This window comes from Ipomoea triloba, chromosome 8, assembly GCF_003576645.1.
Source record: "Ipomoea triloba cultivar NCNSP0323 chromosome 8, ASM357664v1".
Taxonomy (NCBI): domain Eukaryota; kingdom Viridiplantae; phylum Streptophyta; class Magnoliopsida; order Solanales; family Convolvulaceae; genus Ipomoea; species Ipomoea triloba.
Genome location: NC_044923.1, coordinates 422,214 through 487,331, shown reverse-complemented (window position 1 = coordinate 487,331; position 65,118 = coordinate 422,214). Strand labels below are relative to the sequence as shown.

Below are 65,118 nucleotides of genomic sequence, written 5' to 3'. Positions count from 1 at the left end.
GTAGTTGTGTACTTGTGTACCAGGTTGAAAACGACATTTGATAGATTATATTTTGTGCCGTGTGGAGACTGGAGAGGCGTTGTGTATCCGCCGTCAAAGGCAGCGGCTCGTGTTTTTTTTTTTTTTTTTTTTTTTTTTTTTGAGAAAAACCTACTTCATTAATCATAAGTTGAATGTAACAATCAAGCATTCTTTATCGTCGGACTTAAAAAAAACTTTTCTAGCAATGTTACATAAAAATTGTTATGAACTTTTGTTAACTCCAATTTACTCCCATAGTGCCAAACTATATATATAGGGAGAGGGAGAGAGAGTTAATTCCTAATTTCATTTTTGTAGGTATTTGTTCACTTGTAGTCTTTTCTTTTCAAAATATTTTTGTCCGTTTAAATGATGTAGTACAAAGAGTCAATACCGCCTCAACTGAAGCTTAAACTCACATCCCTTGCATATGGATGTGCATTTGAGTGTCACTAGACCACAAGGTCTTGGCAGTAAACTTGTGTACTAATAGCAGTTATAAAAATTAAATCAAATTAAAACATGTTAATTATGCTTATAATTGACATAATGAGACAGAAAGTCTATTTCAAATTTGTTAGATGGGCAGACCACCAAATAAAAGAATCATATGGACTTTCGTACTTGGGCTTCTTGTGCTAAACCAGAAAAGATTTTTACTAAAAAAAAATCTATCTATTTATTTGTCAAGCTTACTTTGTATACTTATCATTAAGAATTAATCCCATTTTTTATCCTCCAACTTCAGTAATTTTGTCTAAAGGTGCAAGCGAGTTAAGTTATTTTTGAGTTAAAATCGAAAAATGTTTGAATTTATTTTAGTTACTTTCAAGATAAGCTCAAATATATGAGTCACACTTGTGTGAGACCATCTCACGGATCCTTATTCGTGAGACGGGTCGGGTCGGGTCAAAACACTATGCAAATGTCATACTTATATGTGCAAATCTCACACTTATATGCTCAAATATAACACTAATCAAAAATACAATTTTTGTTACTTATAAGAGAAAAAGTAATACATTTTATTCATAATAAGTAATGTTGGACAAGTGCCTCTCACTTATAAGGGTAATTAATACTTTTGAGGAAAAATGTAATACTTTTAAATCGAAATGTAAAAGTATTGTATTTTTCCTTAAAAGTATTACATTTACCCTAATAAGTAACAAAAATTTTATTCCTGATTAGTATTACATTTGAGCATATAAGTATGACATTTGTGCATATAAGTGTCACATTTGCATCTTGATCCGACCCGACCCGACCCGTCTCATGGTGAGACGGTCTCACACAAGTTTTTGCAATTCGAATAACGAATCAAACCATATCCAAAGGGTGAATAATAAATTTTGAGACTTTTTATTTTTATATGTAACATAAATATATATAAACTTACAATATTCACTAATATATTTATATATTGCAAAGGGTCAATAATAAATTTTGTTATGATATTTGGTTATTGTAAAATACTTATTGTTAATATTATAAAGTGTTGATCAATATTAGTGCCTTTTGTACCAAAACATACAGTCATGTATGATTATATACTATTTGGATTATGTCAGAAAATATCACGTACTCGGTTTCATAGTACTTCCGATACAATCAAACATACCATACAGACTATACCCGATTAAAAAAAATAAAAATTAGTACTAATCAACACCTTAAAAACTCCGGGATAATATATATACCCCAATGTAATGTACGTGTACCATGGTTATACATATACGTGCAAAACTCCCTTACACCAAAAGTGGGGTAGGTGAATTACGTAGAACACAATTATGTACATAGAACTAACCCAGCAAGTAGCTAGTGCGGCATGTATATCAAGAACCATAATAATTTTATTCTCGATCATAATGTACAAGTTGAATATAAACCATCATACATAGACCTCCAATATCATATTTGACATTGTTATCATCATAGCTAGATAGTGATTATTAATGCTGACAAAGAACGACAAGGGCAAGAAAGAAAGCAGATCAGAAATGGCATCAGCTGCTACTACATATATGGCTATGCCCAGTGTATATATGCTATATCACCCAGAGAGCACTTGATTGTCCTGCACTATATTCACACATAGCTCCAAACAAAACCATTCCCTATGTTGCGCTGCCCTGATTTCGAGAAAATTCTATTCTAAACTTGATGATATGTTATAATTAAGTGTCGGCTTGTAGACAGCGTTTGATAGGAAAATCTATATATCATAGCTATGTGATTAGCTTGACAACGGATTGGAATTGGAAGTAACTATAGCCGAGTTAGTTTGGTAATTAAGTTCTAAGTTAGCTTGGTAGCTACAAGGTTTCAAGTTTAATTTGACTTTCAATGGAATTGTCTATTGGCTTTTTTAACTTGAGTTGGAATAAACCTAGACTAGTTGATTTTCTTGTGATCTTTTGTCAACTAGCTAGGTTATTACAAGGCGGATTTCACTCAAAACACACCTTTGAGTAGTAGTTGTGGGCTCTTCCTTAAATCAAAGGATTGGTATTGGGAAAATTGAGTTAGTTAGACAGCAATCCTTATATCATGGACTAGAGTTCACATTGCACTATGGACCATGGTTCATGTGTTTGTGTTTTGTACATGTTGTGATTTTTTGTATCTTGTATTATAAAATAATGTACTTTGAACAAATTAATAATTGTATCTTATGTTATGAATTTATGTGTCTTGTATATATTGTGAAATTCTGTGCCTTTAAACACAAATTATATATGTATCTAAATCAGATTTAAAAATAAATAAATAAATAAATATATATATATATATATATATATATATATATATATATATATATATATATATATATATATATATATATATATAACATGTGTATGTGTCTTGTATTATGATTTTTTGTGTAGTGTGTTATAAAATTCGATCTATACCTTAATTACGAGTATGAATTTTGTACCTCATCTTATCAATGCAGTTGGGTCCATAATGCTATGCTATGTGTCTTGTGTTGTGATTTTTTGTATTATGAAATTATGTACCTTACGAGTATGAATTCTGTGATATGTACATGGACTCTAGTCAATGATATAAATTGTCACATAGGCAGATATCTTGCATCGATAACCATAAGGTTTTAAGTTCAACTCTCCATTGAAAATGTCTATTAGCCTTCTTGATTTGAATCATCACTTAATTATGTCGTCAACTTAGACTGATTTATATCATTACAGTCCTTTCCGCTAGCTTGCTGAGTTTTTTTTGTAAATTAAAAGATTGGAATGGCGGTGCATGATTGTTTGTGCATGTGAGCTACTTGACATACACCAAGAAAAATGATATTTATTATATTATATTATATTATACGTAGGGTACAATTGAGAGGAGATGGCAAGGGGAAAGTTTGATGCCCTGGTTGACTATAGCAAATGGAAGTCTGAAAACTTGGTATACGCTCCATTCTGCCATACATACATGCACGGTGGTGGTGGTGTAGTTGCCCTAGTAATTGAAAGAAAGAATAAGTGAAGGTTTGAGTTGAGTGGCTGTGCTACACTTCAAAATTACATTATTAGCTATCTACACACCTAAGTACTCCATTTAGACTAATACAGTAATACATATATGGAGTACTAGTTAGTACCACAAACTACATCGCAGATCAACAGCTTAATTAGTAGTGACTCTCTCAATCTAGAGGTCATGAGATTGAGTCTCATTGGATGATATTAACTTTTTATGGTTCAACAGATTGAGATCAGAAAATATAGATAAACAAATACTTATAGCGTGAGAAATAACTATAATATAAATTTAGGCTAAGCAACACCAATACTATATATTGGCCGGCAAAGGGTAAGAGGAGTAGCCCCATAGGGTGCCTCAAAAACTTGTACTGTGTATATGTAGTGCCAAGTTTAGATGATTACAATATGTCACTATCTAATTAGTATGAAGCATAGGAGTTAGCTTCCATTGGGATGTGTTTCAAGGAGCAAATCTAGTCTCTATGCATAATGCTTCACCTTTGAGTTTTCTTCAAGATTTCATTGTCAGAAGGAAAAAATAACGAACAATGCTTTAGGAATATTTGAGTCTACTTCAATTCTCTCCAAATTGAAAAAAATGTATAAGTAAAAGTCTTTATTCTACACTCAAGCAAAGATTCTAACTCCACTACAAAATCTAATTTATGAATTATAAGCTGAGGTTTGACGCTAATTTAAGTATAAATCTAGCTACAATCTCTTTTGGAGCTGATCGATGTGGGATCATATCATTGCCTACCCTTGCCTACTCTAGATATCTCATACTTCGGACACTTCTCGGTACCAGGGAGCCCTTTTTTCCTTTGGACGATCGACCCTGCTAGGCTGGTATCAGACGAGTGAATGACTTCAATCACTCTAAATAGCTCTCACTCCAGACTATTCTTAGTTACATTTGAACCTTATCAAAAGCGCCAAGTAATCCTTTCGCACTACACACTAGCCACTCAACGAGAGCACAAGATGATAAACTGATAAAGCACGCACTCATCAAGTTAAAACCCTAACTCTACCCCAAAAGCTAACTCATCATGAGGAGATATTTGGTCACCCCAACTTAAGTACTACTCTACGCAACAAATGTGAGATTGTATTCAAATCACTTGCAAAATTTGATTATTTCATCACAAACCCTAACCCAATATCTTAGCTAGGGTAATTACTAGCATGCTCATCTTGTGATAGTGAAGTGTCAATATTTTAGAATATATATATATACACTAGAATGCATGTTGTATGCCATCAAATATCTGAAGACTTTGTAGAGAAGAGTTTAAACATGCACTCCACCTAAAATTTGACTCTAACATGCTTGCGTTCAAACAAAATATAATGAGATAGATGGATAGATATATAAATGGAATATTATAATATATATGTACAGATGGAAGTGTAAAATAATTTTAAGTGCCATCATCATCGTCCCCTCAAAAAAAGCCATAGAACCTGCTGCGGATAAAGATTTCTAATGGGCCACATGGAATGGCGGACGCGGTGAAGACGACGAGCTAAGAATCTAAGATTGAGAGAAAAGGACGTACACTTTGAGTTAACTTAATTAATATAATTAGTTTCTTTATTTTATGCGACAATCAGATTTGAATATGTACTTTGAATGAAAATCATCTTGTGTCATTATCCTGTAAAAGATCACAAGGAAATAAATTAAATTAAGTTGTTTTTTTTTTTTTGAAAATTAAATTAAGTTGTTTATATAGTGTACTTTGATGAAAAAAATTAGGATGAAATTTCATTCACAAATTTTCGATTCAACAACATAACTCATAAATTATATTCATATAAAGAGCCATGCCAAGATGTACAAATGATAAAGTATATACTGCAGCAAAGCTATTAGAATTGGAGTATATAGCAGCATACATCATTTTTTTTTTTTAATTTTCTTATTAGTCATGAATTGCAGATAGACAAATCCAAAAAAGAGGCACTCAATTACCAACAGGGAATTGGTCACATGTACACAACAATGATAACTCTAAATCATGCCTAGCTAGCCACCTTCAATTCCTCACCTCATAATTCTAGCTTGTATAAACTGCACCAATAATCCTAATTTCATTTCTCCTTGATTTTAATTCTTCATAATTTTTTTAATGACGAAGAAAACTCACAATTACTATTCAAAAGTATGCACTGCATAAACTAGATTGATGTTGGTCTTAAATAATTACCAATAACATGTAGTTTAAGGGAAATTAAGGAGTTTGGATTTTCAAAAAAAGGAGTTTGGTTTTTTGTTTTATAAAGAAAATAAGGTTTAGAGTTCAGACTTAGGTTTCTATAGTTCTTCTAGTAACTATGAATATTTTTCTTTTTAAATTCGATTAATTTTAGGAGCATGTTCAGAAATTAGGCAGCCATGAATAGGAAGGCATGGTAATAAGCATATAAATATCATACAATCGTAGAAAGTTTCTTCAACTCAATATTAAAGATACTGCGGGATTACTTGGGCACACAAGCAAGTAACAAGTGGGAGGTAGCAAATAATTTTCAGTTTTCAAATCGCCAACTGGGATGATGGTGGTGAGGATGAGGAGGGAGAAAATAGCTGGTTTTCTTTGGGTTTGAATGAGTCAACAATGAAACAAATCATCAAATTATTTTTATTTAAATTCCATGTCAGCATTAAGGAAGAGTTACCTAATGGAAAGTGGACAAAATGCTAAACGAGCATAATACATCTTATTTTAGAACAAGAGTTAATTGAGCACTTGGGGAATAGTACAGTAGATAGAGCTATTTGAAACTTCTAACCCATATATATATATATATATATATATATATATAAAGTGAGATATGCAATGGTTTTGCAGCTAGTCAGCTTCTTATCATTATATGCACTCATCTTTCATACATACCGGGACAAAGAATGGCCAAATGAATTTATAGAAATTAATACCACTGATTACAAAAAGTAAGTTGAGCTACCTCTTTCCTAATCATAATAAGAGAAGCAGTAGGCAAATCAGAGAGGGACATGCACTTAATTAGCTTCTTCATAGCCTTTTGAAATTTTCTTGAATTCATATATGGATACACATACACATCCCTCCTGCTATCTATGTAATCATTAACCCTGGCCTCTTGCCCATCATTGCCATTCTTGACAATTTCAACCACTCTCTCTCTTAAATTTTTTGCCCCTCACATCTCGATCTTATTGAATTATAAATGGGTAATTCAAAGTAATTCAGCAATTCATTAAGTGAAAGAACACGTATCTAGTGCCCACAAGAAACCACCCCAACAAAAGGTTAGACTACCAGAATTTTCGGCCCTACATCTTGTTCATAATCTACCATACAGAAATCAACTGAACTATCCGTTTGGGCATTTCTCTTAAATTTCTAAGCTGCAGGCTGCAGCCACCCAAAAAGCACCACTGTACTGTACACATGCAACTCCAACTATTTATATATGATCTTGTGTGATATATCTCACTTCCACCATTCACTTTCTTCCCTTCCACCTTCAAGAAACAAGCATAAAGCTTGGCTTGCAGCTAGCTGCGGGTTAGTTAACCAGAAAGCTAAAAATGTGTGTGGGTTCCTCAGAGTGGATCATCTGCAGTATTTCCATGCATAAACGTCGCCCAAAGCGTTCAAGACTCCAGCTTTATCTCCTTAAAAGGTATAGCTAGTACTGTAAATTTATGTATCTGTCACTAGTAAAAAAAGAACATAAGAGACTGACATTCAGCTAGTGTTCTTATAATTAAGAACGGTAGTGTATTCTTTAAAAAGAATTCGCGGTGATAATTTCGTAAATAATTGATCAGTAATCTGCCACTGTTGTAATTGATTGACAGGAGGAAGAGGAGAGAGGAGGACATGGAAGTGAGAAACTTGAAGCTGTACATGGAAAACATGAGTATACTAGAAGAGAATGAGAAACTGAGGAAGAAAGCCAGCTTGCTGCATCAAGAGAATCTTGCTTTATTGTCTGAGTTTCAACACAGATTCTCCTGTGTCCCCTTACCTCCACTACCATGAATCTACTCCATCATTCATAAAAACACTAAACAACGTTCTCGGATCCTAGTACCTCGTACCTCGTACGTACCATATATCTTGCTATATTAATTAATTTGTTCATCACTAGTCACTACAATATATATGCATGTTATGTATAAATATATAGTCTTGATTTTGTTCTTTTATTTAATTTTATGTAAACCCGCCTGCTCCCATTTCCCTTTAATTTGAAGAAAACCTCTGTAATTCCTGCTAATAATTACTCAATCTGTTTTATATTATATTATATGTGTGATTAATTAGTTGGTTACTAATTTTATTTTTAAAATTAGTAGTGAGTTAGACAATTCATGACACCCAATTAGTGAAAGCCACATCAAGAGAGAAAAAGCTAGATATGTGTAAAGCATAGCTGAAAAAATGTGAGTCACTATTTGAATGACTAAACAAATACCAGCTAACGAACTAAACCCTCACCAATAACTAATGTTGATTAAGTGTGGAGGATATATGTTGTTTAAGAAGAGAGTCGCTGGTTCCTTATAGTCACTTATTAATTTAAATTTTTTTATCGTGACAACTCTTGTTCCCCACCCATAGTCGTCCTCCTTTATTCATGTGATTACCCGTCTAAAGAAGGGGCTTTCATCAGGAAAAATTCAAGATGGGTAAAAAGTATTTTCCTTATCAATTTATTATCATGTAGCTGTTAGTTACTTTTTTTGGTGTGCTCCATTGTAACAAAACAAAACAAAAAGAAAATTCACAAAAAAAAAATAATAATTAAATATTAAGAAAATTAGTCCGACACTATCTTAGAAATGGTTAAACTTGTCGTGAAGGTTGTTAGCAATTAACACATGTGAAGTAGCATGAATCAAATGGACATGACTTACAAAAAGTTGGCTTTTGGGTAGGGGCAATTTGCTCGTTTAATTTGTCAAATGCATAGAAATTATTACATATATACAAATAGCGGATAGAAATTAGTTAGACGATTAACTTAATAATCACTTAGACGATTAACTTGATAATTACAAACATTTCAAGTATTTGGTCATGAAAATTCTTTGCAGTTCGAGTATATACTTGTGTCACATGACATTGACGGATAAAATCTAAAAATCCTGCTAACATATGGCTACTAAACAAAAAGATATCCTATTTTATGTATATATTTCAGTTATACATACAGACTGACCATTAAATAGTAAATATGACAAATAAAACGATCGAGACAGGCGAGTGAAAAATGAAACACTAAATGGTAAAGAAAGATTGATCAACTCACTCTATACAGCAATTAGTATGTTGGGTTCATGCAGTTTTCCTCAAAATCATTTTACAATCTCAAAAATGCCTAAATATAAGACTGATGGTCAAGAAGGATTGATCAAATCACTCTATATGAAGTTGTCATCTCTGGAATTGTTGTCAAACGTGCTTTTGTTCTTGGTCCAAAACATTACAAGAGAGAAGCCCATTAGCGACATTATCACAACCTGCAAAATGGAGAGGAAAGCGATGTTCATAGCCCTGGAAAGAAAATTTTCGATTTTTATATAAGAGTACGACGAGATCATGAAGCCAGAAACAGTTTGCGTCTATGCTTACAGAAATAGCGGGAGGTACACCAACGAGAGGATCTTGGAAAAACTTATTTGCAAGCGCAAGGGCCAGAAGACTGCTCTGCATCCCTGTAAGCAGAGCGGAGCATCAATTACGACCCACGAAAATATTTCACATAAACAGTGATACAATTTAGCGTGTTATCAAATGACCTGTTTCATAGGACAGTGTTCTCTGCAGAGGTTTCACATCTGGAGCATCACGGAAGGCAGCACCGGCAAGGGTGTAACCGGAAATAAACGCTGACATATGAAATGCGATCACGAGCAATAAAACTGATAATCCCGAAGGGGATACAACGGACTGTATGTTGATTGCAAGCGGAGCTCCAACGCAGAGAGAAGTCACAAACACTGATAAGGGAGGCAAAAACGGCCTAATGGCGTTACAAACCTGGGGAAAGAATCTGTCGATACAAACCAATATCAGCAAGAACAAAGAATTACGTGAGAAAATGGTATAGGAACATGATCTCTAATTCTCTATCATCTTGATCATTACCTATTCAGAAGCAAGCCAGCAGCAACGGGTACAACTACGATCTGAACAATATTCGAAATCATTCCTATTACGTCAACTGGCAGTCGTTTCCCAATCAGCAATAACGATAGGAATGGCGTGACAAGGGCTGCAGTAGCAGTAGATAATGATGTCATCACGATACTCAGAGGAGCCATCAGTGGATCCGTTAGAAAAGTGGCGTAGTTGGAGAGCTGTGCACCACTGACACACGAAGTCAACATAATCCCCGCAGCTGATACATACGCTTACAGAAGTTAGTCAAAATACCATATTTCTTTTCTAGAAAATCGGTCGGATTTTTACCTAAGGAAGTCGGCAGACCAAATGCCACTATTGCAATTGTACCAAATAGATACCCGAGGAGGGGCTTCACACCAAATTGGCCAATATAACCGGCTAAAATTGCCCCAGGTCTGTTGAATGCTTCGAGGAAATCCTTTTCACTTGAATTGACTCCAACCGCAAACATCAAAAACCCCAATGCAGGGGCATAATACCTGAAAATGGTAGAGCCAAAACATGATTGAGAAATTATGCTTCTCTCCTTCACGACTCATCTTCAAATTACTCTTTTTCTATTGCAGTTTAGAATGATTAAGTGCATATGAAACAAACTCCTAGCTGAGCAAATTAGAAAAAAGGGCAGAATGCACAAATCCAACTTATTAGTTCCTTTTTTGAATGGGCTGTCACCTCCTGCTTCAAGATACTGACGAAATGCCACAAAAGTCTAATACTTTACTGCAAAGTCTTTTTTTTTTTAACCAAAAAAAAAAAACTTTTAAATTACAGTGAGTTTCTTTATCTGATAACTGTGCATTATGTATTTCCCGGTCCAATAGCTGAAGCTAAGCAACTTCTATGAAATATGAATCATCCAAAAGTTGAATGATTGACCAGTTTATAATTATTTTGAAAGAAAAGCTAAGTTAATGTCTTCATACTCCTAATGTTTAGTCTAATAACATGCCAAATGAGGTGCATATGCCATATACGGTGTCCTATAATCACACTCTATCACAAACTAAGCTCATGTTTGTCTTGTACAAATACCTTGTAAGTTATGGGTTATGTGGTTAGATACTAAGTCATAGTAGTATCTTTATACATAACATTTTCTACGGCATTTCATAAGCTTTGAGAAATGGTATACAGACCTGCTAGTAAACCACGTGAAAGAAGGCGGATAGACAAGAGCCAAAATTGTACTACCGAGAACCACATGTGGCAGGATGGCGTTAGCACCCCTCAAGACTGTCAGAAAAGAATTCTCCTTTGGCTTAAATATCTGAAAAACCTCAAAAATTTTAAAGAAATTAAACCTCTCTCAATGTTTTATTCCATATATTGATCTGAATACAGAACTACAATCCACAAATACTCTACACTTTAGATTTCTCAGAAAAGATCATGCGCACAGAGCCATATCATCGTCTGATATGATGTTTTTTACTCGTTTTTATCAATCTTTTAGCGAATTTGGAGTGGGAGATTTGCAAAATTAGATTAAAACTTAACTTTCTTACTGTTCAACAGTAAGGGGGGACACGGTTAAAGACTGCTACACCAAATCACAATCTTCACTTCCTCTAAGAGCTTAATTTTGATGCTTGACCATGATTAGTAAGCTTTGGTATCATCTTCAAAACAATATTAAAAATAGTCTAAAACCCAAAAGGCATTTCCTTAAACAAAGCACACAAAGAACTTTTCATCTCTTCTTTTTCATGTCAAAATGGGATCTCTTGTTAGTCAATTTCTGTTGTCCACCAGGACTTTTTCATTTCAATTTATTTCTAATGATGGGGCTTCCAAATAACTAGTAGCTTTTCACACTGGTCCTATGCATCTCTTTCCTCAAGGCAATAAATAATAATAAACACACAAACAGGCAGTGATTTTCAGTAAACTATAGATAAAGGCATAGAAAGAAGACCTCAGATGATTCAGCTGCATAATTAGACAACGATTCCGGCCTAATTGAATCTGAGAGATTCTCTGATACACATCTGCTAACAGGTAATCTTGAACTCCTAACTGAAATCATCCACAAAGGAGCAAATATGGCATATTTACATAAAACAATAATTAATGTATAAAACATTAAACTGAAAAGAGAAAAGCTTCAAACTTTAAGCACTAGGGAAGCTTAATGGATATCCTAACAATTCTTGTTCTGCATCAACACAAAGGAGCAAAGATGGCATATTCACATAAACCAATAACTAATGTATAAAACATTAAACTGAAAAGAGAAAAGCTTCAAACTTTAAGCACTAGGAAAGCTTAATGGATATCCTAACAATTCTTGTTCAGCATCAATCAAGTACACAGAAAATCAATGTTTGCACAAATACAGATATATAGAGAGCAAGGGAGAGAAACCTGAAGAGTTGAAGGATTTTCTGGGAAAAGAAAGAAATGGGTAATGAAATTCAAGATTAATGCAAGGGAGGGGTTTGGGGAGTGAAGGGTGATGGATTTTGAAGCCCTGATGAAGCTGGGGTTGAAGGAGCTTGCCGCAAGAACTCATCTTTTTTTGCTGATTAACTGAATACGCTCTGGAACTGAACTACTGGACAAAATGAAGCACTTATTGATTCTTGGAGCACCTGAAGAAATCACATAGGGGAATTTTTTAATGAGGTTCCGGCACCACTTCTGGATCTTTGAATTCTCCTATTTCTGACTTTCTGGAAAAGAATTTTTAGTGGGTGGAAGTTTGGAACAACCAATTAAAAATCTAAGTACTCCGTACTAATTTAGGCAATGCATCAAACCACCTATGGTCGCACCTAATGTTTTTGCAATTTGATATTTAGGGATGGGGCGGGTTATAGATTCCTACGATTTGATACTCAGTCAAGCCTAGTTAACCCAATAAGACGTATAAAATGAAATAGGAAGAGTAATTTATAATGATAAATAAAGAATAACATTTAATGTGTAGATATAAGAAAATGTTGCTAATGAGAAATAAAAATATATCATTTTTTAAAGATAAAATGCAATGCATGTTGCTCTCAATGCGTTTGTCTAATGAGTGAAAAGTTATACTCCGTATTTGTTTCTTACAACAATACGAGGGTTTAACTATTGCCGCAAACGCATAAGAAGAATAACCTCTTTATACACAAAATAATAATAATAAATTTTTCAACTTTTTCTACGAACACTTTTCCCTGTTTGAACGTGACAACCGTTTCATCTATTCTTGTCAAATTTTATGTACGTTGCATAACTTTTATACATATTCATATACTTTTTATTTTGAATATATTTATATAAAAAATGTATATTTAAATTTTTTGTTGTAAATATGGTTCGCAATAAATTTTTTGAACTGCAACAAAATCTACTTTTTTTTTTAATACTACTAACCTTGTTACATGTAGTATTTGTTCATAATTTTTATACATATTCATGTACTTTTTTATTTTGAATATATTTTGTTGTGGTTCGCAAAAAATTTTACCTACCAAAACTCAACGTGTTAATATCACTCTAATCAAGTTCGAATCCATGACCTCTTATCTGAGAGACACTTCATCCTGCCTGACCACAAGCTCTTTTGGCAACAAAATATAGTTTTTGTTGGCAACAAAATAGGGAGGTAGAAATCGTTTAGAATACAAACAGTCGAACACTATTATTACAAAATGAATACATTAATATAATACGTATCTAGTTTATTGGATTGTAGACTGCTCCTCTTCATCCACCATTCTTTTCCTCCTTGAGAAATCAGAGCAGCACAGACCCAAGAATAAAGCACACACTCACAGACCTAAGCAATCACTTCTTTTCTCCTTAACAATGCAAAAAAGCTTAGATCTTTGATACGTATATATCAATGTCTTCATGTATACGCAACTGATTTGTGTAATATTTGATCTTGCTTGCTTTTTAGGGTTTGTTCAGCCTATAGATACAGGGGAATATATCTGACCCATTGTTGAATGCTAAGTTCTGATTGTAATTTTATGGTTGGTAACGTGAATTATTGGGTTTGATACGGAGAGGATGGCGTTTGGTGCTGGTGAGGTGTTGGAGAGGGGCGAGGGGGATAGCAATGGTGACTGTTATGTGAAATTGAAAGGCTATGAATTGGAGGAGGAAAGCGGTGAGGGTGCGTCGGCTTCCTCTTCAGAGGCGGTGATGGTGGGCTGTGAGGGCGGTGGGCGGTGGTGGTGGTCGGTGTGGTGGTGGGCTAAGCTGGCACTCGTGACTGTCTTTCTTGGGGCTTTGGCTACTGTTTTGCTCAAATGGGTCGCCCCATTCTTCATGGATAAGGTCAGATTTCATGATAAAGATTGTGTCTTTTAAGGAAAATTATTGTTCTTCTGCAATTTTAGTACTGTCATTTCCACATATTCGAACTTCCCCTTCTAAGTTTGGCATAAACTTAACTCAGGATTGTCTTAAATTTTCCATAATTAAGGACCAGTAGATAAATTTGTAATCAATGGACTTAAAGATCTGTTCTTTATATTTCATGCTCAAACAATTTTGTGACTAGAACTTGATTGCATATTGAAAAACATTGTTTCTGGAGCATGTGCAGTAGGTAGTTTATGGTTAGTGGTAGCCAATGAGTGATCACCTTATGTCTTGTGGGCGATTCCTACAAGCCAATAAAGGAACCTCAAGCTTAGTTTAGTTGATTTATTGATATCATGCCTGATCTCCAAAGCTCTACTCTATAAGCTCCTGTGTTGCTCACTAAAATCTCCAATGGAAGTGTATGGGTGTGGTTAAAACTAACAGGTTTGTGGTCCATTTGAGCAATCGTTGCAATTAAGTGGGCGGTTCTTCTAGTATCATTCCATTTGATGCTATGATATATGTGCTTACTGCTTACTGAACAATCAGGAAGGTTATCAGACTTTTTTCATCATTGGTTGTGAGTGCTCTGATGCTTATACGCCAATCTGTTTGCCTTTCATAGGAAATCATCCCTATAATAAATTGGGAGACAAGAACTTTCAGTAGGCCAATTCTTGCAGTTTTAGTCTTTGCTTCTGTGGCGTTTTTCCCCACATTGTTTTTGCCTTCTACTCCCTCCATGTGGGTGGCAGGGATGACTTTTGGATATGGTTATGGATTTCTACTAATCATTGGAGGTGCAGCTATTGGTGTATCACTTCCATATTTCATAGGCTATCTTTTTCAAAACAAAATACAAGTAAGCAATTGCATTTCTTTAATTGTTCATAGAAGTTGTTGGCCTCCTTTGGATTGCATTATATTCTTGAATTGAAATATTGACTGTTTTCATTATCTGTCATCAGGATTGGCTAGACAGATATCCAAAGAATGCTTCTATCATTAGACTAGCTGGTGAAGGGAATTGGTTTAATCAGTTTCGAGCTGTGACATTGATTAGAATTTCTCCTTTTCCTTACATAGTATATAATTACAGTGCAATGGCTACAGGAGTTAAGTATGCTCCTTATTTGTTGGGTTCATTGATTGGCATGGTGCCAGAGATATTTGTTGCAATTTACACGTAAGATCTCTCTCTCTTTATCTCTCAACCCTCCTCCCCCCAACAGTTTCCTAGTCATGGATATACTCAATAACTCATATACATTATACATGGGCATAGTGTAATGAGAAATACTCAAATACCTAACCTTGTATGTACCAACTTCTTTGCCTTGGAAAAGAATGTAAATTTTGAAATCCATTGTTTTATTGAAGAAGACACAAGAAAGCAAGTTTTCGTGATTTTGGTGAAAAGATGATGGTTAAGTTAAAAGTTAAAACATTATATATGCCATGAAGCCTTGCCATAATCTTGATAATTGTTGAAGCTGTGAAACCTTTGTTCCTTTTACTGATATTATTCTTGCATGCCAGCTCATACATGTGCCTCGCTGTCGTTTTATTGCATGCCAGTGTCGTTTTATTGCATGCCAGATATTATTCTATCTTGACCGGTGGAAATGAGACTCGGAAAAAATAAACGTCAAGCCATGTTTTGTACACTTTCAGATGGAAAAATACATTTCAAGATATAGTGAACAAGTATATGCTTTTCAAGCCAGTTGGTTTCCTTGTTTTACACACTTGTTTGTTGGGTTCAAAGATTTTTTTTTTTTTTTTTTTCCTTCTCCTTTTTTCTCAAGTATCTCTTTTACTTTTATCTTCAAAATAATAATGTATCTTCTTCTTCATTTTCAGTGGCATTGTGATAAAGACACTGGCAAATGCATCACAGGATGGGAGCTCTCTATCAGCTGTACAGATTCTTTGCACTGTCCTTGGTTTTTGTCTCACGATGGCAACTACAGTACTAATAACGGTCTATGCTAAAAGGCGACTGAAGCAACTGCAGAGAGAGGAGCTATTACTACAATAAACTTCTGCTGTAGGTTTACCAATCTCTTGAGCAGGGTTATATTTAGTGCTTTGTTCAAGACATGAATTGAAGTTGGAAGTGGGTAAGAAGGAAGTGAAGTGGGAGGAGGAGACTAACATAGACTAACTTATATTTTAGGCAATATACAAAGGTGTATGTATACAACAAGACAGCATTTGCTTCTCATTCTTGAAAACTATGTTGTATTCTGTTCCATGTGATTGCTCCATCCATTTATGACATTTGCCTCTATTTTTATATTCATCATTCCACTATTCCAAATTAATCCCTTTTTTTTTTCCATTTTCTTTGAAACTAGTAACCTTACACTATTCATATCCCACAAAAGAAGCAATTCAAGGGCATTTCTAGCTAAGTTGGTTGCTATTAGTCTTCTTGATTTAAGCTGGTCGACTATGAGCAACTTAGGTTACAAGGTATAGTTTACCCCGTGCAGACTCTCGGATGGTAGTTACGGTTTCTAACTGAATGAATATGTGGGATAGTTTAGTAATGAATGAATGATTACGGTTTCTAACTGAATGAATATGTAGGATAGTTTAGTAATTAATGAATGATTACGGTTTCTAACTGAATGAATATGTGGGATAGTTTAGTAATGAATAAATGAATATGTGGGATAGTTTAGTAATGAATAAATGAATATGTGGTTGTTTGGTTTGGAGTGTGGGCCTTAGGGGCGAGGGAATTTGATGTGGTGCTGAGTTGGAGGGAAGATAGGTTTATGCTCTGTATTGAAACCGACCCACACCTTAAACACATATGTATACATAGTAGCAGACAAAATGGCTTCTTAAGTTTCTTACTTCAAATCTCTTGTGTTATTATCATTGAATGAAGAACATGGAGATTGAAAAGTTTTGATCTTGAAAACTGATGGGGGAAGGAAACCAAAAGTTACACAGGAGTGGCATCAAATGACAAGTCGTACGTTATTGGTTGGAAGTTAGATTGAGTAGACATGAAATTTAAGGATCAGAGTGGATAGAAACATAAAACAACCACGTGGAAGGAGCTGTCAAGAAGACTACTAGAAACCCAATAAGCAGCCACTACTGGTAGTATAGTATTCAATTTGCAGACTGTGATTTTCGTTTCCAGCAAAATGCCAGGCAATTCTGGGTCACTTTCATTTCATCTTTCCTGCACATTTTTGCCAGCCAGCCTAACATCTAACTGCTATCTCTCTCTCTCTCTCTCTCTCTTGGTGCCCACTTTCTTGAATTGTTAAACAATATAAATTTTAGGGTTCTTGAATATTGGGTCTTGAGTTGAGGCACACCCACTACACAAACTGCCCAAAGTTTTGTACTTTATTGTAACCCAGGCTAGAATTTCAGGAAGGCCAATAAATGCACTTGAATTTCATGACTTTTTTGCTGCATTGTTTATAGTAATCATGTTTGCATTGAGAATGTTGCTGTTTAGTCAATATCAGAGCCTTGGGGTTCTGATAACCGAGGTTGATTGGTTTCAAGAACATAGACTGTGTGCAGAATAGTCAGAGATCAAGGGGTTTCAAGATTGGATCCAGCAAAAGTAGATATGAAAAGAATAGGTACACATGCTTATTTCCTTGTTGTGTTTTGGTGTTTTTGGTTGTTTCAGTTTGATAAGGTGTATCCAATTACTGAAAAGGAGATCTTGCTTCAGTTCAAGGGTAACGTTTCGAATGACCCTTATAATAGTTTGAGGTCCTGGGATCCCAGTAAAAGCCCCTGTCAAGACTATAGTGGTGTGTTCTGCAATTCAGATGGCAATGTGGTGAAGATTGTGCTTTGGAACACTAGCCTTGAGGGAGAGCTTTCTGCTGCATTGTCGGGATTGAAATCCTTGCGCACGCTTACCTTGTATGGTAATCGATTCACTGGTAACATACCGAGTGCTTATGGAGAGATCAGTTCTTTATGGAAGATGAATTTGAGCTCCAATGCTTTATCTGGATCAATCCCGGAATTCATTGGGGATTTAACGAATATAAGGTTTCTCGATTTGTCAAGAAACAGGTTCACCGGGGAGATCCCTTCTGCTCTGTTCAATCCCTGTAACAAAACAAGGTTCATTTCGCTGTCACGCAATAATCTTTCTGGTGCAATTCCTGCATCCATTGAGAACTGTCAGAGCCTAGAAGGTTTGGATTTTTCTTTTAACAGTCTTACTGGCAGTTTCGTTTCGCAAATATGTGATATTCCTAGGTTAGTATACTTATCCTTGAGGAGAAACATGATAGCAGGAAGTGTTCAAGAACAACTTTCTTCTTGTCAAAGATTGCAGTTTTTGGATCTTGGCAGCAATATGTTTACTGGTTTCCCTCCATTTGGAGTTCTTTCATTGGAAAATCTAACTTATTTCAATATTTCAAGCAACAGCTTTCAACCTGGGGCTCTGAATATTGGCACTTGTAGTCAGAGATTGGAGTTCCTGGATGTTTCCAGGAATGGTTTTTACGGGGAAATTCCATCGAAGATTTCAAAATGCAGTGCCCTGAAATATTTGGATGTGGGATACAACAAACTCAATGGAACTATACCACTTGAGCTTGTGGATTTGAAAGGACTTCTGGTTTTCCGTTTGGCGAATAATTTGATCACAGGAACAATCCCAGCAGAGCTAGGAAGCATTGAGTGGCTTCAAGTTCTGGATTTGCATAATCTCAGGCTTGGTGGTGAAATCCCAGAGGAGTTAAGCAACTGCAGATTCCTTCTTGATATGTGAGTTGAATACTTGAATCCCATCTTGATTTTTTATTTTTTTTTTAAATAAATGTGTTGAGCTTGAAAATAAACTCTAAATTAAACTGTTTCTGCAGGGACATTTCAGAAAATTTTTTACAGGGAGAGATTCCAGAGAAGTTATACAACATATCATACCTTGTAAATCTTGACCTGCATCATAACCAGCTCAGTGGGAACATTCCAACACCTATTGGAAATCTGTCAAACTTACATTCTTTGGATTTGTCAGAAAATCATCTATCCGGGTTGATTCCTTTTAGTTTGGGGAACTTGAAAAGCCTAAAGCATTTCAATGTTTCTTACAACAACTTATCTGGAGAGATCCCTTCAATTGAAAGCATCCAACAATTTGGACCCTCAGCTTTCTTTCATAATAATGGTCTCTGTGGTTCTCCACTAGACTCCTGCTTTGCTAGAAAGCCTAAGTTGAGTGCTTCAGCCATTGTTGCCATTGTGGCTGCAGCTGTAATCCTCTCGGGTCTTATTGTAGTCGCCATAGTCAACACGAGGGCGAGGAGGACGAGGAGGAGGAGAAGAGAGGAGGTGATGATGATTGTTGAGAGCACCTCGCTTGCTTCAACCGATTTGAATGTCATTATTGGAAAGCTGGTTCTCTTCACCACGAGTCTGCCTTCGAAGCATGAGGACTGGAAGTCTGGCAAGGCGTTGCTCGATAAGGAACGTGTGATTGGTGGAGGATCAATTGGAACAGTGTACAGAACTAGCTTTGAAGGAGGAGTTTCCATGGCTGTTAAGAGACTAAAGACCTTGAGAAGTCCCCGAAACCAAGAAGAGTTCGAGCACGAAATTGGACAGTTAGGAAGCCTGCAACACCCTAATCTGATTTCTATGCAAGGTTACTACTGGTCCTCTAGTATGCAGTTAATACTATCCGAATTCGCCCCAAATGGGAACCTGTATGAGAATTTGCACCGAGTTAACTACCCTGGTTCTAGCAATCCCGAATTGAGTTGGCCGAGGAGGTTTAAGATAGCATTGGGGACAGCCCGAGCCTTAGCTTACCTTCACCATGACTGCAAGCCTCAAGTGCTTCATCTTAACGTCAAGTCCACTAACGTTCTCCTGGACAGAAACTACGAGGCTAAGTTGTCTGATTACGGTTTGGTTAAATTACTCCCTACCAAATTTCACAACGCAGTTGGTTATGTTGCACCCGAGTTAGCACAGAGTCTGAGAGTCAGCGATAAGTGTGATGTTTATAGCTTCGGAGTGATCCTATTAGAGCTGGTTACAGGTAGGAAGCCCGTGGAGAGTCCAGTCATGAATGAGGTGGTGGTTTTGTGTGAATACGTTAGGCGGTTGATCGAGAGAGGCGCTGCTTCGGACTGTTTCGATAGAGGTCTATTTGGTTTTGTAGAAAATGAGTTGATTCAGGTAATGAAGTTGGGCTTGATTTGTACTTGTGAAGTGCCTTCAAGGAGACCAAACATGGCTGAAGTGGTTCAGGTTCTTGAATCCATCAGAAATGGCTCAGAATCATAGTTTTTAGGTTTATTTATCACTTTTTGAAATTCTGAAAAAAAAAAGCCAAATTTTCTCTTGTAACTAGCTAGAGGAAAGTGTATTGTTCATCAAATTTTCATTCAAAAACCAACTGAATGAAGAAATGAAAATACTATTGCATGATAAGACAGACATCCATCTTAGGAAACTATGATTCAGAGACTAAACTGTCTCAAAACCTAAACACTACTGAACTGTTTGTGTGTCCTAAAACACCCAAATTGTACTCATTTATCTCCATCAGAAACCTTGTCTGCTGAATTATGCTTCCTCATAGTGGACACAAATGCTAAAGGGGTCTGCTTTGTCCAGCGCCGAATATCATAACTCTTCTTTGCTGGTTTCTTATTCTCCTTAGCAAGTCTCTTCTTTGTGATGGCGATTGCGTAGTCGTTGGGGAAGAGCGTGCACCAGACGAAAGCGTGGAGAAGAGTCGAGATGAAGAGGAGGAAGACCATTGTAGATGACATGAAAGAAAGAGTCACAGCCAGTCCCTTGCTGATCACAGAAGGTGCCTGTTCTGCATACTTTATTGTTGCTATTGATGCTGTTGTCATAGGAAATGTATATGACCACCATGCCACTGAGAATCTTAAACCAGAATGCATAGGTTGTGTTATTGGAAAGAAACAAAGTTTGATGTGTTTAATGTTGTTTTTATAGGATAAGAGGCTAACCTGAAACCTCTGAAGAAGTTGATTCGAACGACGAGGGATAAGTAGAGGAACAAAGCTATGAAGTAACAGGTTCTTGCTAGGCCATCAAATTCACCATAAATGGCTCCCCAAGCAATGCTGGCTGCTGCTGGAGTGGCAATGAACATGGAATAAACCGGGTGAAGCTCTTTAGGCAGCGCCTCGCTTGTAGGCAATCGTTGGTAGAGCGTTACAAACACAACAAGATAATGTGCAAAGCCGATAGCCCATAAGAACTTGCCAGCCTCATTCCACCCCACCTTGGCTGCAAGAATAGCCCCAACAAAGTTCCCAATCACAGACAGATGGGAAGACGGGTTGGCCACTTTGCAGAGGCGACGCTTCCCTCCCGAGAGCCACTGCCCGTAAATCTTGAGGTTTAGGAAGAAAATCGGCGCCATAAAGACACACCAGATTGCAGGGTGGAGAGTGTCTGCTGGGGAAATTGCAGGGGGTGTGCCTATGGCTAAGAACATGCAGACGACCCACGGGGCGAAGAAGAAGTTTACCCTTACAGGGTGAAAGTATTCTCTCTTCACAGCTTCAAAGTAGAGTATGCATTTGGATGTGTAGGTGAAGAACACAGCCACAAGGATGCATAAGGCTAATACCCAGAGAGCAAAATTTATGAAGGGTGAGATGTGAAGGAACTTTGTGGCAGGACTAGTGGCCAGGGAACGCCAAAGGATTGCTTGACTGCTTAGGCCTAGACAGATTCCAAAGCATCCTATTGGGAACCTTAGTAGAAATGGCCACTTCTCATCTTTGGGCAGAAGTATATTTTCAGTGTCCTGCAAAAACATCAACGTTATTCAACTTCTTCAAACTTTCATAATCCCAAAATTTACACTTGTTATTAGATACAAAATTTTTGATCATCCAAAAGTAGTGGTCAAAAATCACATATCTAATCGATCACCTTTAGATGAAGAGTCACAACTAAGGTGTGCACGGGGTAAATTCTGCACCTTGTGACTCTAGCCGACAAAGGACTACAAGGTAGTAAACTAGCCACCGACCTAAGCTAACCAATTGATTAGCTCAAACCAAGAAAACCAATAAGCCACCAATCTAAGCTAACCGATTGATCAGCTCAGACCAAGAAAGCCAATAAGCCACCAACCTAAGCTAACCGATTGATCGGTTCAAACCAAGAAAACCAAGGCTCAATTTTTTTTGAGTACTACTGACTCTACTGAAGCACAAAGAATCAATACTGCCTACACTAGGCTCGAACTCACTATCTCCCATATGAGAGTGCAATTTGGTGCCACTAGGAGCACAATGTCTTGGCTAATAGACAGCTCAATTAGGAGTCAAACTTGTAATTTTGTGATTACTATGTCAATAGATTGACTAACTTGGCTGAGTTGCCTCCTATCTAATCACCTTTTTCATTCAAAGTGATTGATAATACTGATCACTTTTTTTTCTGGTGATTAGAAAACTTGGTGGATTGTGGTGTTCTCTAAAAGTTTATAAACATTTTGATATATTAAATTTGGAATATATATATATAATACCTTGACTTGATCGAGTTCAGGCCCTCTAAGAGCATCAAAGTATCTCCCAGCAGGAACACTGTCGTTGACACCATCATCATCACCCTCTGCATTGAGATTACTCTTTTGATGATCAATCCCACTTTCTTTCTTGAGAAGCAGCTTGGAGTTTTGTCTGACAAGATTTGATTTGGTCTTGAACATACTGAAATCCCCTTTCCTTGCCTCTGCACCACCCACTCCAAATCCACTGAAACTTTGCCCACTTCTCGAAAGAACTTTCCGATCATTTCTGTGTTTCGACGATTCACCATTAAGCACAGAGAATCCAGTCTCCAGTGAAACTTGCCTGCTGAAACCCCTACTGTTTCTCCTCGCTTCCCTGAGCTTCATTTGCCTGTTGAAACGCTTATTGGCGGCGGTTCTGTCATCATTATCCGCCATTATTTTTCTTGACCTTTCTTCTTCTTCTTCTTCTTCTTCCTTTTCTTCGTGCAGGACTTCATGGATGTCCACAAAATGGGTTTTCAGAGAATCCGGAGAAGATGGCCGTGTATTCATCTTGATGAAATTGTATGGTAGTCCAAGGGAGGGAGAGATAGAGAAGGTGAATCCATGGAGTTTTGGGGTTTATATATGCATGCATGGTCACGGGCGTGGAAATAAAGAAGCAAGCTGGCGATTAGGTGGTGGTTGATTGCAATATTGGAGATGGAGGGAAGTTTGCAACCCACAACTTTTGATTGCATGAAAAGGTTGGTGCATGGAGGGTGGTTTCTCGTGAAGGAAAAGTTGAGGATTTTGTGGCTTACAAACAACACAACTATTAGGGGCTGAAGATTGAATTTGAATCTGGTTTGTAATCACTTTATATCGTGGAACCATGATTCACAAAGGTTTGATAATAATAATATGTTGAAGGACAAATGGACAGAAACTTCCTCCATAGCGAACAGAGTTTTTGATAAACTACTCGTGTTCATATTCGGTAAACTTTTGTTTATGTTCATTTATTGAGGTAAACGAATATAAATGAACAAATTTTAGGGTTTGGTTCATAAACGAACAAAGTTTGAACGGTGGTAGGCTCATTTGTCAAGAGCTCATGAATAAGCCCGCATGTGTTCATTTAATAATGTTTACGTTTATGTTCATGAACAAGCAGTTAAGTATATATTATTGTTTGTTTGGTTATTGTTTAGGAAGTGTTGATGAATGTGTTCACGAACATGAATGAACATGTTTGTAAACGTGTTTATTAACAAACATGTTAATTAACGTTAACAAACACTTGTTAGAGTAACAAAAACATGTATTATATCGCCAGGCTAGTATAGTTCATTTGAAGGAAATATAATCGAATCAGATACACAGTTCAGTTTCCAGTTCAAAACCAACTTATAGGTTCTCTTGTAGAAGGTGGTTCCTTTGTCCATTAATTACTATACTATATGATGTTAATACTATTATTAATTAGGCTGCCGGGTTAATTAGATATCTACTTTAGCACCCTATAAATTCAACATGACCTTCAAGCATCAATCAATCTTAATGCTACAACATATATCAATTTTTAAAGGGTTAAGTTGCAAAATGGCATCACAAGCTTTCTTGATCTCACTGCTTCTTCTTGCTTTAGTAGCTGCTCCGATCCGGCAGCCTTAGCAAATTAAAGGATTTTGTGAGGAGATGAAAATGGTTGGAAAAACAACAACTTTATGATTATCAAGCTTGGGCTAAGGACAAAGACTTCTATGTTGATGATAGCCTGGGTATGTATTTTCATTTCTATTATGATCAAGTATGTATTTTCATTTCTATTATGATTCCCAAAAGCTCAATTTAGAGCAATAAGGTGCAATTGCTGGACTTAATGATAGTAATGGAGAAGTTCTGAAGTTGGCGAATTGCTGCATTGCATGCATGGCGCCATGCATGTTTAAGATTAATGTAACATGGCTTAATTAATAAAGTTTACCACATTAATTAATTTCGTTTCTTTATTTCAATACTTTCTTTATATTGCTGCTGATGATTTGCTGCAACATGGCTTAATCCTCGATCAAGATCTGTTAATTTCTTCTTAATAATTTGAGTTAAATTCGCAACGAACTATCAGATACGAAATTTAATTGATAGGAAATCAAAGATTATCTTGTACGTATTAATAAATGGGGACTTACAAAAGAATCTTTAAAGATAAGCAAATTAAAGGATTCAATAATTAGTACACAATCAACTAGCCAACCAACCAATTCATTTATTGCAGCAAGCTAGCTAGGGAGAATTCAAATGATTTAGGAAGAATGGAACATCATCTGCCGACAATCGTGTCTTTGAAAACAACCTATTAAGAAGCTATAAAGTGACCTTGATATACATAAATATAAGAGTTCATTTTTAACCCTAGTCGGTAAAGAACCATAGGGAGATCAAATAAACTAACCTAGATTCTGCATGGCTGACCGGCTCAATAGGCGTTCTCACTAAGATTCGAACTTGAAATCTTGTGTTTACCAAAACGACAGTATAACTAACTTAACTAGGATTACCTTTAAAAGTTGATTTTTCAACCTTACAGTAGCCCGTCTTTGGTATACAAAAGCATTTTCATAGGAGGTAGCACAGGAAGGTAAACTTCACTAATTGGGATTTCTAATTTAAGGAGTATTGAAAGTGAATGTCTTTTGGCAATGGAAAAAGATGCAGTCTAGATCTATACATGCTGCTATTATAGGAGACACTGCACATGCATCAGTGCCAAGATTTCCTAAAGAGGGACTCCAATTTGACCCCAAGCATTAGCAGTAAAACAAAGCTATTAACTTTCTTTGTGCGTGTCAACCAGTTGAGTCATGTCTCGAGGGCCAACCAGTTACAAAGCTATTAACTTTCTTTGTGCGTGCCAACCAGTTGAGTCATGTCTCGAAGGCCAACTAGTTACAAAGCTATTAACTTTCTTTGTACGTTTCAACTAGTTGAGCCATGTCTCGAGGGCGAGAAGATCAAGTTACCATGGTACTTGGAAGAAAGACCAAACACCTTTGCTACAGAGGAATTGACTGGTTTTATTTACTTTGTGAAGCATGCAAGTGGTTGAATCATTCCAACTTACCCTCCACTCCATTTCCCTTTCAAGAAAGCAACATCTGATCTGCTGCATTCAATTTATACTCAGTCCCAACCCATGAAAGTTGTTTACTAAATTGCCACAACACTATCCAACCATATATTCTTGTCCCACAACCTAGAATAGGTGCTACATTGGTCTACATTAGGCAAAAAAAAAAAAAAAAATCCAACCAGGCAACTTAACTCCAAATAAATTAATTTCCTTTCGTGTTTTAGTATCCGAATCTAATTTAAACACGAGGAGAGTCAAGAGTGCCCTATTAATATCTAAGGTATGCGTTATGCCCTTCCTTCCTTCCTCTCCCACTTCTAGTCGTCTCATTTCATTAAACGCCTTTCGCAGCGCTAGCTTCCCACTAAAGAAGGATAACTCGCAGAAGCCCTAAACATTATGGCATGTCTGCTCTACAAATTAAACTACCTCAATTACTAGCTTGTTGTTCAATGAAGGTGACAAGTCAATTCATATAGTCTTGAATTCTCACAATTATATGATGCAAAAATGAATGAAATTGCAGGGAATTAGGTAGGAGGACAATTCTCCTCCCAAAAAAAATAGCTTAAAAATGTAATAATATCAGAAGTATGAGTCTTCCATTGTCCTAATTGCAGCATCAATCAAAGGAGTATATAGAATTACAGAGAGGGGAAAGTAAAAGAGACAGCTTTATTCTCCTAAACAATCCCCAATAATCAAGAACAGTTATGTATGTAGAAAGAGCAAACCCCCATGAAACCTTTTTCTTTTCTTTTCTCCCACCCTACCCCATCTTTCATTTACAATGGGATAATCATTCAATCACTATGCCTTTGATTCCAGAATAAATTCTAAAGGAATGCAAAAAGAGTAAAGCAAAAGATCAGAGCCTGACCAGATGGTATTTTGCTGTGTCCACTTCCTCCTCAATGAGCTGTGGCTTTGGATCTCTTCTTCGCCTCGCTGTAAAGCACGACGCCCATAACTGTGACCGCGAATCCGGTCATCCCCATCACTGTCACCGGGTTCCTGAAGATCAAAACCGACACCACTGCAGCCACTGCAGCCTTGGCATTCCCCAAAACCTGCAGTGTTAAGGCACTTGTGTGTTTTGTCACCAAGAAATTCGTCAAGTTAACTAAATACGCCACGGTTGCATTCCCAATTAACAAGAAAACCATGAATCCATCTCCCTTTGCCTTCTCCACTGTCACCCCCAAAACATTCCCCTCAATGTACAGTGTAAAGGGCAGCAAAATAACTGCTGCCATTGGAGCCATGTACAGCAAAAGATTCATGGAGTGCAATTTCTCTGCCTCAGAAGTCAGCAACAAACCCTGCACCACAGATTTCAAGGCCCTCCCAGCAGTGGAACCAATGCACATCAAGAACCCAAAGAGATGAAACAAAGGCTCACTATTGCTAGCCAAAACAATCCCTAAAACCACTGGGACCAAAGCCAAATAAACCTCCCCAGACTCCTTCTTGCAAGTAATCACAAAAGCAAAAATGGCAGTGAAAAACGGCGTCGTGGCGCCGATTGCTTGGTTAAACGACACCGGAAGATACCTCAAAGAAGTATTCCCACACACAACAGAAAAGCAAAAAATGGCACTCAAAGCAAGAATCTTGAAAAACTGTTTCCGGCTAAGGATATGCTGAAAGGGCACCACTTCTAGCCACTTTATGGCAACAATACTGTAAGCAGCGCAGGACAACATATGCAACATAGTCAAGAAAATCGGGTACCGGTAGCCATAGAAGCTAAGGAGATACTTGTTGAGCAACAGAACACCAATGTTTGAGCAGTACCAGGAAGCAATGATGACGGCGGTGAGAATGTTCGGAGAAATTAAGGTCCCCAGCCCGAATAACCCGAACCCATTCCCGTACTGCTGCTGCCTCACCTCAGCAGTGGGAGTGATGGGCATGTCCAAAACCTGCTCATTCGACTCCAACCTCGGATTACTCATCCTCCGGGTAGTCCATGTCTGCGCCTCCACCATTGCTGACCAATCAAGAATGCAAAACCCAAAAATAAAAAATAAAAAAGATTGAATCTTTAGCGTTCTGCGAAGAACACAGAGATCTTGAGAAGGAGCAGTGATAAAAGGGGAGTGATTAATGGTAGGACTGTCGATGATGGCGTCGGACGGTGGAGATCTAGATTTGGGAGACTGTCGGTAAGGTATTGGGTGGATTTGGAGAGTGTGGGGCCACTGTACCACATGCTGGAAAAGCATGTGAGCTGTAAGAGTGGGACCCAATGGCGGATGTGTCTGAATTCCCATTTTCCTAAATTCCATCCAAAATTTTAGGGCTTGGCTTAGACGCTGTTTTATATCGTGTCGTTGAAATTTTGAAAATGGTATGACTTCTTCAGTAGTAGATATTTTACCCTTTTTTTCATTTCAGTAATGGGTAGTTCAGTTGGTTTCGAGTGATAAATTATACTCCGTAAATAAGAATGTAAGAACAAATTCTAAGAATCACAGTGTAGGAGTTTTACCATTCAAGAAATGGCTCCTTGTAAACATCAAGCACTGATCCTTCTATCTAATGAATCGCTGAGTCACTATGATCCATTCATCTGTAATCATGTTAGATTGAGATTTAAAGACCCTGAAGTGAAGAATTAATTATACTTTATGGGAAGATATTTTACAACTATTTATATCTTAATGAAAACAACTTTGAAGAGTACATTAATTAACACCAAGTATAAATTAAGTAATGTTATTTGTAGCATGTGATGTGTTTTTACCTAATTAAATAGTTATGAGTATCATTAAATATAAAACACATGATTTTTTTTTTGGTATTGATAAAACACACGATGATTGTATGAATTCCAAAAACTTCATCAAAAAATTGGATCTGCCGAAAAAGCCCATTAGTTTAGACAAGTGATGTTGTGCTGTCGTCATAGACTCATTAGCTAATCAGCCCAACGGCCCAATATGGATCATCAGAGTTGAATTAAATTGATGGACCAAATTCAGTGATACAAAAAAAATTACAACAAATTATGTGGGCACCATTGAAATTAAATGAAATCTCGAGGTGCAAATTGAAATTTTCCTTCAATTCAGCATTTCGCTTCTACCTGCGAGAAGAATCACATTTGGTCATTTGTACTAAAATATAAAATAAACAGATGACGCTTCTTATGTCACGCGCTACTGTCTCTTCTTCGATGTCCATGACGTTTTCGAGGCAGCTCAAGAGATTCGCCCCCACTCTACTGATTCACAGAACTGCCAGAAATTTCTCCGTGAAGATGGCGACTGAGTCGCCCACTCGGAGCCTCATCCACACCCTCAATCTCCCGAGTCAACTCGATCAACCCGTCTCCGTTGTGGCTGCTCCGGGCCTCTCCGACACCCAATTCAAGCAAGAAATCTCTCCCTTTTATTGTTTTCATATGTTTATGTATTACATTTATATATGTTGATAAGATGAATTAATGGGTGTGTCATATATGTGCTTATTTTTTTGTGTATATTTGCTGTTGTATGCCTAATTAAGAATGCCCATTTCAATGTATTGTACTCAATTGGATACATTTGTAATCTTCAGTAATAATTCTTCCATGTTTATATGGGCTTGTGTAGAAAGAGCTTTTTCTATGATTTCCCTATATTTGGGTATAAGGAGTTGAATGCTGGTGGTAGACAAAATTAGATCTTTTTGTGCTTGTCCTTCGAGTGACGAGGGAAGGGAAATTCGCAGCCACTACCCGAATGTGTGCATTAGATAAATCCACCTTGTTAGGCTTTAGGATGTCCATAGCTAACTGGCTCCAATAAAAAAGGTTAATAGGTCACTCTTGCTGGGAGTCGAACTTGTAACCTTGTAGTTAGTAAGTCAATAGCCTAACCAATTTGAGTGGGATTGCCCCCTTTTTGTGCTCGTCTTTGGAATCAAGTGGAGTTGTTTGATGTTTGCAGGAATGCTATTGAGTCCTCTCTATTCAAGCAGTGGCTGAAAAATATACAGACTGAAACAGGCCTGCTAGCTAATGGATCAATGTCTTTGACACAAGTGCTGATTCAGGTTTAGCAATGTTTTCCAAAGCTTTTATATGTAAATTCTATAGGTAGCAGCTTTATTATTTTTTTTTTGAAGTTCTCTTTCTTTCATATAATCCACCTTGCCGGAGCAGGGTGTAGATATGTTTGGCAAACGTGTTGGGTTTCTCAAGTTCAAAGCGGATATTATTGATAAGGAGACAGGACAAAAGGTATGTGAAGAGAGTTCTCATTGCCTTTCAATTATTGTTAACATGTTTTTAAGTAGTTGCATTTCCCTCGCTTCCTTTATGTAATTGTCTGTTAATCACTTAGAAAAAAAAAATATTAGCCACTTTTCTTGACATGGCTTGCATTTTCATTTACCCCTCACTAGTTTGTGGATTTTTCCGTTGATCTTGTACTACACGAGTATTTGTTTTTTCCCATTTATTATGTCTATATATAAAATGCTTAGGTTCCTGGTATTGTCTTTGCACGAGGACCAGCTGTTGCAGTGCTAATCATTTTGGAGTCGGAGGGTGAGAATTATGTTGTGCTCACGGAGCAGGTAATTTTTCCATGCCGCTATCTCTATTCACTATTGATATATCCTTGCAGGATATCCGTTTTCCATTTCTTTTTTCTCACATAGCTATTAGCTGATGATATTTATAAACTCTAAATGGAGTTCAAATGTGTAAAAGGTCAGGGTCCCTGTTGGGAGGCTTGTATTGGAATTGCCAGCCGGAATGTTAGATGATGACAATGGTGACTTTGCGGGAACAGCAGTTCGAGAGGTCTGTCTCTCTCGTACACACACATGAAACACACACAGAGATATATGCATCTCGTATGCACGCTTCTTTAAAGAAGTCTCGTACCGTCTTTATTCCCTGTTATCAAATCATTTTAGTTCTCTGTGATCAAATCTCAACTCCTCAAGTGTTCAATCTCATATTCTCATTAGCTAAAGAAGTCTAATAGTCACTAATTTAATTTTGGTAAAAAAATGACTTTAATTTATGTTAAAAGTGCCTAACATACAACTGTACATATATATTAATATCTGGCAGGTTGAAGAAGAGACCGGAATACATTTAAATGCGCAAGACATGATTGACCTTACAGCGCTTCTGGACCCTTCAACTGGCTGCAGAGTCTTCCCTTCTCCTGTATGTGTTTCCCTATTCCAATCGTTCGTTTCTTATGGTTTTTGGCATCTCACATATGCTTGACTACAATAAATTCAAGAAGAGAAATATGCCATCAAGATTTTGCTACCTCATCATTTAGCTGATTTAACTAGCAATCATAGTACTTTGTGGCTTTGAATCTGTAGATTAGTGATTAGTCCATCTTTATTCTCCTTTAAATTGCGTTTTTATTATGGTTCCTTCATGCTAGGGAGCCTGTGATGAGGAGATTAGTCTGTTTCTGTACAGAGGGAATGTGAGTAAAGAGAAAATCAGACAGCTACAAGGGAAAGAAACAGGCCTTCGAGATCATGGCGAGCTAATTAAGGTGCATGTTGTTCCGTATGAGAAACTTTGGCGCACTACTGCTGATGCAAAAACGCTAACTGCTATTGCCCTATACGAGATGGCCAAAAGGGACGGTCTGCTGCCATCTTCAAGAACCTGAATGGTTACTCGTTTATGCATCGTAGGGTTGAATTTTGGACCTTGCATTTAACCTAATGTTGGTCATAGGAATCTAGTTATTGCAATACCACATCTTGAGGTAAAAACAGATACTGAAACTTTTCTGCAAATGTAATTTGCCATTTGGTGCACATTTCATTCAGAATGAAGAAATGTTAAAAAGTAAAAACTGCATTTGATGTTTGCTTCAATTTTGTAAACTATAATACTTTGAAGTGTCCTGAAGGATGATAGGTGTTGGACAGAACAGAATGACCGTATGTAATCATATGATGCTGGTAATCCTAAATGTTCTAATATCACAATTAATAAAATAACAGTTATGTTCATGTTGACATATTGAATATTGTAAATCTTGTCTTCTTTACTTTCTGAATTTTTATTCCCGTTTATCGAGATTCTCAATAGTAATAATTGGGTGAATGCACAGAGCTATAAAGCTTGCAAATGTATGACAAATCCAACAAAAGTCAAGAAACTATACACTTTTAGATTTTGCCATTTGCTTCCCAGATTGTAACTCCATCACAGGTGCAGAGTTTCTTGTAGTTCTCACCAACTCCAGCACTTCTAGCTATCACTGCTGCTTTAATGCCCGGATCCGATTTATCTTCAGTTTCATACACAACTATTGCTCGCCCAATAAGATCCGCGATTCTTAGCTTTTCTTTAACACCAGAATAGAATGCTTCGCCTTTTTCATCAACATCTAGTGTTCCCAGGTCGCCAAGTGGCTGAAATAGCGAAATATCAATAAGCATTACTCAATGGACTTGCAGCATTTGAAGTTTTGAACACAGTAAATATATTACTAGGCAAATGAAGACAACAGTCCAAAGAGTCTCGGGATGGAAAGCGCACCTGGTTTCCAGTGTCGGGAGTTGGATTGTACACGTTGCCAGTGCTGGCTGCGCCTTGTGTCAGATCGCCATATTGATTGATTGACCAACTGTGCCTTCCAGGTGAGAGTCCCGTGAAGTTAGCTTCAATTCTAGCCATCTCCATAGTCACTTGGGCAAAACGAACGACCCCAAAAATATCTGGTCCTTTGAATTCAGCTACGGCAGCAGAAATAAGAAAATCTGCTCAACATCGTCAAAGATCATAAGGTGAAGATGACACGAATCAAATCATAGAGGAATGAGAAAAAGAGTTTTACTAAATCTTCATGGAATATAACTAGAAATCAAACCTTCTGGAACCCCTTGTCCAATCAGTCGAGCCTTTCGACCAGTTTGCTCCAAAGCATCAGTTAAAGTCTTCACAGGCAACGACCCAAGAACTTTCACAACTTGATTACTCAGATCCACGTCCACATTCTTCACCCCTGAAACAGAAAACTGACAAAAATGAATTTACTGCAATAAAAAAATTCTGAACAAGAATATCATAACAAAATATCACTACTCCTAGCACTCACCTTCAATAGCCTGCAATTTAGTCTTGACAGACTTAACACAGCCTTCACACGACATGTCCACCATAAACTCTGTCTGTCATCACGTCATCAACAAATCATCAAATTAAGAATCCTAGAATCAATAAAGCAATACCCTAAAACATAACCTGAACGTCCTTTATACTAACCTTGAAATGAAAAGCTTCATACAGTATCTAAAGAAAATACATACTATCACATATGTAAATGTGCAATAAGTCAATAACATTGCAAAATGCTCCAAGAATAACAAAAACAACTTAGGCAAAACAATGTCTTAATGTACTGCATATGGGTTGTTTACAAGAAATGCAGTCAAGATGATCTAGTCTTCTGCATTATGCTCCAAAGCAGACAAATCATCACATTTATAACTAAAGGCCTGCAAAGATTTGTTTTTTACTATAAATTTACCTCCTCTTTCAATATATATACACATTTAATCCTGTACTACATCATTTCCATATCCAAGGGGTTACTTAGTCTGTCCTTGTACCACTAATGCTTCAAATCATGCTAACCATCATTATTAGGCCTTGTTTGGTAAAATAGTTAGCTTATCAACCAATTTTGGCTTATTTGACCACTATTAGCCGTTTGACTTGGTTAAAAAATCATATAAGTGTTTAGTTAATCAGCTTTTTGTAACTTCAAAATGCTAAAATTCAAAAAGCTTATCAAAACAACTTTTGCAATTAGCTTTTTGAGAAAAGAAATTATACCAAACAGCTATCAACTAACAACTAATTTACCAAACGTTTTTCTACAATCAGCTAATGTTATCAACTAGTTATATCCTCTAACTCAATCAACTAACTAACATCCATTTACCAAACAGGCATAAACCATTACGGAGTATACTTACCAGCAATTCCGGCAAGACAGCGCCGTCCTACAAATGCAAAAAAACAAAGAAACAAATAATATAAAAATCAGATTTTTAGTGGAAGAGAAGTATTAGGTAAAGAGTAGTAAAAATCACAGTACTTGAAGGGACGATAACTGTTGATCGGAAGAAGGCGCCTCCATCTGAACAGCCGAAGGAGGGTGATAGGATTTCGCAAAAGCAAGTCCGGCGGGTCTGAGAATTGGGTTGGAACAAGAAACCGACCCGAAAGTGGGGTTCTTGGAGAGGCGCAGAGAGTAAGTAGATGGCTTGGAAGAAGAGGAAGAAGAAGAAGCTGCAATGGCAGCTGCCGTTGGTATTGCTGCTATTATCGCAGTTGTTTTTGCAGTCGCCACTGACCTCAAAAATGCCATTTTTTTTTGGGTTCAGCTGGAGGCTTCTGGATTCATCGGATGCCGCTAAGCGGGTAGTTTTATTCGTTTTTCAGTTAAATATTCGAGTGTGAATCGGGGCAACTTTGTCGGCTATTATTGGGCTTTACTATGGGCTGCTTCTCTAGTCATTTATATTAGTGGGCTTATGTTTGTGGACCAAAGTATACCAGCACGAGTTAATTCCAGCAATGGTCCTCTGGCTATGTTGATTTTTTAAAATTAGTCCCCGGCTTTTAATTTGAATATTTAAATCCCTTAACATTCATATTCTTCCCAATGTTAGTCCTTTAGTCAAATTTTGGTTAAGTTGAGGTCAAATGAAGGGATAAAATTGTTCGTTCACCTATATAGTACTCATATTTCTCTTGTCCTATACGCTATATATATGAATATAATCTCAGTCGAATTCGAAGATTAATGGCTTCGATTGAGACTTCGAAGCCATTATAAACACAAATTTTATATCTTATGAAGTCAAATTTTGTATATTGAACTAGGTTGTACAGTGCACTGTGAACCCTATTCCACGATATAATGATTGATAAAAATATTTTATATATACTTGCCACATTAGAAGATAACTATTGATAGGGAATATACCCCGGTCTTACCTCCCTATACGGTCACGCTCTCATTTTATAGTCGGATCGAGATCAAACGGTTCGGGTTAAGGTCAAAGTTAACGGGTCAATTTTAGGGCCTATATAAAGGACCCTAGTCCTACATGTAAAAGACTTTTGGGGCTCCCCCTCTCTTCTTAAGACTTTAGAAACTAAGTGCTCCCTCCTCTCTCTATGGCTCAATATCAGTTAATAAAAGAGAGGAATTTGAGGGCTAATTTCTTCCATCTATTCTATACTTCACATATATTGCTATACACATGAGTAGAAGGGGAAATTAAACACTATCAACTATAATTAAGGGAGTAAAATTTGAGAGTGCATCAAATCTCATTTATCTCCCTCAAGACTTCAGGTAGGCAGATTTTCAGAATTATTGAACCGAGATTCCTTTAGGTCACATCAACCAGTCGCCCAATGTGAAAACACACAACTTAATGTTGTCGCTTAGGTTAGTATCATCACTGGCGATACTTACAAGTCCTAACAACGCTATGGTTTCCTCAAAATTTCATCCTATTGTCAGCCGGCTGTCTGTAACCCAATATAATGCCAAACATAAATTAAAGCCGGCAGGATAGATACCATGGCCGGAATCTTTCACTTCAGTTCAATACACCTCTATATATACCTTATCCTTTTGGTTTCCGATCATCCAAAATTCAACTTTGTTCAGTGTTTTTAGCCATGAAGGGCACAAACATGGCGAAAACGTTGTCGATTCTTTGTATAGCCTTTGTCTCCATCTTTCATTCAACCATTGCAGAAAACATTAATGGCGGCATGGATATTTATATTGTTCATGTAAGCAAAGCTGTTGCCCAGAATAGTGCTGATGAGCCAGAAGATTTGGAAACCTATTACCGATCGTTTCTGCCGGAAACTAACACGGCGGTAAGTCCCGAGGATTTGCCGAGCATAGTTTACTCGTATCGCCATGTTGCTTCTGGTTTTGCGGCGAAATTGTCGGTAGAAATGGTGGAAGAACTGAGCAAGAAAGATGGGTTTGTCTCGGCCAGGCGTCAGAAGGTTTACAGTTTGCATACAACTCACACTCCAAACTTCTTGGGGCTGTACCAGAATTATGGGTTTTGGCCGGAATCAAACTTTGGGAAGGGGGTGATCATCGGAATGTTGGACACCGGGATCACCCCTGATCATCCATCTTTCAATGATGAAGGTATTCTTAAATATAAATATATATTAATATAGATCAGACCTAATAAAACTTGCCAAGTATCTTATGCACATATGACACCTCAGATTGAATTTCAATGGTGCTCTATTGACTCTTTAAGCTATAACATTTAGAGACTAACTCAGTCATATACTCAGGTGGTCTATTGACTCTTTAAACTATAACAGTTGGAGACTAACTCAATCATATACTGGCCTGCACTGCACCACAACCAGTTAATAATTAATATATGGTCTTGTTTGATAAAATAGTTAATATATCAGTCAATTTTGATTACAGGTATGCCGGCGCCGCCGGCGAAATGGAAGGGGAAATGCGAGTTGAATGGTACTACGTGTAACAGAAAGCTGATTGGTGCGAGGAATTTTGTGAGGGAAGAGGCGTCTGAGCCTCCGATTGATGCAGAAGGCCATGGAACTCACACGGCCAGCACGGCGGCCGGAAACTTTGTGAAGGGTGCGGCACTCTATGATAACGCGAAGGGCACGGCGGCGGGAATGGCGCCGCTTGCTCACTTAGCAATCTACAAGGTATGCAATGACGACTGCGACGAATCCGACATTCTGGCCGCCATGGACGCCGCCGTCGAAGACGGCGTCGATATCCTCTCCCTCTCCCTCGGAGGATACTCCTCCGACTTCTACGACGACACCACGGCGTTGGGCGCGTTTTCCGCGATGCAGAAGGGTATTTTCGTCAGTTGCTCGGCCGGAAATTCCGGGCCGGATAATACCAGCCTGTCAAATGAAGCGCCCTGGATTCTAACCGTCGGCGCTTCTTCCATTGACAGAACGTTAAGGGCCACGGCCGTGCTGGGAAACGGCCTGGAATTTGAAGGCCAATCCGCTTTCCAAATCCAGGGCTTCCCCTCCACACAATTGCCATTAATATACCCCGGATTACAAGACGAAGATGCCGGATATTGCGGAGAAGGAACCTTAAACAACACGAACGTCCGAGGTAAGGTTGTCGTGTGCGACAAAGGCGGCGGCGTCCGCAGAATCGACAAGGGCGCGACCGTGAAAGCGGCGGGCGGCGCCGCCATGATTATAGTCAACGAGGAAGAAGATGGATACACTATCATAGCCGACACTCATGTTCTCCCCGCGACAGAACTGAACTACATAGACGGGGTCAAAATTAAAACCTACATAAATTCCTCGGATTCCCCGACCGCAACGGTTGTGTTCAAAGGAACAAAAATCGGAGATAAAAACGCTCCCGCCGTGTCATCTTTCTCATCCCGAGGACCGAGCTATGCCAGCCCTGGAATTCTGAAACCCGACATTATCGGCCCCGGAGTAAACATCCTCGCCGCCTGGCCATTCTCCGTGGAAAACATCACAAACACGAAATCCACATTCAACATAATCTCCGGCACCTCAATGTCGTGCCCGCACCTTAGCGGCATCGCCGCTTTGCTGAAAAGCGCGCACCCTGATTGGTCCCCAGCCGCCATTAAATCCGCCCTCATGACCACGGCCGATCAGGCGAACTTGGACGGCGGTGACATTCTTGACGAGAGATTAATTCCGGCGGACGTTTTCTCCATCGGCGCCGGCCATGTGAATCCGGCGAGAGCGAATAATCCGGGGCTGGTTTACGACATTCACCCAGACGATTACATTCCATATTTATGTGGCCTCAACTATACAGACAGAGAAATGGGACAAATTTTGCAGTATAAATTTAAGTGCTCTGAGGTTTCAAGCATCCCTGAAGCCCAACTCAATTACCCTTCCTTTTCCATTAAACTCGGAACGGCTTCTCAGACATATACGAGAACAGTTAAGAATGTTGGAGAGGCGAACTCGAGTTACAGTGTGAGGATTGAGAATGTTCCCGGAGTTGATATTGTGGTGGAGCCTGAAACATTGGTGTTTACTGCAACAAACCAAGAGACAACATATAAAGTTAGGTTTAGCCTGTCGTCTGGGGAAATCTATAATGTCCCTTTTGTTCAAGGAGCTATTTCCTGGGTTTCTGCCAACAACGTTGTTAGGAGTCCTGTGGTAGTCATGTTCGAATGAAGGAGAAGGAAAGCTAGCTGTACTCCTTCTACCACTTAAACGAATTTCCATGAAAGCTACAGTGGAAGGCCTGGAAATTAAATGTCTGTGTAACATATTTTTGCTTCTTTTACTTGCATGAAATTTTCTATGTTTCTAAAATTTCTAATGTATCAGTGATGAAATAAGAACCCAATATAGCATGGGCTAGCTAGGTATTACCCAATCCAACAATATTGGCAAATTATGTTGTGGAATTGTGGTGCACTACAGTATTACTAATAAATGTTCATTTTTAGTATACTGAAGGTTATTTTTAATGTATTGGAGTTCAATTTTTAGGTGGTATATATTAGAAATAATGAATACAAAAGAATTAAACACTTAAAAATCATTCGTCTATAGACAATATGCAGGGCTGTTCCAATAAAAATTGGGGCCCTGTGCCATGTCTTAATTTGGGACCATTTTTTTCGAGTAATTTCTATATATAAATAATAGTTGTTCAAAAAGTTGTATCAAAATATAAATATTGTATAAAAATGCATATATATTGGAATTGGCAATGTCTTTGCTAATTGAGATTTAGATTAGGGAATATATAAATATATTAGAATTGGCAATATATATATATATTGGGTTTTTAAAAGCAATTGTCAATTGGGTTCAATTACATCTTGTCACAAATTGGTCCATTCTTTATACATTTAGCCTAAATTTTTGTAAACTATATATACATATAAATTTTTTTTTAAATATGGGGCCCCCAAAAATTGGGGGCCCTGTTTGACTGCACATGTTAGACATGCTTAGATACGACCCTGACAATATGCACATACAATTGTTGATGTTTGTCACTAGGGGCTCGCATTTGGGCTGGTCTCATTCCATGCGAGACATGGAAGGCCATAATTGGCTCCCTTGACTTGACATGAGGTGTCGGGTGTGCATGCTTCCTAAGAACTTAATGAACGAATATAATTACTATGTATTAAAAAGAATTTTTAGTTTTTTTTTTAATTATTAGCAATAAACCTTATATTTATATTTAACTTCAAATAATGATACAATGATAGAGGCAAGTATATTACATTAATTCTAGCTATAAGCTAAGGCCATTAATTTTCCAAATTATTGTCTTTGCACTTCTCTTCCATTCCCCCTAACCCTCCCCCAACATAAAAGAAAAAGAAAACCCCTAGCTATGAAGCTAATGAAAAAAAAATAATACTAATAATAATTAATCAACCCAACAACATAAATTAATATTTCTAAATTAAAAACCACCATGATTATATACTAACACGGACAGCTTCTGCTCCAGCTGAGTTGGATCAATGCTCCCCCCTCCAATCACCTGCAATTTTATATTAAAAAAAAATTGATACTATAGACACATTTAACGCTTATATATATAAGGATACAAGCCAAAAGTATCTTGGGAAAAAAAATTTAGGTTTATACCGAGTAAATTGTCTCCACATTACGTATACAACTCAAAATATTTCTTATTCACTTTGAAGTTGTATAGGTGTAACCGTGTAAGAAGCACTAATGTTAATTAACACCTTAATTAGAACTTTCTTTTATATATTTATGAAAATTTTTAAGGTGTTGATCAATACCAATATTGTCATTTTGAATCAGATATGATCATATCGGGTATAATCCAAAAGTATACATATAGTTGATATATATGAAATGTTTTTCCTATTATAATATTTTACTATATGCGTTACATATATACATACCTCAGCCTCAATAGTTTGAAGCAGCCTATCATTGACTTTGATGGAACAGCAGTTGTTAATGGACAGCCCATCTCCGACAAGCACCTTAAGTATCTTCGACAGGGACACGCCGCCGCCACCTTTGATTTTCTGGGCGCCAACGTTAACGGTGACCTCCACTCCTGCCCTGCAAGCCTTCACCGTTACTCTTCTGCTCTGTTCGTCATTATTATTATTATTATTATTATTGCATTCATCCCGACCCTTCATCAGGCTCGATGATGACGCTGCTGCCGGACGGAGTAGCGAGTTTGACGATAAATCCGCCGCCGCCTCCGTAACCCCTTTCAGTTCATCTCTCTTCGCGCTCAGCTTCTCCACCCTCTTTCTCAGATCTTTCACGTACCTCACCGTCTCCTGCAGACGGTCCGACGTTGAACGCTTTCCCTGAGCATAAAACAACCTAATAAGACATTGTTATATATATAACTCATAATTTCAACACAAATTTTAAACTTTCAGTTTCAAAAATAAACTAGTAGCCACTAACTTTTAAACCTTCAGTTTTCTGAAATACTACTGACTCATTACAATAGAGTTTACCTTGGCTTTCATTGAGGAGGAGGCCACAACATCTATCCCATATAAGAGACTAACTAGGTGTCACTAGACCACAAGATCCTTAGCTTTAAACTTTCAGTTTAAATAAAGTCTATTTAAATTACAAGCTTAAATTGATAATTGAACTATATAGGCTATGTTTGGCAAACCTAGCTGAAAAGGTAGCTGAAAGCTGAAAAGTAGCTGAAAACTGAAAAGCTATAAGCTCGAAGCTGAAATCTGAAGAGCTGTTAAGCTAGTTGTTATGCTTAAAAGTGTTTGGTAAAATTAGCTTTTTGATAAACTGATAAATATAAAAAGACTAAAAAGGAAGATTTAAATAATTTTAAATTTAAATAGGTTTGTTTATATATTAAAATATAAAATAATGAAATCAATATATTTAAATAAAATATAAAGTAAGAACATATATTTTCAAATATATAAAGTAAAAAAAATATTTATAATTCATAAGATTAAGTTCATATAAAAATTAATGTTCAAACACAAATGTCAAACTAAAATTACTATCAAACATAATGAAAAGAAAATGTCAAAAGGGTTTTAATTGAGAGGGGTAAAGGATGTCATTTATTTAAAATAATAAGGATAAAGATGGAAAAAAGTTAAAAAGCTACTAGCTTATTTTTGAAAAGCTACCTCAAGTAGCGTTTCAAAATAAGCTCTTATTTTAAGCTAGTAGCTTATTTTGAGAACATTACCAAACAGAGCTTATAGCTTATTAGTAGCTTAAAATAAGCTATAAGCTCCTAAATAAGCTCTGCCAAACAGAGCCATATTTATATTTTATATTATAAAGTTTCATTATAAATCTCTACTCTCTCAATTTTACTTTCTAATTTTTCAAAAAATGATAAATAAAACTTTGAAGTTAAGTAGTATTTTCCTTTCCTATGTCATATGCCTCGACAAAACTCAACAAATACATCACGTGCGTGACGATGATCGTTTAAGAATTAGACGTGCGTTCAGTCATTGGTTGTCTACTTGTCTGGATGATGATCGTTATAGTATAAATATTTTGTCCTCCCGTACAAACGTGCAGCATCTTAAGCTGTCATCTGCTATCATCTTGTTTAATTTCAATAATTCTGGGAACAGTTTTCCTTGGGACCTTCATATTTTTCTGCATCTTGAATGCATCAGTTCTGCATGCCATTTATATATATATATATATAAAAGCTCACAGTGGGTGTGCTATGGATGGAGCTCAGGACTTTAATTGAAAATGGATATGAACTGGTTTAGATGCTGACTGACTCAAATTAAGAAGACTAATAGATAAAGTAATTTTCTTAGATAGTCGAATGAAACTGGATAATAATTATAATTATTTTTTTTTCCTTTCATGTCAAGGTGTATTTTCACTTCATGAAAGTAAAAAATAATATGGTTTAGTAATAATTTATAGTCTAGAAACTAGACAAAAATGATATAGTGACCAAACGAGCGATCATAGGAATATAATGTATACATGCATGTCAACGTAATATGAACAGTGACCAATCTTCTAATTCTACAATAATGTCCCAAGTATTTGTCCACGTCTTGAATGTATATGTGTGTGTATATATGTATGCATATGTATATATACATATATGATATTGAAAGAAAGAGAATATAAATGTATGTGAAACTGGACAAAAATGTAACATAGTAAGTTTTACTAAAGGTGAAAATATAGGGATCCAGCAACAACATATATGTAAGAGACATTATTACTTACCTCATTTAAATGTATGGAGTACAAAATTTAAAACTAGGAAATATTGTGGTTAAGTGAATTGAAGAAGGTGTACTGGGGCTTAATATGTCCGATCCCCTCATGTTTGCGGGATAGTCTTTACACAAAATTAAAAGATGTGGGTATAATATAGTCAAGTTGGTCAGTTAGTTACTTGGTAATCATAAGGTTACAAGTTTTATTTTCGCAGGGAGTGACTATTGGCCTTCCCGCACACCTTAAGGGTCAAAATGTCGGTCTCAACCTATATTATCTCGAAATATTAATGCATTGATCGAAGATGCATTCTTGATCAATCCATCCAATTATATGTGTCTAGTGGCACAAAATGACTCCCCTAAATGGGAGGTTATGGGTTATGAGTTATGGGTTCGAGCCCTAGTCGGGGCAATATTAACTCTTTAGTGCTTTAGTAGGTTGAGAAATATTTATGAACGTTAACAGATACTACGTTGTAAAGCAGAAGTGTACGAACCTTAATATACTCATAAGGGATTAATCCAACCAGACTTTTGTAAAGGCCACCCATCTCCTTCCTCCGTTGCCGTTCAACGTCCCGCCGTATAATCTTCCTCTCCTGGTGAGGATTATTAGGGTTCCTCTGCTGCAGCTGCTGATGTTGTTGTAGTACGACGTTATGTTTCATGGTCGGGACGACATCATCGTCACCCTTAAGAAGATCAAAAACCAGCAAAGGATTACTGTTGTGGTCGGAAACCGGCGGTCTGGTTTGCTGCCGTGCAGAAATGGGAGAAAAATGCAGCAATCCATCCTGAAATGGAAATGTCGATGAAATTTGTTCCATTTTTAACAACAGTAAATATATATTCTTCTTCTTCTTCTTCTTCAATTCTTATTTTCTTTTGAAGCCCCGAGGGGAATTATATATACATGCATGATAATATATACATCCATGGCTGTACAGAAAAAAAAAAAAAAAAAAAAAAAAANCATGAAAGTAAAAAATAATATGGTTTAGTAATAATTTATAGTCTAGAAACTAGACAAAAATGATATAGTGACCAAACGAGCGATCATAGGAATATAATGTATACATGCATGTCAACGTAATATGAACAGTGACCAATCTTCTAATTCTACAATAATGTCCCAAGTATTTGTCCACGTCTTGAATGTATATGTGTGTGTATATATGTATGCATATGTATATATACATATATGATATTGAAAGAAAGAGAATATAAATGTATGTGAAACTGGACAAAAATGTAACATAGTAAGTTTTACTAAAGGTGAAAATATAGGGATCCAGCAACAACATATATGTAAGAGACATTATTACTTACCTCATTTAAATGTATGGAGTACAAAATTTAAAACTAGGAAATATTGTGGTTAAGTGAATTGAAGAAGGTGTACTGGGGCTTAATATGTCCGATCCCCTCATGTTTGCGGGATAGTCTTTACACAAAATTAAAAGATGTGGGTATAATATAGTCAAGTTGGTCAGTTAGTTACTTGGTAATCATAAGGTTACAAGTTTTATTTTCGCAGGGAGTGACTATTGGCCTTCCCGCACACCTTAAGGGTCAAAATGTCGGTCTCAACCTATATTATCTCGAAATATTAATGCATTGATCGAAGATGCATTCTTGATCAATCCATCCAATTATATGTGTCTAGTGGCACAAAATGACTCCCCTAAATGGGAGGTTATGGGTTATGAGTTATGGGTTCGAGCCCTAGTCGGGGCAATATTAACTCTTTAGTGCTTTAGTAGGTTGAGAAATATTTATGAACGTTAACAGATACTACGTTGTAAAGCAGAAGTGTACGAACCTTAATATACTCATAAGGGATTAATCCAACCAGACTTTTGTAAAGGCCACCCATCTCCTTCCTCCGTTGCCGTTCAACGTCCCGCCGTATAATCTTCCTCTCCTGGTGAGGATTATTAGGGTTCCTCTGCTGCAGCTGCTGATGTTGTTGTAGTACGACGTTATGTTTCATGGTCGGGACGACATCATCGTCACCCTTAAGAAGATCAAAAACCAGCAAAGGATTACTGTTGTGGTCGGAAACCGGCGGTCTGGTTTGCTGCCGTGCAGAAATGGGAGAAAAATGCAGCAATCCATCCTGAAATGGAAATGTCGATGAAATTTGTTCCATTTTTAACAACAGTAAATATATATTCTTCTTCTTCTTCTTCTTCAATTCTTATTTTCTTTTGAAGCCCCGAGGGGAATTATATATACATGCATGATAATATATACATCCATGGCTGTACAGAAAAAAAAAAAAAAAAAAAAAAAAANAAGTGAATTGAAGAAGGTGTACTGGGGCTTAATATGTCCGATCCCCTCATGTTTGCGGGATAGTCTTTACACAAAATTAAAAGATGTGGGTATAATATAGTCAAGTTGGTCAGTTAGTTACTTGGTAATCATAAGGTTACAAGTTTTATTTTCGCAGGGAGTGACTATTGGCCTTCCCGCACACCTTAAGGGTCAAAATGTCGGTCTCAACCTATATTATCTCGAAATATTAATGCATTGATCGAAGATGCATTCTTGATCAATCCATCCAATTATATGTGTCTAGTGGCACAAAATGACTCCCCTAAATGGGAGGTTATGGGTTATGAGTTATGGGTTCGAGCCCTAGTCGGGGCAATATTAACTCTTTAGTGCTTTAGTAGGTTGAGAAATATTTATGAACGTTAACAGATACTACGTTGTAAAGCAGAAGTGTACGAACCTTAATATACTCATAAGGGATTAATCCAACCAGACTTTTGTAAAGGCCACCCATCTCCTTCCTCCGTTGCCGTTCAACGTCCCGCCGTATAATCTTCCTCTCCTGGTGAGGATTATTAGGGTTCCTCTGCTGCAGCTGCTGATGTTGTTGTAGTACGACGTTATGTTTCATGGTCGGGACGACATCATCGTCACCCTTAAGAAGATCAAAAACCAGCAAAGGATTACTGTTGTGGTCGGAAACCGGCGGTCTGGTTTGCTGCCGTGCAGAAATGGGAGAAAAATGCAGCAATCCATCCTGAAATGGAAATGTCGATGAAATTTGTTCCATTTTTAACAACAGTAAATATATATTCTTCTTCTTCTTCTTCTTCAATTCTTATTTTCTTTTGAAGCCCCGAGGGGAATTATATATACATGCATGATAATATATACATCCATGGCTGTACAGAAAAAAAAAAAAAAAAGAAAAAAAAGGAAAATTAAAGAAAAAAGAATATGTATGATCTTTCAACGTCAAACAATTTTGTATTGTTTTTTTTCCCGAAAACAGTACGCGTTAAGTTAACAAAACAGTATTGTAAAACATAAAATTAGCTCGTTGTGGTTTGATCCACCATTGATAAACAATTCTAAATGTTATCATCGCCATGTGCGGACTTAAAATATTAGCAATGATTGATCAACCACTGAAGAAGAGAGCCCATGGTGCAATCGCTAAAACAATAATGTTGAAAGGGATGTTCGTACCATAGCATATACTATATTTAAATATATGGGTTGATTTATGGGGTTTTCTTTGGAGGTATTCGAAATTTGGAACAGTTACCCTAATTCCCAATTTCCCATATCTATATGTGTCTCTTCGGAGACCGATAAAATTGGAACGGAGAAGATTAGCATGACCCCTGCATAAGGATGACACCGAACAAATCGATAATTGGTTAATATATATGCGTTTGTATTGTGGTAATTCAAGTTCGAAGTTCGACTCTATGTAGTACCTATCTCTTAGCTTTAATTTTTAGTTTGAGCCTGGAATCTATAGACAACCTAGGCTGGTTTACTTTCTGATTCTTTACTCGCTAAAGTTACAAATAAAGTAGGTTTCACACAGAGAGTAGCTGTGGATTTTTCTGTAAATTAAAGTTTGAGATAATTTGATTTATAATTAATGTATAATGAAGGCTAGAAGAGACAATCTATTTGCAAGCCAACTAATTAAGAGTTTATTGTTCTCATATTTAAATGTATCTAGTATACTCGTACAATCCGGATAGCATGCATGGTTGTATTCCGTATAAAAGATATTATTGTTAATTGATATATACTCAGTACTATTTTATTTATTTGTCAAACCAACTCTTTCTTTGTTAGGCAGAGATTTGGAACATTGAATCTCTACCGTCATGCTATCGAAACGTGATGCTTGCTTACTACTACACAACTTTAAGAAAAAAAAGTTAGTTACACATTTGCTACTAGTTATATATAATTTTTTGTGTAGTGCATGGTAAATGCTTGATTATGATAAGTGATGATATTATAGAAGTTCATGAATTTATCCAATTAAGGCACCCATGTGTTAGGAAGGGGGAGCGTAGGGTGGAGGCGTTGTAATATAAAGAAATAAAGTTGTATATATACTTACTACTAGCTATAATTTTTCCCCCTTAACAAAATCATAACATAAAATCTGAACCACTTATTAAAAGTCTTATTAATCGAACTAGACACATAAAATAAATTATACATATGAATTATTTTTTTAGGGTTTCATAAAGATTAGATGACATGTCCTATAATAGTAAAAACCCTCTTTTCAACCAAACTACAAAAGAAGCCTGGACCTAGTGGATACTATTTACTTGTGGTCCAACTCAAAGTGGGCGTTTGTATCTTTATGTACCATAATAATATGTTTGTACTATATATATACATATATGCATACCATAGTCTTGATTTATACAAGAAAGAGGTGAACCATGTTTTTATGATTTCTTTCATATATAATTGATAACTACGTTAACCAATCTGTACTGCCCTTCCTTAACATAATCGATATTATATATGCAATGGCAATATAGTAGTACTCAATTTTTTAAATAAATAAATAAATAAAATCACCAACTTCAGTACTAACGAATTATGAATGCAGCATATAAATATGTATTGTTTATATATTGCGTGTATGTATTGATTTTAATTAATTATTTATTTAACTAATTAATTAATTACTACTCCGTAAATTGAATACAATGCAGCATATAAATATCATATCAAAAATCTAATCAAGTCTAAGTCTAAAGATTTTTTGTTCTCTTTTTAACTCTGCTTGAGCTGCTACTATACAAATATACAATGCATATATTGGTTTCCTTCATGCATCTTGCATTCAATACAAATCTAAAATGCATTTACTTTTTTTTTTTTTTTTTTGAAAACAAATGCATTTACTTTTAATTGTATCTAATGCCGATTAGCACTTAAAAATTTCTTTCAAAAATATTGACACACACTCAACGTGGGATATTCGTAAAGAATATGTTGCGGAAGTGTGACAATTTGGATACCAAATTAAAATATGTACATGTACTCAAAATACATACTTTTTGGGACCCGTAACTACTGTTAGAAGGTGTGTTCATGTGTAACAGCCTGCAAATTACAAAGGAGAAATAAACTTTACTAAGAAGATACTGAGTTTGTCTCATATAAAGTATAGGAGTTGAGTGGTTTGGGTCGAACCCAACCAGCAAATTACACAAGAGAAATAAATTGCACTAAGAAGATGTTGAGTTTGTCTCATATAAAGTATAGGAGTTGAGTGGTTTATAATTTGGGTCGGGCCCGGGATAGATGCCTCTAAATACTTGTATCCCTAGATGGATTATCACTATCACAATTAATAAAAATAGCTTTGCTCTCGTGGACATAAGCGCATTGTCGAACCAAGTAAATCTTATCTTCTTTACTTATAACATTATGATTTGAGAATTATACGCCACCCACTCGATCACCTCTTTCGGATGTATTTGTTACTTTCGTTCTATACAATACTAAAATCTATTCGGTCCAAACGTCAATTGGGAGAAGACAAAGCAATACCGAATAAAACTCACGTTGGTATATATTTGTTTCCTTTAATAATAATATTACAAAAGACCTTTTCATCGACTGAATTGAAGAAACCAACTGCTACGTCCTGATGCCCCTTTTTTTTCCAGTAATTTATTCATTACATATGTGTATGTATTATTACCCTTATTCATTATATATGTGTACGCATATATGTGTGTATAATTAAATAAAATAGGTATATCTTTTGATTCTACGTACTATACACCAACAAAGTGAAAAGAGTTTTGTTGCCCTCAAATTAAACCCCACCTAGAGCAGTGCCATCGCATTGGTTGGGTATGGTTTCCTCTATTATTGCGACATATATTTTTGGCAAAAGATAGATTTACATATGCATCGATTATAGTAAAAATCCTCGACTATCAATCTGATCACTTCGGATTAAATCAATAAAAATGTCCAGAATGCCATCATCATGTAAGTAACGATAAAGTTTGGTGAAATCGAAAGACCAAAAGTGATCAAATTGATAGTGAAACATCACTAAAAGACAAATGCAATTATAGTTGAGATCATATGGAAAATGGATATTATTTCTACGTTAAAATTTCTCGCGTTTAGGGGTCCAAGTAGTATTTAAATAAATATATAAATAAATAAATAAATAAAAAAGAGCAATCTTCAAAGGCAAAATCCGTGCATTTGGTGTATAGTAATTCATGTATAGTATTCCTAAAAAGGCAAGGTGACACTATAATATCTTATCGCGCAAGAATCACATGTTTGACGTAGGAACCACTTGTGTATTTTTTTTAAAGAAATAATATTCTTAAATATAATATATAATATATGAATAATTGGTATGTATAAAGTAATGTACGTTCCATAACTTAAGATTTATATAAATATATAATATAATTGCATGCATTTGGCTTATTTTAGGTAAATATTATTATGCTAATTTTATTGAAAATCATTGTGTCGTACCTTTATAATACAAAATTTCTCAAGTAGCTCAACTAGCTAGCTAAGAGTTAAGTTAGACTTCTAATGGCTTCACTACGTAGTGATCAATTGCATTGATAGCCTCTTAAATAATTAGTACTAATTAACAAGTTAGTCTAAATTATTTTGGAAATTATTGATGTCTCTACGTGGTTTAATTTGTGAATGTGAATTTATGTTTTGTTAAACGGTTTGCAAGTCAAGCGACTCATTTGGTTGCTAGGGAGGTTGTTTCGTGGATGGGATGCCACTATGAGGCCAGGGAAGCGAAGGAAGTGGAGGTTAAAGAGGCTCTTAGCTGGTTGAAGGCAATACATGTGGATAGGGTGGAGGTGAAGATGGATGCCCAACATGTGTTTTATGCGATGAGAGGTGTGTTGGGTGGTCGTTGTTTGGGGCAATTATTGATGATATTAAGGAAATGTCTACGTCGTTTGTGAATGTGGATTTATGCTTTGCTAAATAGTATACGAATCAAGTTGTCCACATTTGGTTGTTAGGGAAGTTGTTTCTTTGTCGGGATCTAGAAAATGGTTATTCATTCATTCTGTTTTTATTGTCGATGCATTTTGAACCCTGATATTGGTTTTTAATATATCTATCTCCCTTTCAAAAAAAATATTTGGGTACATTATTTGTTAGTGTTAGTTGAACAAAAGTTGCACTATAAATATTGTAGAGTGTATGTAACTCTATATATAATAAGTCTTGAATTTATTTATTTATTTTTGAGTTTTTTAAAAATTTACATAATGCATTAGCACGTATTCACATCTTATGAAATAAACTAATTTAGTGGAGTTTTAAGCATATCTGGTGAGTTCATAACGTTTCTTTATCTTACTCTTCAAGTTCAATATTCTTTTCTAGGACAAAGTCATTTCGCTTTTTCTTCAATTATATATACGGATTCTATACACTAGTATTTATTGATAATATAAACTCAAGCATGAGTCACAACGAACTTTTAAAAAGGGAGATTATGATAGAAATAAAAAGAGGTTGAAAGAGATTGAGAGAGAGACACGACAAGAGAAGATGAAGGGAGACAATAAATCGACCGATGGTATTATTTTTTCCTATTGATCAATACAGACCGTCAGACACATACAACATAACATATATAATTATATATACGTACACTACCTAATTTAAATAACTCCTAGCTAATTATCAATAAATTATATACCTAAAATCCATCAAGACTCAAATTCCATTATATTCCTATATTTAACCTTCAAATTATTATTACATATTCACATTCAATGGCCTATCACTGTCCGCCTGTTAAGAAATACTTTATCTTCAAGGTATATATAACTGCGAATATAAGCATGGCCATATTTTGGTAATTAATTTTCCTAGCCTAGTTGGACCAACATATGGTGACATAAACGATTTATTTATTGAATCACCTTATAATAATAAAAATCATCATATCATATAACTTGTCATCTTGAACCATTTTGTCAACCATTCATGTCGTAAGGGTGACATATTCTTCTAAATGTAGTACTAGAGTTACAATAATTCTGGTTTTTTATTCCTAACCTGCTGTTATTCTTCTCCCTTCTGCACAATCACCTAAACAGCATCTATTTTAACCTAAAAACGATGTATTACAAGGAAAATTGATCGTTTGTTTAAGGACAAAACAATGGATTCGATGCGATGTTCCCATGGACAATCGAATTTGCCAGAATCCAAAGTTGTTGATTTGCTGTGTAGTCCCAATATTAATAAAGTTGTTAATGAACCGAACATGAATGAACAGAGGTTGTTTGTGTTCATTTGTTAAGATTTTTAGAATAATGTTTGTGTTCGTGTTAGTTTGTTAAGACGTTTTGTTCGTTTGTTAAGCGTTTATTAGTGTTTGTTAACCTTCACGAATGTGTTTATCAACGTTAATGAACAGGTTCGTAAACATGTTTGTTCACATTTGCGAACATGTTCGTTGACGTTCGTTGAGCACTTAATAATCAAATCCATGCACATGTTCATGATCATAATTCGTTCGTGAACAAGAAATAATATAATATATGTTTACAAACAATAATCAAACAACATAACTATATATATATATATATATATATATATATATATATATATATATATATAACATTACTAAACGAACACAAACAAGCTTGTTCACGAGCTCTTAGTAAACGAGCCTACAACTGTTCAGACTCTATTCGTTTATGAATCAAATTCTAAAATTTGTTCATTTATGTTCATTTAACTTAATAAACGAACACGAGTAGTGAAATCTCTGTTCGCTAACCCCTAATGGTCCTGCAGGGTTGTTTGGTAAATGAGCCATAAATTATTTAAAATATTGGTTACCTGCCATGCCACCACTGTTTCATGAAAACTTGGACACTGTATTCCCACTCCCACAAACACCAAGGCTTAGCCTGAAATTTTTTGAAATATGGATCTATATTAAGTGAAGGTCGACTTGTATATTAAGGAGTATTGATTAAATATGTTACGTGTGAGTTGAGTCACATACTCACATACTTTAAATTGGTCACTAGATGAAAGACGATCTCATCACTATGGTGTACGGGTGATTAGATGAGGTTTAGACTATGCATTTAAGGCCAGATCAGACCTTAACTTTACTAGTCTACCACAAAAATTAGCTCAAAGGTGAAAGGGACAATAGACAATTTCTTTGATTTATAGGAAATTAAAGCTCGCAGTCACTACTGAAAGTGTGTTCTAAGTGAAGCTCATCTTGTGAGTATAACTGATAAAGAATCTTAAAGAGGTAAAGTAACCAAATTGCTCATAGCTAATCAGCTCAAAGTCTCAAACTAATAAGGTCAATAGCCTGTAGACAATTCTAACAAGAATTAAACTTAAGATTTTATACTTGTCTAACCAACTAAACTAAGCTAAGGTTATTTCCATAAATATCAGTATAACACAATATTTAAATGGAATATTCTTCCCTCCTTTTACCGACAAATTAAATCAAAGCCAGCTGGGGTTTTTAATTTCTTCCTACAGCACGAATGCAGCAAATCGGCGAGGCCAAAACATCCTGACCTCTTTTTTTAATCCTAAAATTTGTGGATTATTACAAAGAAATTGACTAGTTTGTTTTTGTTTTGTTTGAGGACAAAATTAACGGATTCGGATCGAGGGCATTGAACTATTTTAGCAGTAACCAAAATTTGCTCTGAGGTCCCGCAGGTTGTCTGTTCTTTGACGTGTCGAACGGCCGAAAATCCATCAATTTTTTTTTGAGTGACGTACTTGAAGGTGTGTATGTGTTGAGTATTGAGTAATACCCGTTTCTAACTTTAACCAGTAAAGAACTATAAAAAATAAACTAGTTTTAGTTATAATTGATCGATTCAAACTAATAAAGTCAATAGGCCGCACTAGTTAGGAGTCAAACTTATAAATTTGTGGTTATCAAATTAATAGTATTAACTAACTTAATTAAGGTTGTCCCATAAATTTATTGGTCTCCTGTAAATCGGTAGTACCACCATTGTAGGGAGATGTTTACAACTTTGTTTGATCTAACTGGGTGGTTTAGAGATCAATTAAAATATACAATATAATTTGATATGAAGTGTTGAGTATAATATCGTAAATCTTTTAAATTATTATTATATTATGTGCTTAATTGATTTGTTGTTCCCCACGGGCACTGTAAAATGAATGATAAGTTTGCATTATCTTGTAGGTAAAATGAGTTACAAGATGCATGCATTAGGATTGTCCAACATATATAATATATAGACATAAATGTATTTAATTGAGATTAAGCATATACTTTAATTTGGTATTGGAGTAAACTTTATGCCAAAGACTATTAGTTCGAATCTCCACGCACCTGATAAAAAGAGACTACATACAATCTACGTTACTTGAAACTCATCAAAAATAACCGACTCGCACATCACAGTTATATTTATATATTATATATATGCTCAACACTAACTAAAGATGGTTTTACCTAGTATCAATCAACCCCTTAGATTTTCTCATAAATTTCATTCATTAATATTTAGAAGGTTGGAATCATAAACAAATTCTGCTAATTTTTGGAAGACAACGAAATTGACTAAATATGTATGAGAATTATGTTCCACACATTTAACCACCGATTACACAAATCTGATGATTTTATCTTCTTTATACTAAATAATTATTTATCGTGTCCAAAGTCTCCCCCATAATCCATGCAGAGAGCAAAAGACAACATTGCTTACTTCGATGTGATTGTAAAGTTTTATATTATGGACTAATCACATAGATCATTATAAAATTGTCTAGTGGAATTAATTCTTTGATTTAGCAAATTCTCATATTTATCTTCTTCTTTTTTAAGAAAAGGAAAAAAATTATCTTTAATCACTAATTGTAATTATGATTTTTATAGGTAATTTTGTTGATTAAAACAATATAATGCTATACGATCACAATATGAAAGCTACTAATTTACTTAGAATAAAATTATATATGGCATACGTAATTGCAGAGTGATGATCGGGCGGTAAGGTGTATAACAGCATATTGTTTGTCTCCGCGTAAATAAATACGTGAACCTTGCAACCATGCATGGACTCTAATATATATAAATAATTTTGACTTATTATATTATTATTACCATCATTATTGGTTAATTGTGAGAAATATACATATATAATTATATATGGATTTTGGAAGGTAGCCTGCAGCCTAGATCATTCGTCTCGATCAATAATTGAGTGTATAGTTTCAGTATGACACAGACATCACTCCCTAGCTTGCCCTCTGGATAGATCAATAATTGATGGATGCATGCATGTCCTTAGCTTGTATTCAAGATTAGTATTAATTTTCCTATGAAATAATTTTGTTTATAGATGTTTATTAGTAATGATGGGAAATATACCTCGGGCATATAGTCGTATACCCTGTATGTATTCCTCTTTGTGTAAAGAACAATTCCCGACCTGGAAAGACCTTGTACGACGGCCCGATCCAACTCGAGCTGGAGAGCGGACCGCAAGTGATTAGGCTGCGCTAGCTATAGCGTAGCACGTCTTGAGCTCAATCCCGACCGAGGGTCTTAACGCGGCATTTTGAGCAAATAACTCTTCTCATCATAAAACAAGAATCATGGGACTATAACCTATCATGTTAATTAGTTAGACTTGACGGGAATATTGTAGCATGTGGACCAATTTGCACGACCGCCTCTGATCCCACCGAATGCATGTAAAACACACGGCGAGTATGTCGGGATCACAATGTGTGCTCCCTCCTAACCTCTATAAATAGCACATATATTGCTTGGTGGAGGGCGACTTTTGGATTTAGACCCAACCCATATTATCTCGAGAACCTCTTACCCACTGTTATTTACTTCGGAGCTCACATATTAACATTACATTTAAAAAAAAATAGAAATTAAAAAAGTTCACAAAAATTAATAAAAATTTATGAATATTTTTTATATAGACTTTTAAGTCAATAAAAGTTTATATGGACCATATATATGTATATGTCACTGATAAAGGAGTAGGCCGAGAGTATTGAAAACAAGGGTGTTAGGTGTTGAATACCCACAAGCCCAATCCAAGTTTATTTAAAAAGATGAAAGATGGGCTGAAACGGGCCCGGCCCGGAATCCATGTTGGACCCCACTAAGTTTTCGCGCAACGCTTTTGCTTCGGTTATTGAATTTCCCGGGAGATTTACTGTTCATTAACAGCAACAAACTAACCTCTTTCCAATTCCTTTTTCCTTAATTTCTCAGCCATTAATCGTCGTCTCTTTCTCTGTCCTAGGGTTTTCTCCATCTCTCTCTGCCCAAGCAAGCTCGATTCGGTATGGACAATCACACATCACCCTCCATAGACGCGCACCAACCTTCATCTTCTTCCACTCAGCTCAATTTCAATCCCAAAACCCCATCGCGGACCAATCTCGTTGTTTCCGGGATCAATTCCGCCTCACCGTCGAGGACTATCTACGGAGACCGTTTCATTCCGAGTAGATCTTCCTCAAAATTTGAGCTTTTCAATGTTTCTCTGCCGCCGCATTCCTCCTCTGAAGATTCCAGCAATGCCTATACTACGCTGTTGCGGGCGGCGTTGTTTGGTCCTGATTCCGGGGCGGTTTTGCCTCCTTTGACGCCGGAGAGCTCTGGCCGTAATTTGCACAGTAATTCTCTGAATTGCAATATATTCCGGTACAAAACTGAGACCCGGAAGTCTGTGCATTCTTTGTTCCCTTTTGGGTTTGATGATCAGGTCCCTGGTGTTAGTCCTAGCCCTGTGAAGGCTCCCAGGAAGGTGCCTAGATCTCCTTTCAAGGTGAAGTCTTTGATCTGGGGTTGCTTTGCTTTGGTACTAATTTGGAAATTTGTGGTCTGAAATTGAATGCTTGGCTTTGATTAGGTATTGGATGCGCCTGCATTGCAAGATGATTTTTATCTAAACCTTGTGGACTGGTCTTCTCACAATGTTTTGGCTGTTGGGTTGGGGAATTGTGTATATTTATGGCATGCTTCCAGTAGCAAAGTGAGTGAGTTCTTTGTTTCCTGCTGCACCCTTTCAGTTGGAATGCTGAGCCCGGGTTATATTGATTTTGGTAATGTGCAATATATTCAGGTAGTAAAGCTGTGCGATTTGGGAATTGATGATAGTGTCAGTTCGGTTGGATGGGCACAGCGTGGTACACATCTTGCAGTCGGAACTAGCAATGGAAAAGTCCAGGTTTAAATTATCAAGCTTTTCATAGGAGGATTCTTCTCTTAGTGGTTTAATGCATAAGTTAAGTGATTGAATTAGCTGAGTATCCTTGTACTTCACTGTTTGTGTGAAAAAGGAGACTAAAGCATGTCTATTTTCACTGATTTTCTAAGAAAGCTTCTGAATTTGTGTTGACATCTTAGTTTTCTAATGGTCGTATAGATGCTTTTCATTGAGGTCCTTGGCCTATAGCTTAATAGCGGATATATTGTCATAACCATGACCATTTTTTTCTACTCCTATTTACTAATTTATTTGGGTGGCATGTGTAGATAAGAAAACACCAACAATATTGTGCTCCTTTAACACCATAATATTCATAAAAGATTCACTCTTTAGATCAAAGTTCCATTAGCATGTTATTAAGTCATTATGCATATTGTCTGGTTAGATATGGGATGCATCTCGGTGTAAGAGAATAAGAACCATGGAGGGACATCGATTACGAGTTGGGGCACTAGCTTGGAGTTCTTCTGTGTTGTCTTCGGGAAGCCGTGACAAGAGCATTCTTCAACGTGATATACGAGCTCAAGATGATTACGTCAGCAAGCTAAGTGGTCACAAGTCAGAGGTCAAGCTCTCTTCTTAATATATGATCTATTCATCTTTCTGTTTTTATTGCCATCTGGAAGAGTAATTTTCCTAAGTTATTTTTTTAACATCATGATATCAAATTTATTGGATTTTAGGTATGTGGACTGAAGTGGTCGTATGACAACCGTGAATTGGCATCTGGTGGAAATGATAATAGAGTATGCACTTCATGCTTGCTTTATGTTTAATTACCTCAAAAAAAAAAAAGGGATCTTGATTGAATCTTTTCCTGGATAGCTTTTTGTATGGAACAACCATTCGACACAACCTGTGCTGAAATATTGTGAGCACACTGCTGCTGTAAAAGCAATTGCATGGTCACCCCATCTTCATGGACTTCTTGCTTCTGGTGGTGGCACAGCTGACCGATGCATTCGTTTCTGGAATACTGCCACTAATACTCATTTGAATTGCATGGACACTGGTAGCCAGGTGATAAGCTTATCATCAATTAGGTTTATCAATATTCTGGGAAATATTTCGACATTTTGCTTATGCATATTGTTTAGTAACTTATTAAACATTATGCTTGGGCTCAATTTTCTTAAACGGTAACTATCAAATTCATGGTATCATACTCCGTAGTTGGAAATTCACAAACTTCCTAATTGGAGGGGTTGTATGACAAATTTATCAATAACCAAATGATATCTACATGGTGGGGGGACCTTAAACCTTACCTTATACAAAAGAGAAAGGATGAGAAAGTTCAACATTGAACAAAAAATAGTAACTAGTGATAATTGTTGATCCACGTCAACACAATCAGGCAAAAGGACAAGGTGTATCCTTTGTTAGTTGACTATTCAACAATATATGAAAAAATATGCTCAAGATAGCAGCATAATCATTCTAAATTTGTTGTATGCTACCATGATTTACTGAAATTGGTCTGATGTTCTTTTTGACTTGTTTGCTTGCTAAGATTCACTGATTACTGGTGAGTAGATTAACTAATAGGTGTATTTGCTATTATATCTGGCAGGTTTGCAATCTTGTATGGTCTAAGAATGTGAATGAATTGGTCAGCACACATGGGTACTCCCAGAACCAAATAATAGTTTGGAGATATCCTACAATGTCAAAGGTAGTGTTTCCTAAAAAGTCCAATGGACTTCAATCACCACCTACATAAAGACATTTCTTTTACCAATTTGTTCTTTACCTTTCCCCTCTTGTAAATCCAGATAGCAACCTTGACAGGGCACACGTATAGGGTCCTGTACCTAGCCATCTCACCTGATGGTCAGGTAATATAATCGAACATCCACTTCTCAGCTCGCTCATACTTGTGCGCACACACAAACACAAGAACGTAAGAAGTTTTCTTTATCTTTATACGTTTTTGATTGTGCAGACAATTGTGACTGGAGCAGGAGACGAAACACTCCGCTTCTGGAATGTGTTTCCTTCCCCTAAATCTCAGGTAAACGTTATGGTAGATGGTGAAAATAATTAAGCTGTATGTATCCATTTCCCTTACAATATCTTACTGCATAACACAACAGTGAAAAAGTTTATGCTTGGTGCTTGACTCCATCTTCACTTGATAGTGAAAGACATAAAAATGTGATCTTTTCTGTGTCACATTATCCTTTCTCAAGAAACTCACATTTCACATGGATCAAATTTTTGATGCAGAACACGGAGAGTGAAATCGGATCATCTTGTCTTGGCAGAACTCAAATCCGGTGACTATCTTCCTCAAATTTTTTCCCCACTTCATTATAGAGAATCTAAAGCTTTTGTTCTATTCACCTGGAGGGTGTATAACTTAAACAAGGGAAAAGCTCAAAGGCTTCAACCTCAGAGGTGACCATCTCTGTCACCTTCCCAAATACTACTGTTTTTTGACTCTACCCTTTGGATCATCATCAACACTGTACAGTGGGAGAAGTTATCATCATCAAACCTCATTAACTTTTCCCTGACTTTCTGTAAAATAGCCATTGAGAAAGAGAGAGAGAGAGAGAGAGAGAGAGTTGGTATTGTACGGATCATCAATACGTAGCACTGTTGAGTGCTATTCTTTTGTAAGTAAGTTATATACTTAATGACTGCTGAACCATACTATTGTAATAATTTTATAATAACACCAGATTTCATTGAAAAGTAGTCTTGTCCAAAGAATAAATTCCAAACACAAAACAGCACACATTAAAAAAAAATATCTAAAAAATCTACAGCAGTATTATTTACATGTTGAACTATATATATATGTGGGTGTTTTTACTACACAAGATGAAGTAATAATTCACCTACTGGAGTTTAGTTTAGTTTAGCTTTAGCCACCAGTATACTGGCGGCATAAATCATTGAAACACATCCTGTAATTTACTTTCTCCATCTCCGCCTCCCCCTCTGAATCTCGAGATAGACGGAATTAGAATTTTAATTTAGCTTTGTTGGCCCACTCCCGGGGGAGGAGGGGGAGCGGGGCCCGAGAGGTCGTGTGAGGAGGAGGACCAAGGAATCAAACTCATTGGAGGGAAGCAACAATCACAAGATTCTGGGCAAGGCTGTGGCATATCCGGGTTGCTTGCTAAGCTTTCCTTGCTGGAGTGGGGCCCTCCGCCACCACCACCGGTTGAAGATGCCTCCTTCAGTGGGCCCCAGCACTCTACCTTGTTGAATTCCGGAATGTTTGAGTGGAAATAAACCCACACTGAAGCTTCCTGCAATTCTGGATAATTATTCAGCAAATTCTCATCTCCATGAACAAATGCCTCCAGAACCTTCAAATCATCCAAAACCAAAACAAAAACAGATTCAGTAACAACAGATCAGATCAAATCAAATCAAAAGATTTCTACTTTTTAACTCAAGAAAGAAGAAAAAATCTAAAAACACAAAATTTATTGCAGAACTTACCACAGGGAGTTCTCTGCAGAAGATGTAGTACCTAAGTCTAGCAAATAAATCTAACAATAAATGGCCTCCACTTATGTGGCAATGAACATGAAGTGACATTTTCCCCTTCACCTTCTTCCACTCTGCAACTACTTCATCTCTTTGCAGCCTATTATACCAACCTTGTAACTGCAAATCAAAGATTTGTTTTTTAGAAGAACCCAAAATTTAATTTCTTCTCTTTTCTCTGTTTACAGATTCAATACAAATCAAGAAAGATACACCAAAAGAGAGAGAGAGAGAGAGGGAATATATTCCTTTTTTAGGTATTATTATATACCTGGGAATTATTTATTGTTTGAGAGATGGCCAGAGTGAGCTTAGAGGTGATATCACTGTGTGTAAGTGTGTATGTTCTTGGAAGCTTTCCTGGGTGCTTCTCTTCATCAACTCCTAAAAATAGAACCTTTAGCTTTGATGCCTCAAATATGGCTGGCCCAAATAACCTGGCCATCTAAACAAAAAACCAACAACACAGGAAAATCATCAATTAGAACCACCAAAAAGGGAAAAAAGATCCAATCTTTAACAATTAATCTTCAAGAAATTTCACAGGAACTGAAAAGAAAAGAGAGATTTACAGGAACAAAGGATTGGGGCTTCCTGTTCCTGGATCTTTTCCTGGTTCTGTATAAAAGCTCAGATGTTTGCTTTTCTGGATTTAGCTTTGCTGGAAGCACAAGAGAGGCAGATAAAGTCCCCATTTCTTCCTTGCCCAGAAGCTTCAATCTCTCTCTCTCTCTCTGTTTCTTCTGTGTTCAACTCCAAGATTGCAGGCAATCTGAATGTCGAAGTATAAGAAAAGAGACCCTGCTAGGTAGTTTGCTGTAGATTGGTTGCCTTTTTTGGAAATCGTTGCTTCCTTGGATTGTCTGTTTGCTTTGCTGCTTAGATTATCTAACGTTGGTGTTACTTTAAAGGCACAGTGTTTCATACGTGTACTAGTGTGTGTAACTGGTGCGTGAGAGATATTTACAGAGAAATGTAGAAATTGGGTTACAGACTTACAGTGCAGCTGCTTAGATTTTCAAGAAACCTTGAAAATTAGGGAACATTTTACAATTTTTTTATACATAAGGGAAGAAAAAAAATAATCCATGGCAAACTACTAAAAATACATTTGTAACACCACAAAATCAGGCAATCGGCAGCTAATAATAAATGAAAATCCCTAAGATGAGATCTGATTGGAAGGAGAGAATTAAGGAAAAAAATTTGTAATTCACTGATTGATGGTGGTAAAAAAAAATTTTCATTCTGCTGACAGCCTGACATTCTGTTTCTTGTAAAAAGTTGTTCATTTTGACGGTAGAAAAATATGAAAGTTGACGGAGCCCGGAGAATTAAAAGTGTTCAATATCTAATAAGTATGATCAAAATGTGACAAATTTTTATATAATGTACTAAATGTGACCAACCTTTAATAAGTCTAGGACAAAAAAGAGATAAACTATTTTTTTTTACTTATTATAAGCTCAATTACCCTTCAAAATTATTTAACAACTTAAGCTACTAGTCTATAACTGTCACGTTCAAAACGACTTTTGACTTTATTATATTGCTTTGGGTCGTAGAAGGGGTAGAGATGGAAGTTAGTATTCACGAGTCACGACCTAAATTTGGTCACACATTTTTTTTTTTCACTTAAAATTGACTAAATTCGTTATATATTTGGAAAATAAATAAAATAGAAATAGAAATTCCTGCGCCGCTATAATAATACATTAATACATTTAAAAAATAATTAGCCGACTTTAGGAGAGTGCATGGTTAATGACGGTTTTAGTCGCGTGTGGATTCCGGATTCCTTGCTGTATCACTACGTAATTGACGTTTTGCACTGTTTACCCTTCTCCACGTAGCTTCTCCTTTACTTATTATTATTTTACAAATATGATTCTGGTTAACATCTTCTTAATCGAGCTCGTTATAGAAAATATTTTAGTAAATTTTATCTTTTTTAAGTAATTTAAAATTTGTCAACGATCTTGTGTTCTAGTGGTACGAAGTTGCTCTTTTAAATGGTAGGTTATGGGTTCGACTGTTCGAGCTACAGTGTGGCGGTATTGACTATTTGTATTTCAGTAGTTTCAGAAAGTGGTGTGGATATAATAGGTGTGCCAATTGGTAAAGGGTTTGGCAAATTAAATGATTATTGTGGCAATAATGCAAGATATATAGTGATAAGACATATAGGTGGGTCGAACCAGACATGAAACTGTTTAGTTTGTTTTTGGCCATGAATGAATGGTGCTTGGCCTGTCTTTATATCCTTCCCATGATATCCAGTTTGGTATGTTCGTTAATTGTACAGATACTATCACATGTTAATACGTTATGCGCCTTTATCATGCTTTACTAACTCCATTATATTGATCCACATGCATTGTTGCCTTTTAGGGCAGATCAATTTAGGTTAGCATGTCTCTACCTGTGTGTGTGTTTTTTTTTTTTTTAAGGTTGCCTCCCAATAGTGTTAAAAACGCATAACAAAGAAATGCACCAATACACCAACAAACACATCATTTGGTACGCATAAAAAATGCACCATTAGGTACACATAAGTGCACCAGGCAGTGTTCGGAGACGCATCATAAGGTGTGGTGAGGTATGGTGCATTTTTCTTTGGTGCGATGTGCGTTTTGTGGTGCGTTTGTGTACTTCATTGCTATGGATTTCCTGACACAATAGGTACATTTTTACATACCTAATAGTGCGACCGCACGGACCGTACGTTAAGGCTTAGCCGCACTGAAATTTGACAAGTTTTAGATATGAGTGTATTAATGTATTCCCTAGTAAAAAAAAAAGTAATAAATTACTTGAAATTGGGCATTTCATTGTCGTACAGGACGACAAGAGGCATCGATTCAAAAGTCTTTTCTCAATTAATTTGATAAAAATAAATTTTTAGACCAAATTAATTGTTAATCAAAATTCTTAAAATTGATCGCGAAACTGAAATAATTAATTTTTGGGAGTTTATAGAAGAAAGGATGGCATGATAATTGAGTTTGTAGTAGCTAAGATAGTTGAGTATCGTACACGTAAATTATGGAATAGTACAGCCTCACAAAAAAAATATCTCATGTTTGGTTCAAAAGGTAGGTTATAGTAGGACATAAGCAAAAACAAACGAAATAATAATAGTAATAATAATAATAATAATGAAAAAATAAAAATTATACAATATATAAATATGTTCTAAATCATATACATACAAAAAAAAAATTATTAATTACATATTTCTTTCAACCATGGAAGAAAATACAATATAATCATACTTAATTTTAGGGTCTTTTTGGAAACCTAAACAATATTTTTCGGAAATATGATTTTCATAAAATGACTTAATTTTTCAGAAAATAATTTCATTTTCTAGTGTTTGTCTAAAGGACATAAAACTATATTTTTTTGTTTGGCTAAAAGTTAAAAAAATTATATCTTTTCTGTTTATTAGTTCATTTTCTGTAAAATGAACCTATTATTTGTTATACTACAACAACAATAATAATAAGTGGTAGTGGCTGGTGGTGGTGATGGTGTTAGACTCCTAGTGTTGGTGTTGGTGGTGGCGATATGGTGATGGTGGTGGTGGTTTTGGTGTTAGTGGTTGTGGTGGTGATAGTAATAATCTAAAAAATAACTTGTAGAGACATGAGCGAAAAGAGTGAGATGAAAAATAAAATATCCAAAAAATATAGCAAGACATTTTACGTCAAATTTGACATTTGTTTCGTTGACCAGAATGATGATTTTGCAAGCATTTTAATTTATTTTCTTTGAGTAGCCAAACATGCATGGGAAAATCTAAAAAAATGATCACTTCTGGAAGTCATTTTTCGAGTTTTCAAACGAACCCTTACACACACACACATACTAATTTTTTATGCACATTGCGCGAATGGTATAATACCCAATGTTTATTTTTATATAAGTACTTCAAAGTATATTAATACAATATTATATAGGAGTTGTTCATGCATAGGTAATTGAATGTTGAATTTGTTTATTTAAATCGATAATTCAAAGTATATAAATGCAAGATAATATATGAGAGATCAATTATAATTGTTTGTAAAAACGCTAGTCTAAAAACAATAGTCTAAATAAATACTACTTTTTGTTTGAATTTCTCGAAATCTTTTTAATTCTCTTTTGGATGAGTATGTAGCATTGTCGTTGTCTTCATCTTTAGTACTTGTCATATTCTTTTTTATTGGTACTGTGTCATGTGCAATTGGGTCATTGATGGTAGCATAAAAGGTAACGTCATGTAATGAGAGTGTGGGATAGGAAGTTATGAATTTGCATTGTTGTGTAGATGACTAGGATCTTAGTTGTACACTTGTACTATGAACTTTTGATCTTGCAAGCGTCTGTTAATATTTGACAATGATGGTTTTTCTCCATACATGTTTCATGTGTTGTAGATTCTCATGTGATATTTATTATATTTGTAGAAAGTTCATGAGTAGTATCTCTTATTCTAGTTTCATAACTTGTTTACTAGGTAGTAACAACAATGACTCTGTAAGTAGTCCGAAACTGATGCTGCAATGAGTCCAGTTTCATAAAAAATTTTCACATCCATTTTGCACTTGTTCATTTTAAAGTTCATATTTTTGAAATTAGTATGAATGAGTATAGTACTTGATTGTATGTGGGTGTGCGTGTGTGTGTATTTTTTCTTTTTTGTTGAATTGATACTAACATTGGAGTAGCCAATGTTGCTTTTTCATCATAATACATTAATACATGAAGTGAAATAGTTTGTCAATGTGTACATAAACCTTTTTAAAACAGTAAATACATACATCCTATATAAAGTGTTTTTGTTGTCAATGTTGATGCTGATTTTGCTTTTAATCTAAACAGGTTGAGTCCAGAAAATGAAATTAATTGTAAATTTATATTAGTTATAATATATATTTAAAGGATGCACAATAAGTATTTTACATACATGATCAATTAATGCTGCAACCGTGACTATTTTTTAAATTTCTTCATTTTCTGAATTTACAACACTAATTTAAGAATACACAATGAATATTGGATTATTCGCGCAATGCACGTGTGTTAACTAATTTTTTTTTAATACACTTTAACATGTTCATAATATATGTTTAACAATTATGCCAATTATGAAGTGCTACTCCTGCTAACCAGTATACACATCACGCAAGCACCACAAGTGTGCATTATTCTCTATGACCCGAGGCCACGTCAATTGCACCGGCTATATCCACTATTTTATTAAAAATTTAGGGTTAAATTTATACAATTCGATCATAAATAATTGAAAGACTAAATATATATCGTAAACTCGAGATGATTTATTGTGCTCTCCCGGTGGCCAAAGGTATGGTGGTTTCCGGCAGCCCAATGAATAAGCGTGTCTCCACATCGGTGTATGGCCTTTGTGGTTCATCATCTTCCTCAGAGAGGTGCAATCGCAATTGCACATCGCACTGGACAAAATCAACACTTTCATCAGTCAATAAATCAACCCAATTGCAAACAAAAATGAAATGCCACACGTGTTTTTAATTTTTTTTTTCTTAACTTATTTTCTCATTTGTTATATAAAAAAATTAAAAGGTTATAAATTATAAAATATAGGTATGATGTTTGATGTGTGGTGCATGTATATACACACACACACCAAGATAATGCAAATCATACATTTTATTAATATTGAAATTACTATGCAAATGGAGCAGTAATATATAAAGGTTAGTAAATTTTAAATAATCTTACCCTTTTTTTCAATTCAGCATTTTCTTCCTCCAATATTTTTTCCTGAAACAGCGAAATTACATTCATATTAATTGCTCCGTATGAGAAAATATAATCCACCAACAACACATAAGCTCCAGGAGTATATTTATCTATCTAGAGTTAATTCCAGCAATGATCCTCCGACTATGTTGATTTTTTAAAATTAGTCCCCAATTTTTAATTTGGACAAATTAGGTCCCTTGACTTTTTCTTTCCGACGTTGGTCCTTTCGTCAAATTTTGGTTAAATTGAGGTCAAATGAAGGGGTAAAATTGTCCATTCACCTGTTTAGTGTATTATTACT

At 36.1% G+C, this 65,118-nt stretch overlaps 13 protein-coding genes and 1 pseudogene across 15 annotated transcripts in view; 7 read left to right on the top strand and 7 right to left on the bottom strand.

The window, feature by feature from the left end:
- The first annotated feature begins 6,912 nt into the window (after nucleotides 1–6,912).
- On the top strand, nucleotides 6,913–7,830 carry LOC116027773 (protein LITTLE ZIPPER 1-like). Its single transcript, XM_031269516.1, has 2 exons — nucleotides 6,913–7,205; nucleotides 7,384–7,830. The coding sequence occupies exons 1-2, from the start codon at nucleotides 7,111–7,113 to the stop codon at nucleotides 7,565–7,567; spliced, it is 279 nt and encodes a 92-aa protein (XP_031125376.1). The 5' UTR covers nucleotides 6,913–7,110; the 3' UTR covers nucleotides 7,568–7,830.
- Nucleotides 7,831–8,691: 861 nt separating this feature from the next.
- LOC116026787 (probable sodium/metabolite cotransporter BASS5, chloroplastic) lies at nucleotides 8,692–12,450 on the bottom strand. Its single transcript, XM_031268177.1, has 8 exons — nucleotides 12,086–12,450; nucleotides 11,637–11,737; nucleotides 10,858–10,988; nucleotides 10,004–10,197; nucleotides 9,680–9,932; nucleotides 9,331–9,584; nucleotides 9,164–9,246; nucleotides 8,692–9,051 (listed from the first exon to the last, which is right to left on the bottom strand). Exons 1-8 carry the CDS (start codon nucleotides 12,231–12,233, stop codon nucleotides 8,953–8,955), a joined length of 1,263 nt encoding a protein of 420 aa, XP_031124037.1. The 5' UTR covers nucleotides 12,234–12,450; the 3' UTR covers nucleotides 8,692–8,952.
- A 941-nt stretch (nucleotides 12,451–13,391) lies between these two features.
- LOC116027245 (TVP38/TMEM64 family membrane protein slr0305-like) lies at nucleotides 13,392–16,328 on the top strand. Its single transcript, XM_031268754.1, has 4 exons — nucleotides 13,392–13,993; nucleotides 14,649–14,885; nucleotides 14,992–15,209; nucleotides 15,887–16,328. The coding sequence occupies exons 1-4, from the start codon at nucleotides 13,724–13,726 to the stop codon at nucleotides 16,062–16,064; spliced, it is 903 nt and encodes a 300-aa protein (XP_031124614.1). The 5' UTR covers nucleotides 13,392–13,723; the 3' UTR covers nucleotides 16,065–16,328.
- Nucleotides 16,329–16,978: 650 nt separating this feature from the next.
- LOC116027242 (probable LRR receptor-like serine/threonine-protein kinase At1g12460) lies at nucleotides 16,979–20,470 on the top strand. Its single transcript, XM_031268751.1, has 2 exons — nucleotides 16,979–18,796; nucleotides 18,895–20,470. Exons 1-2 carry the CDS (start codon nucleotides 17,631–17,633, stop codon nucleotides 20,321–20,323), a joined length of 2,595 nt encoding a protein of 864 aa, XP_031124611.1. The 5' UTR covers nucleotides 16,979–17,630; the 3' UTR covers nucleotides 20,324–20,470.
- On the bottom strand, nucleotides 20,404–23,123 carry LOC116027243 (guard cell S-type anion channel SLAC1). Of its 2 annotated transcripts, none has more exons than XM_031268752.1 (3): nucleotides 22,563–23,123; nucleotides 21,022–21,830; nucleotides 20,404–20,935 (listed from the first exon to the last, which is right to left on the bottom strand). In XM_031268752.1, the coding sequence occupies exons 1-3, from the start codon at nucleotides 23,100–23,102 to the stop codon at nucleotides 20,572–20,574; spliced, it is 1,713 nt and encodes a 570-aa protein (XP_031124612.1). In that variant the 5' UTR covers nucleotides 23,103–23,123; the 3' UTR covers nucleotides 20,404–20,571. The 2 variants fall into 2 exon arrangements, with proteins under 2 accessions (XP_031124612.1, XP_031124613.1); XM_031268753.1 differs by having other exon boundaries at nucleotides 20,678–20,891.
- Nucleotides 23,124–26,185: 3,062 nt separating this feature from the next.
- Nucleotides 26,186–27,956, bottom strand: LOC116026619 (probable sugar phosphate/phosphate translocator At1g12500). Its single transcript, XM_031267950.1, has one exon. The coding sequence runs from the start codon at nucleotides 27,954–27,956 to the stop codon at nucleotides 26,577–26,579; it is 1,380 nt and encodes a 459-aa protein (XP_031123810.1). The 3' UTR covers nucleotides 26,186–26,576.
- Nucleotides 27,957–28,789: 833 nt separating this feature from the next.
- On the top strand, nucleotides 28,790–31,661 carry LOC116027592 (nudix hydrolase 14, chloroplastic). Of its 2 annotated transcripts, none has more exons than XM_031269295.1 (7): nucleotides 28,790–29,043; nucleotides 29,601–29,706; nucleotides 29,816–29,893; nucleotides 30,139–30,231; nucleotides 30,368–30,460; nucleotides 30,737–30,835; nucleotides 31,068–31,661. In XM_031269295.1, the coding sequence occupies exons 1-7, from the start codon at nucleotides 28,808–28,810 to the stop codon at nucleotides 31,302–31,304; spliced, it is 942 nt and encodes a 313-aa protein (XP_031125155.1). In that variant the 5' UTR covers nucleotides 28,790–28,807; the 3' UTR covers nucleotides 31,305–31,661. The 2 variants fall into 2 exon arrangements, with proteins under 2 accessions (XP_031125155.1, XP_031125156.1); XM_031269296.1 differs by having other exon boundaries at nucleotides 31,106–31,121.
- Nucleotides 31,662–31,668: 7 nt separating this feature from the next.
- Nucleotides 31,669–34,022, bottom strand: LOC116027591 (copper chaperone for superoxide dismutase, chloroplastic/cytosolic-like). Its single transcript, XM_031269294.1, has 6 exons — nucleotides 33,750–34,022; nucleotides 33,628–33,654; nucleotides 32,745–32,817; nucleotides 32,517–32,651; nucleotides 32,186–32,406; nucleotides 31,669–32,058 (listed from the first exon to the last, which is right to left on the bottom strand). The coding sequence occupies exons 1-6, from the start codon at nucleotides 34,020–34,022 to the stop codon at nucleotides 31,813–31,815; spliced, it is 975 nt and encodes a 324-aa protein (XP_031125154.1). The 3' UTR covers nucleotides 31,669–31,812.
- Nucleotides 34,023–35,365: 1,343 nt separating this feature from the next.
- LOC116027531 (subtilisin-like protease SBT1.7) lies at nucleotides 35,366–37,891 on the top strand. The gene is made up of 2 exons (XM_031269234.1): nucleotides 35,366–35,843; nucleotides 36,141–37,891. The coding sequence occupies exons 1-2, from the start codon at nucleotides 35,366–35,368 to the stop codon at nucleotides 37,889–37,891; spliced, it is 2,229 nt and encodes a 742-aa protein (XP_031125094.1).
- Nucleotides 37,892–39,072: 1,181 nt separating this feature from the next.
- Nucleotides 39,073–42,791, bottom strand: LOC116028107 (transcription factor bHLH36-like). The gene is made up of 3 exons (XM_031269904.1): nucleotides 42,441–42,791; nucleotides 39,622–40,047; nucleotides 39,073–39,227 (listed from the first exon to the last, which is right to left on the bottom strand). The coding sequence occupies exons 1-3, from the start codon at nucleotides 42,768–42,770 to the stop codon at nucleotides 39,147–39,149; spliced, it is 837 nt and encodes a 278-aa protein (XP_031125764.1). The 5' UTR covers nucleotides 42,771–42,791; the 3' UTR covers nucleotides 39,073–39,146.
- Nucleotides 42,792–45,541: 2,750 nt separating this feature from the next.
- LOC116028136 lies at nucleotides 45,542–45,635 on the top strand (annotated as a pseudogene).
- Nucleotides 45,636–54,505: 8,870 nt separating this feature from the next.
- Nucleotides 54,506–58,235, top strand: LOC116027336 (protein FIZZY-RELATED 2-like). The gene is made up of 10 exons (XM_031268897.1): nucleotides 54,506–55,091; nucleotides 55,176–55,298; nucleotides 55,389–55,493; nucleotides 55,921–56,100; nucleotides 56,219–56,281; nucleotides 56,361–56,555; nucleotides 57,109–57,210; nucleotides 57,311–57,373; nucleotides 57,481–57,549; nucleotides 57,765–58,235. Exons 1-10 carry the CDS (start codon nucleotides 54,606–54,608, stop codon nucleotides 57,816–57,818), a joined length of 1,440 nt encoding a protein of 479 aa, XP_031124757.1. The 5' UTR covers nucleotides 54,506–54,605; the 3' UTR covers nucleotides 57,819–58,235.
- Nucleotides 58,236–58,253: 18 nt separating this feature from the next.
- On the bottom strand, nucleotides 58,254–59,933 carry LOC116027337 (protein STAY-GREEN homolog, chloroplastic-like). Its single transcript, XM_031268898.1, has 4 exons — nucleotides 59,615–59,933; nucleotides 59,314–59,487; nucleotides 58,995–59,162; nucleotides 58,254–58,858 (listed from the first exon to the last, which is right to left on the bottom strand). Exons 1-4 carry the CDS (start codon nucleotides 59,735–59,737, stop codon nucleotides 58,520–58,522), a joined length of 804 nt encoding a protein of 267 aa, XP_031124758.1. The 5' UTR covers nucleotides 59,738–59,933; the 3' UTR covers nucleotides 58,254–58,519.
- A 4,177-nt stretch (nucleotides 59,934–64,110) lies between these two features.
- The window catches only part of LOC116026747 (MADS-box protein SOC1-like), a 6,974-nt gene continuing 5,966 nt past the window's right edge, over nucleotides 64,111–65,118 (bottom strand). The window contains exons 7-8 of the mRNA XM_031268124.1: nucleotides 64,794–64,835; nucleotides 64,111–64,504 (exon numbers count right to left, since the gene is read on the bottom strand). Of these exons, the coding sequence (XP_031123984.1) occupies nucleotides 64,370–64,504; nucleotides 64,794–64,835 (177 nt within the window). The 3' untranslated portion in view covers nucleotides 64,111–64,369. The remainder of the gene's footprint in view (nucleotides 64,505–64,793; nucleotides 64,836–65,118) is intronic.

What these genes read in the sequence shown, in the direction of transcription:
- LOC116027773 (XM_031269516.1), top strand. Translation starts at nt 7,111, where the DNA reads ATGTGTGTGGGTTCCTCAGAGTGGATCATCTGCAGTATTTCCATGCAT. An exon ending in CAGCTTTATCTCCTTAAAAG is followed by an intron (nt 7,206 to 7,383) that starts GTATAGCTAGTA and finishes ATTGATTGACAG; the next exon opens with GAGGAAGAGGAGAGAGGAGG.
- LOC116026787 (XM_031268177.1), bottom strand. Translation starts at nt 12,233, where the DNA reads ATGAGTTCTTGCGGCAAGCTCCTTCAACCCCAGCTTCATCAGGGCTTC. An exon ending in TTCACGTGGTTTACTAGCAG is followed by an intron (nt 10,198 to 10,857) that starts GTCTGTATACCA and finishes TACCATTTTCAG; the next exon opens with GTATTATGCCCCTGCATTGG. An exon ending in AACACTGTCCTATGAAACAG is followed by an intron (nt 9,247 to 9,330) that starts GTCATTTGATAA and finishes CTCTGCTTACAG; the next exon opens with GGATGCAGAGCAGTCTTCTG.
- LOC116027245 (XM_031268754.1), top strand. Translation starts at nt 13,724, where the DNA reads ATGGCGTTTGGTGCTGGTGAGGTGTTGGAGAGGGGCGAGGGGGATAGC. An exon ending in CCCCATTCTTCATGGATAAG is followed by an intron (nt 13,994 to 14,648) that starts GTCAGATTTCAT and finishes TGCCTTTCATAG; the next exon opens with GAAATCATCCCTATAATAAA. An exon ending in TTTTTCAAAACAAAATACAA is followed by an intron (nt 14,886 to 14,991) that starts GTAAGCAATTGC and finishes ATCTGTCATCAG; the next exon opens with GATTGGCTAGACAGATATCC.
- LOC116027242 (XM_031268751.1), top strand. Translation starts at nt 17,631, where the DNA reads ATGAAAAGAATAGGTACACATGCTTATTTCCTTGTTGTGTTTTGGTGT. An exon ending in TGCAGATTCCTTCTTGATAT is followed by an intron (nt 18,797 to 18,894) that starts GTGAGTTGAATA and finishes CTGTTTCTGCAG; the next exon opens with GGACATTTCAGAAAATTTTT.
- LOC116027243 (XM_031268752.1), bottom strand. Translation starts at nt 23,102, where the DNA reads ATGAATACACGGCCATCTTCTCCGGATTCTCTGAAAACCCATTTTGTG. An exon ending in CTGAACTCGATCAAGTCAAG is followed by an intron (nt 21,831 to 22,562) that starts GTATTATATATA and finishes ATGTTTTTGCAG; the next exon opens with GACACTGAAAATATACTTCT. An exon ending in AACTTCTTCAGAGGTTTCAG is followed by an intron (nt 20,936 to 21,021) that starts GTTAGCCTCTTA and finishes TTCTGGTTTAAG; the next exon opens with ATTCTCAGTGGCATGGTGGT.
- LOC116026619 (XM_031267950.1), bottom strand. Translation starts at nt 27,956, where the DNA reads ATGGAATTTAGGAAAATGGGAATTCAGACACATCCGCCATTGGGTCCC.
- LOC116027592 (XM_031269295.1), top strand. Translation starts at nt 28,808, where the DNA reads ATGACGCTTCTTATGTCACGCGCTACTGTCTCTTCTTCGATGTCCATG. An exon ending in TGACACAAGTGCTGATTCAG is followed by an intron (nt 29,707 to 29,815) that starts GTTTAGCAATGT and finishes TTGCCGGAGCAG; the next exon opens with GGTGTAGATATGTTTGGCAA. An exon ending in GCAGAGTCTTCCCTTCTCCT is followed by an intron (nt 30,836 to 31,067) that starts GTATGTGTTTCC and finishes CCTTCATGCTAG; the next exon opens with GGAGCCTGTGATGAGGAGAT.
- LOC116027591 (XM_031269294.1), bottom strand. Translation starts at nt 34,022, where the DNA reads ATGGCATTTTTGAGGTCAGTGGCGACTGCAAAAACAACTGCGATAATA. An exon ending in AACAGTTATCGTCCCTTCAA is followed by an intron (nt 33,655 to 33,749) that starts GTACTGTGATTT and finishes TTGCATTTGTAG; the next exon opens with GACGGCGCTGTCTTGCCGGA. An exon ending in CTGTCTTGCCGGAATTGCTG is followed by an intron (nt 32,818 to 33,627) that starts GTAAGTATACTC and finishes ACGTGATGACAG; the next exon opens with ACAGAGTTTATGGTGGACAT.
- LOC116027531 (XM_031269234.1), top strand. Translation starts at nt 35,366, where the DNA reads ATGGCGAAAACGTTGTCGATTCTTTGTATAGCCTTTGTCTCCATCTTT. An exon ending in TCCATCTTTCAATGATGAAG is followed by an intron (nt 35,844 to 36,140) that starts GTATTCTTAAAT and finishes TTTTGATTACAG; the next exon opens with GTATGCCGGCGCCGCCGGCG.
- LOC116028107 (XM_031269904.1), bottom strand. Translation starts at nt 42,770, where the DNA reads ATGGAACAAATTTCATCGACATTTCCATTTCAGGATGGATTGCTGCAT. An exon ending in TCCCTTATGAGTATATTAAG is followed by an intron (nt 40,048 to 42,440) that starts GTTCGTACACTT and finishes TTTTATGCTCAG; the next exon opens with GGAAAGCGTTCAACGTCGGA. An exon ending in TTCAAACTATTGAGGCTGAG is followed by an intron (nt 39,228 to 39,621) that starts GTATGTATATAT and finishes ATAAAATTGCAG; the next exon opens with GTGATTGGAGGGGGGAGCAT.
- LOC116027336 (XM_031268897.1), top strand. Translation starts at nt 54,606, where the DNA reads ATGGACAATCACACATCACCCTCCATAGACGCGCACCAACCTTCATCT. An exon ending in TAAGTGGTCACAAGTCAGAG is followed by an intron (nt 56,101 to 56,218) that starts GTCAAGCTCTCT and finishes ATTGGATTTTAG; the next exon opens with GTATGTGGACTGAAGTGGTC. An exon ending in TTCCTTCCCCTAAATCTCAG is followed by an intron (nt 57,550 to 57,764) that starts GTAAACGTTATG and finishes TTTTTGATGCAG; the next exon opens with AACACGGAGAGTGAAATCGG.
- LOC116027337 (XM_031268898.1), bottom strand. Translation starts at nt 59,737, where the DNA reads ATGGGGACTTTATCTGCCTCTCTTGTGCTTCCAGCAAAGCTAAATCCA. An exon ending in AGCCCCAATCCTTTGTTCCT is followed by an intron (nt 59,488 to 59,614) that starts GTAAATCTCTCT and finishes TTTTTTGTTTAG; the next exon opens with ATGGCCAGGTTATTTGGGCC. An exon ending in AAACAATAAATAATTCCCAG is followed by an intron (nt 59,163 to 59,313) that starts GTATATAATAAT and finishes TTTGATTTGCAG; the next exon opens with TTACAAGGTTGGTATAATAG.